The 72,089-nt window shown below is 36.5% G+C and overlaps 2 protein-coding genes across 3 annotated transcripts; one reads left to right on the forward strand and one right to left on the reverse strand.

The window, feature by feature from the left end:
- Positions 1–750: 750 nt before the first annotated feature.
- On the forward strand, positions 751–29,119 carry LOC112457334. 2 transcript variants are annotated; one of them, XM_025020316.1, is made up of 9 exons: positions 751–1,170; positions 22,031–22,267; positions 22,950–23,062; positions 24,322–24,431; positions 24,557–24,635; positions 25,266–25,402; positions 25,987–26,133; positions 27,416–27,632; positions 28,061–29,119. In XM_025020316.1, exons 1-9 carry the CDS (start codon positions 1,105–1,107, stop codon positions 28,257–28,259), a joined length of 1,305 nt encoding a protein of 434 aa, XP_024876084.1. In that variant the 5' UTR covers positions 751–1,104; the 3' UTR covers positions 28,260–29,119. The 2 variants fall into 2 exon arrangements, with proteins under 2 accessions (XP_024876084.1, XP_024876083.1); XM_025020315.1 differs by having other exon boundaries at positions 752–1,170; positions 27,416–27,638.
- Positions 29,120–29,322: 203 nt separating this feature from the next.
- Positions 29,323–41,475, reverse strand: LOC112457333 (laccase-5-like). The gene is made up of 10 exons (XM_025020314.1): positions 41,373–41,475; positions 38,949–39,315; positions 38,263–38,547; positions 37,567–37,840; positions 37,084–37,288; positions 36,493–36,677; positions 35,519–35,714; positions 34,803–35,015; positions 34,324–34,554; positions 29,323–33,611 (listed from the first exon to the last, which is right to left on the reverse strand). The coding sequence occupies exons 1-10, from the start codon at positions 41,473–41,475 to the stop codon at positions 33,430–33,432; spliced, it is 2,241 nt and encodes a 746-aa protein (XP_024876082.1). The 3' UTR covers positions 29,323–33,429.
- Between the last annotated feature and the right edge of the window lie 30,614 nt (positions 41,476–72,089).

Raw genomic sequence — 72,089 nt, forward strand, 5'->3', positions numbered from 1 at the left:
TAAATAATTAATAAAATAAATATTGTTACCATTGTTTTAAAGATCTTTGAAATATAAGAAGCGATTAATATTAACTCGATGAATTATTAAGTAATTAATTTAATATTGAATCAGCGAAATAATCGGGTTATTATTTTACGAAAATTCTATACAATTTTCAAGAATTTTTAAGCACAATTTAGCAACCAGACATTTACAGATTGAAAAGATTGAACAAAGATCTTTTTCTCTCTGAATATTTATAAATGTACTGAAGAGATTAGCAATCATAAAGTGGCACAAATTTTTTTAATAACTCGATTCGAGTGATTAGAAGAGTTGTTATTAGCATCTTTTTTTTATTGCTTTTACAATATTACTTAATTGCTTTTACGATGTTATAATATTATCTTGACAATTGTCTAAAATTATCTAAAAATACTGATTTTATTTTTTGCACGTTGCTGCCGGCAATACTAACTATACTAACTCAACAATGCTAAGCCTAACTTGCACCAAGCTCAACAGTGCTAAGCCCCTCGCTGATACATCAGAAACCGCGGTTGCCAACCACTTGATTGCTCCGTACCGTCCTCTCACGACGGTACCAGCAACCATCCAGCAAGCTATGCTGAGCTATGCTGAATCCGGAGACATGAATGCCCGCATCGCGTATACAGCGGGTCGGATGAAGAGGGAATGGCCACTACGGCCACTTCCATCCCCACCAGAAAGCCGAACATCTGAGCGTCCCTCGGAGTAGCTCGGCGAGCGCAGTCATTATTGCGCCAGTCTAACACCCGCCAGCGATCATCCTCGTCGCCGCGGCCGTGCCGACTTTCCCAGGCGATTTCCGAGGCTACATCGCGGTACCAACGCGTCAGCAAGGGCGTGCGTGCGAGAGGAGAACGGCCTCGTGGCAGGTCTCGTGGTCACGTCGCGGGCGCGCTGAACTATCGCGTCACCGTACCTCGGCGGATACGATGAGACTCTTCTCGGAGAACGAGGAAAATGTGACGTGAGAGACTGGCCTTCGGCTTCGGCGGGTCCTTCGACGAGTGCGACACGCTCTGCGACGCAGTCAGTACGCGCGGGCGGGGGTCATCCGGCAAAATAACCGTCGCGATGAGGAGGTTGCTGCCGACGGCGGCGGTGTGCTGCTGGCTCCTGGTGGTGTTCGATGTCGGCCAGGTAAGTACGAGAAAACTGTTATTCCAAGACAAGAATTCTCCGCAGTTTCAAACACGCCGTTTCGAACGCGCCGGAAACCGCGCTTTTGCATGCGGATGTGTTGTCAAACGCGCGGTTTCCGCGGGAAACCTAGCTGCATTGACTACCTAACTCCGACCAAAAAACAAGCTTGTCATGTCTGCTCCAATGCTTCCATATTTTGAAGCACTGACAAACGAAATTATTTTTACAAATATATTTACGTAGAAAAATTTTATACTTTATTAAAAAATGGTTTTAAAACCATATAATGTCCTAGAAAATAAACAATAATATTGCAAGATAAAGAACTGCTTTTTTACATCTTACATATAATAACAATTTAATATATTTTATGCCATTTTATTTTCAATTATAAAAAATTGAGACGTAGCTATAGTATTTCTTTCGATATTTTATCTCGACCGCGTGAAGAGTTCAGTGCTCAGGATATGTATTACGACATGACCGCGAAGTTTGATCTGCCGGAATGATTACTGTCATTCAAACATCCGGATTCCTAAAGCTGAAGTATTTTAAAGTGTTTCCAGTTTCTTTCGTAACTCTCTCTTTTTCTTTCTTTCTTCCTTAATGTTTTTACTAATTTAAAATTTCATTTTTTATTATAATTTTACTCATAATATTGTTGAATATTGTTATATATTTTTATTATTTTATATTTAAATTAAAATTTCTTTTTCTTATTAAAACTGATTTTAATGAAAGTTAACTAAAAACACAAAAAGAATGTTTTGTAGAAAATTTGCTATGGTTTAATTATTTATAACTTAAATATTATATTCATCATGTTTCATTACTAAAAGAATTGATTGTAGATTATGTAAAACGTTTCCACAAGAAAGAAGATGCAATAAACCTTTGTGATAGTTTTTATATAAATTTTTTTTTCTTTTTTTAAGAAAAATCTAGTTTTGTACTTTCTTGAGTTATTGAATTTTTTATCTCATGACATAATATTAATATAAAATTAAAGAGCGATGAATAATAAATATCAAGTATAAGTAACAAGTGCAGGTTTAATAAGTGAAAGGTAGACAATATTTTTCGGTGCATGTATATTAATCAATTCAACGAAGATAAAGACCACTTGATTATAATACTTAAACGAAGAGGATTTATGCTTTAGCAAAGTATCGCGTGATTAAACATATAGAGAGAAATTTTAAAAATCGTTTCATGATTTGATAAGTTCGTACTGTCTCGTTATTTATCTTCCTCCTGTTTGCTCGCTTTGCTAATATGCATAATGTTTAACGTGACATAGAACGAGAAAGAAAATCATAAATACATAAATCATCGAACAAAAAAAAACGGCATTCTACAACGCTATGTGCCATGCTGACTCAAATTATATGCAACCGCGATATATCAGCAATGAATATGCAAAATCAATTTATATTTTTGCAGATACATATATTATTCATCAAATGTAGATATACATCACGATAAAAAGAAGCGAAAATTATATTAATATTTAAGATACTTGATATATAAAATATATATAAGTAAATATGTATTATAATAAAAAATTTTAATTATAATACAATTACACTAAATATATACACATATATTTTAGTATTTCTTTTCTTACATTTTGAAATATACATTGCATTTATGCTTTATATATTTTTATTACAGAGCTGATAAAGAATTAGGGAAGACGTACCCAAAATAAAGTACCTAAGAATAGTTTGTCATTTTACACATTTTTATTGTACTTAACAAATGAAGAAAGGAGAAGAAGAGATAGAGGGAAAGAGAGAGAGAAACACGAATTAAATATCCGTAACTATTTATGGACGTCACATTCTTCGGCGATTTCCATCGCGTGCGATTATATCGCCAACGAATCTCTGTGCTTAATGTATATATTTACGGCTATACCATCTCTAACTTATTACATACAGCATTAGCAAGACTGCTAATTGCTTCCCGCAATCTTTATAAGAATGCGTTATATATGACTTGATCATTACGGAAGTAGCCGAATAATACGTATTATACGCTACAGTTATTGTAACATAAATTCATTTTCCATTATCTATTATTTATTACATCTTTCTGTGTTTCCGTTTTTTTATACTCCGTCGACACTCTCTGATGAAGCGTTTCATTCGTTGAGACTCATACGAGCGAGGGGAACAATTTGCATTAAAATGGATAGATTTTTCTCATCTTTTCGAGCGGCCGGAGCTACATGCCGTTTCTTAAGACGGCTGAACAGGCCACGGATGCAAACTAGTTTCTCGATTTCATCGTCGTGCAACAAAAATATCGCGACGAGAAAAATCGCGATAACGTGAAAGTTGCTATTGCTCGAAAGCGGCGGAGTCCTTCGCGATTTTACGAGCACGCGAAAATTTGTCTGACACGCAAATCCTTGAGAATATATACTTAAGATATTTTTATATCTTGCAAACAAGAACGCATCGTCTTTTATCATCTTATGTGTGTGTGTTCTTTGGCTTCAAGCTGTTGAATAATTTAAAACATCATGAGCCAGGGAAAAAACATAGAAAAGTAAAAATTGGAAATAGAAAAAATTTAGAAAAGTAAAAAATTCACATTTACCTTTTATCTTTTACAATTAATTAATATCTTTTACTAATTATGTAATTTTAAGATCACTTCCTCGTCTTTGTCAAGTTGAAAAAATAAATCACTTTGCCATCAATCAAACGCATTGAGAGGTGAACGCTTCGCGTCGTTCGACTCTTTCGCTCGTTCCGAAACGTATCACGGGACGAAAAGTTCCAGACCTCGGGGTCCGCCTATTACGAGAAGGAATGCACTGGATCCGCGTGTGCACGTGTGTAAGCGCGTGTGCGTGCACAACACGTGCGAGAGTGACCACCTGCCTCAGCGCGCCGTGCGCCAGTCCCAGCTTTATATATAGTTAATCAAAAAATCTAATTAACGAGTAGCCGCTCCCGCTTCATGGGCGGTATCCGCATTGTTTATCGCGCATCTCACTGATTACCATTTGTTATCACTAACGTTGCGACCTTTAATAGATCTTAACCCTCGTTTCAGACCAGCGCGCGCGACCATCCCGAGATTCCACTTCGCTAAAAAAAAAAAAAAAAATTGAAATGAAATGAAACAAATGTACGTTGCACGTTTACTGCGCGTTTATTTCGCCTGCGCAATTCGCAGAGTGTTTTGAGCGAGGCAACGAATTTAATATTTCTACCGGGCAACGTGCAAATTAGGCTAATAAGCTGGAAGTCGTCTCGAAGCAAACCATGAAACGAACAAATCTGAGAATCCGTTAATTGGCTGATTTTACTTTGGCACATTTATACCTCATGTTCTCCTTAGCAATAATCATAGTTAATTTATATTCCCTTTTATTCTCTCTTTGCATGCCATTTAATATGCGAAGAATAAATTTTTAAAATGTTTTCTCTTATATTTTTTCGGGTTTATTAACATTACGACACAATTTACTAGATAATTTAGTTGACTTTATTTTTTCTCGATGTAAATTTTATGAAAAATAAAAAGAAATTAATATAAATAAGTTGAACGGCAACAATCACCAATGTAAATATCTATTACGTTTATTTTTACAAATGGAAGACAGAATAGAGGATTGTCGCCGGTAGAATTGAGAATTTTAATTGCAAAGATTCGAGCCGCATCTTGAGAAACGCGTTCACGAATTAATTGAGAATACGTGTATGTGAGTTTTTGTGCGAACTCTTTTCCCTTTCTAACATGTCCCTGCGAACAGCCGGAGGACATTACGTCGGGCCCTCGATAGTAGGCGGCCTTATTGAGCGCGCGGCCTTACTCCGCATAGTTGCGCTCTTATACGCTACCGTATTAATATTTATGAGGTCCCCTATGGCACTACGGTAAGATAGTGTGTGTGTCCTATATAAAGCGACCCGAGAAAGTGATAAATTCGGACCATTGCATAACTGGCCACACATGTATACGTACGTACACACTTTAGCGTCGTCTTACATAAGTCGCGACTGCGTCATGTATTGGAGAAAACGAAAGAAATATTCTTCACAAGCGTTCAATGGTACATTATGTTAACTCATCATTCTCCGTGCTATTGATTGTAAATAGGACTGTGGGTAGAAGGAATTTGTGCAGGCAACTTATACATATAATTTTGCGCGTAACTAATAAATTAGAAAGATGTTACATCGCACTTATGAACAAAGAAAATGTTATACAAATGCCAGTTGCATTTCTTTGTATTTTCACATCAATTCGAAGTAGATTTGAGGTAAAAAATGGTTAGAAAAGGTTTGCAGATATATAATGTATATGTAAAGGCGTTATTTATATATTATTAATATTTACGTTTTATCATAGTCAACTGAAATATATTTTTTTTACATCTATACTTTTATTTATTATACCAGTAAGATTCGCTGTATAAGAACATTGCTCGCTGCCGCTAGCTTACATTGCCGTCGTCAGTTCTAAAGCTATAGTACCGGAGCATCTGATCTTTGACATTGTAGAATTGCTACGTTGCGGCGGTTATTTTAGCTTCATTCTTGTATCACGTGAGCGAGATGTAACGTGGCTTTTGACGTGCGTGAGCAACGTCGGATGATCTAGTCATAAACGTAGCTCTCCTCAATGATGACGCATCGGGACGACGCGCAAGGTAAAATCAACCTAGATTATTTAATTCATGCTCGCCTTGCACATGTCTGCGGTTTCGCTATCCACCACACTCGCCGTGTCCCCGCGTGCGCATCGATCAGGCATATAGAAAATCTTTCCCTGCGTCCCGCGGCCTTGTAGCGCACGCGAATGCGAGAGTTTTAAATGTGCAATGCACCGCGCGTCCGTCCTCAATATTTTACGAGATGATACTAAATCAACGGATAAAACGCGATTATTTCGAGAAACATCCTCCTTTACCTTTACTCACCGCTCATTCGTAAATTACTGCTACTCCGGTAGCCAATAAATTACAACTATAAATAGTCACGTTTGCTACTTTTCCCGTGAATGGCGAGATCATTTCTCTTTTGGATTCTCTTTTATTTCTTACAAATGTTTTATGCAATAATATATGAGGGGGGATAATAATTGTCCTCATATTTTTTCCATTGGTAATATTTTATTTAAGAAAAAAAATCTTTCGACAATGAAAGGATTAATACACGATATCTACTCTAGTGCGTATGTTAACGGTCGCGATGTTACTCCGGGCGGTCTTAGAAATAGTTTTGCAAATGCCGATTGACATGTTCGAACATACGCTGCGTGGCACGGTACTAAAACTACGTTTAGCCAACATTAGCGTATCTCGTCCCGCTTTATTTTATCGCGTCGCGGAATTTACTGTCGGTAGTCCACTCATTAAATCCGCCACGGCGATGTGTAAATATGTCCGCGGCGATGGGAGAGGTACCTTAAGTTACAATCTATTCAACGTGGAACATAATGTCGTAAATCGACACGGACCGTAGCCGCAAAACATAAAATAAAGTGTCTTTATCACAACGGCCGTCCCGTGCTAAACATATGGTAAAATACCGCAAAGCTGCGATCACAAAATAGCAACTTTCCGTACGTTGTGGATACCCTCGTTTCCATTCGAGTCGAATCGCTTCGCGTATGTTACTGCGTGGACTGCAGCTCGTTCTTACGCTTTGCTTAATGGAAATCTTTACAGCGTCTTTACCAAACTGATTTCTCTGCCGCGTAAAGTATTAACGAGAAGCCGCAGCAGGAATTATTCTCTATTCAACCGGACAAATGTAAATTGCTCTAATCCGTTTAACCATATATAGAAATATTCTTGCGGACAGATGAAAATTAATTATTATTTAAAGCATCAGTTCTGTGATTATTTATTTCTTATTACAAGTGAGATCTACAAATGATGTGCAAACAATAAAGCTATATTAATTTTTTTATGTCTACAAAACTTATATATCAATATAGGATATAATATAGGTACAATAAAGAAATAAAAATGCGCTCGATTTCGTTCCATGTTGAAACTTGTGGAAGAATTCTGGATGACGAAACTGAATTTATATATATGCATTGCATATATATAAAAGACTGCAAAATATATAATACTGGAATGATATCGGAAATCACCCACGCGTACAGAATCGTATTCGATCGGGAGAGCGTGGCATCAGTGTTCGCGACGATCAAAGAACACTACGCCCGCCTCTCTTCCGATCTCCGTCGTGTCCATTTTCGGAGAACGACTACGGACCAGATAGTTCTGCCTACGCCGCGCGCCGTGCGGCCGCGGCCTACGTGCGGCCGCAGGATAATAAGTCTTTTCTTTAAGGTTGCGAAAGTGCAAGCGGGTATGTAATATCCCGGCCGATCGACCGTTGCAGGCACGGTCGCGGTCGTGCCCGGCGCGTCACTCGTCGCGGTATATCGGGAATCGATAGCGAGAGCGCCGCGTCGCGAGACAAAACCGTGAAATATCGCCCCGTCTGATTTCAGAGTGTTGCCATGTGGCTTGGTCTCCCTCAGATGAGATGAGTAAACTTTGCGGTTTATTCCCGTAAACGTGACGATGCCGATCAAACCGGTGCTCATATCGGCATCCATGAAGCCTGCGAGCTTTAATAGTCGAGAAAGTCTTAGAGTTACATCGATCGAAAGCCCACACGAGATTTCTAAGTTATAACATTTCTTTTGCATCCAGTGATATTTAACCAGCTTTAAGGAAACATAAATTCGTAACTGCGGAATGTCAAAAATGTTTGATGAGTTTATGATACACGCTTTCCATTTAATAACAGGATTGTACTTTTTTGTATGATATGATAAAAAAAATGTGTTTAATCAAATAAATTGATTATGAATGAAATGTCATACACGTAATATAAATTTTTGCAATTTTTATGCGTTATTTATTCAAGAGTTAGTAATTCGAAGCGTGTTTCCGGAAAGAAACGTGTAGTTAAAATGGCGATGAGTGTGTATTTGTGGGGGACCAAACGAGGCATGAGGCAAAAGCTACGGGATCAGGAAATGGCTGCCTATTCTTGCGGCTCATCAAGCATTGCGTTACGTGATTTATGTATGCAGCCATCCAGCGGTGACGCGAATCGTGGACTGTCCCAGCATTAGGCATTATTTCTTATATGCAGAAATCAAGCAGCTGACTAATCATTTAATTATATTTCCAAGATCGACCCGCCTGCACAAATTCCACGCTTAACAGTCATTCCGATACCGCTACGTCGACATTATCGTGTGTGCATTCGGAGAAATTTACATTTACGACACTTGCATACGATGTTTTTTTTATGCAAAGATAAAAATTTTTACTAACTAAAATAAAGTGAGAATATAATTTAATTTTATGTGCGTCATGATGATATAAAAGCAAAGTAAGTAAATTCTGCAAAAAAAACATGTGTGAGATAGCACTGAATTAATGTTGAAATTATTATTTCGAAAGCACAAATAACAAGAATGAACATCAACATAAATCGAAATATTTATTTCCAGAGATTTTTATAATTTGATCTAAAAAATATATTTTATATACATATACATACTTTTTATAAGAGCGCAATACGCATTGTAAAAATCATAACACACGTAGTTCCTCTATCATGTAAAAGTACCCAGAGCAATGTTTGATGAAAGTTAATTATGAACGTCCTGACGTGGGGGGGAATAAATGCTAGAAATTCCACATGATGGAGATTGATATGGCCGCTTCTTCTCGCGAGATTTCGGAGTCAGCGAGGCGAGAGGCTCCTGGCGAGAGGAAAAAAAACAGGAGTGCAACCGTAAGAATGTTGGTCTCGCTCGGCGAACGCGTGTAGCGTTACTCGATCCGCGTCGGAAAAATCCGGAGTGCTACTGGGAATCACGCATCGCTTCAGCGATGGTTACGAGTTCTGTGGCGTATCAGAGCAAACGGAAACGGCGTTAATGATGACGCGCCGCCGCGGCCGCCGCGCGTTTCGACCGAGGCGCGTATTACGCGCCGCATAGTACGCCGATCGTAGGATGCGCGTGTACAATGCGACGCGATTTCACCGCGCTTTCATAGCTTTTTCATCGTATTATCAAGATGTTACCTAAAACCTCTTGTCAACGAAAGCGAGAACGCGCGTAGATCGGCGAAATGCAACATGCCACCCGCGTGACGATTAGGGAGAAAAAAGCGTGCAGTATACCCGTTTTTATCCCTCTCGATTGCACGGTATGTAGACCGTGATAAATGTTGTCGGTTGGCGAACACGCGTGCAATAAATAATAATGCAATTTTGTCATTGCATGACTCGTGGAAACGAGAATTGTACACTCGGTTGGGGTACGAGCGCTACGCGAAAACCTCGAGATACGACGAATGCAAATTCGAATCGGCGATCGAACCTTTCGAAAATCCGCTCGATCTCATAGCAGGGCCTCTTGTTAAGCAGTAACTAATACTGGTTCAGCACCTGGACCGTATATACTTTCCCGCGTTACGTCTATATCATTACAATATAGATGAAGAAAACGATTTATTTAATGAATACTAATGCCCATAATTTACACGTGAATACATATTTATTACAGATTTAAAACGTGTTAAAGTAAATGGTCGGCGGCGATTATTGCCGACGTGCACTTTGCAACTTTGGACCGCGACCGGCCGGAGTTGGAAGAATTACGGTATTCATGTAGGCGAACGGGATCGCGGCGTTAAAAAGTTGCGTGAATAAAAGATCGATCGCGATTAACTCTCCCACGGGGGAAGTGTGTAATTTCGAGAAGAATAGCACTGAATACCGTGATTATGAATGCATGTAGGGCGCGTGAGGACTATCACACGTGCCGCACAATTTACGCATTTACGCATGACGGTTATCGTCCGAGCAAAAACGGGCCTACCACTAGCGTGAACGCGCTATTGAAGTATGGTACCACCACTCGACGCGTCTCCTCTCCTCTTTTACAAGCCCAGGTTAAAAGGGAATTGCTTCGAAAAAGGTGTGAACTTGCGCGGAATAATAATAACGTGAGACTTTCTATTCGATACATTTAATTCTTTCCTCTGCAGTTTTAAATTCTTTCAAAAGGTATTTTTGTAGAAATTACAAACTGAATTTTTATAAAATTTCGGAATAAACCAGATTTACAATCTCGAATGATTAAAAGAACTAATTATCTCGTATTCGTACACAGGGATTGTTTCATCTGTAGGTATTTCTCTGTTTGTTATTATATGAAACTTGAAATTTTCTCTCTTTTTGCGAGCTCCTGCGACACTTTGTAATAATATGAGTTGTTGGAATTCTCCCGTAAATATACATATTGCTTTCTACCGGATCTAATACATTCTATTGGGGATTGGGATTGTTTCACATCTTCAGATGTTAATACCGGTAACGTGAGTATCTATAATATATACTCACTACTTTGCATAACGTAAACGGATATTCCTATGACATTTAATTGACATAGTATTGACTGGCAAGCACCCGCGAGAATAACCAAAGCGGAGAATTGGTGGCGGAGAGATCCGGCCCCGAAGAAGACCTTCTCGTCCTTGGTCTGCTGACAATTCATGGCTCGCTACGGGAGGGTTAAACACTTGACATCGTATGATCTATACAGAGCTTATACCCGGTGTATATGCCTATGGCAGTCGGCAAATCAGGTATGTCAGTGGAGATCGTGATTTATGTCCGCGGTTCGGCCGCGGGCGAGATGTCGAGACGAAATTGTCGAAGCGTTATTCACGCTCCGCGCCGCGCTGCATCGCGCTAGAGATAGCGTTGTCGTAAACGCGCGCGCGAAAGTTAGGGCCGAGTGGCGAGACCGCAAAAGGAGAGCGTCAACCCTTAACGGCGCGCACTGTCCGACTCTTTAGCGGTGAGAAAAATGTTTCGAGACACACAGAATGTCAGCGTGACGCGCGTATACTCGCGAACGAAAAGATTGATTTCTTTTTTATTAGTTTTCGAGACGCGCCGATATTGTAAAAGTGCGAAGCGTGATACCATTACTACATGGCGCTCTAAGATGTTGCTATATGGAAGATGTTGAAGTTACGTACGTATCCTAAGAAATTTAAGCAATATATTTTCATTATCAACCCTTTCAGTGATTCAAAATAACGCAAAATGAAATTTACATACAACTGGCATAAATTTATAATATGTTATATATATTATAAATTATCGTGTTATACTTATATGCAATTTTTGTATAAATTGTTTTTATTTACTTTAGTTAATAATAATTTATACTTTTTATTATTATAACAATCTATACTACGCATTACGTAATATTTTGTAATAAAATATATCACAAACAAACCTCTTCTTATAAATAAGCATACAGTCATTCCCAAACTCTGAGGTGCATATATTTATTTTCTGTGTTAAAGGTATCATTAATTAAAATTTTAAGAATTCTTCGAATTTTAAGTCTGAAGGCTTAAAACATAAAAAATCAAGTTTTTTTAATAAAAAATTACTATATCTTTGAAATCGGCGAAGAGATATTTATATCTTGAAGAAACTTACTATTTAAAAACCGCAGACTACCAGTTTGCTCCAACAATACGTTTGAAAACAATCATTATTTTAGGAGCATTCTTGCACAGTTGTTTCCGCGAAGGATATTGTCCGCCGTCTCACGACAATGTTGCACGTATCCGCGTGGCAGGCTCACGTACCTTTCGCAGTGACGGCGAGGCAAAATTATTGAAACGTTCTTCACGCTGTGCGCGAAGAACGCACACGCACAGGAGACGCACGTATACGCAATATACGTGGATGCGTGCCGCGCGCACGAAATGGCATTGTCGTAAAATCGCGGGCGTGTATGAATCCTATCTGGAAGCCGAGGCGTTGTAGCGAGACCACAAAGGAAGAGAGGCTCGCGCATCAGGAGGACCGGACGGGTTAAGAGTCTGCCTGGAAGATCCATTGTCGCTCCTGGGATACGAGAAGAATAAGAGCTGCTTTTCGAACAACGAAAGAGCTGACCTTCCCCTCGTGATTTATGACATTAATATTGAAAATAAGAAAAAATCTAGACTTTGCACCTACTTGAAAAGGGCTATTCTTGCTGCGCTTTGCAGCAGTAATATCACAATTTTAGCGGCAATTGTCAAAGTACACTGGATAGTTCAATAAACACTTCACTTACTTACTCATTAAACTCGTTGAACTATCATCGCATGCAATTATTGTACTGCTTGGAAAAGGGAAAAGCGGGACTCGGAGTTTACATAAAAAGATGTTGAAATGAGCACATTGATGGCAGTAAAGTCATCTCGATGAGACTGTCGGCTTCTCTCGGCTTTTTTTTTTAACATCGTACTTTCACTTTTCTCCGTGAGGTCTACGTAGCTGCGGTCGTAACACGCCATGAATGGAAAGGCTCGCATGCGTATAAGCCATCTTTTTCGACGCGCAAGAACGTCCCGTTAAAGAAACGATTGCACAAGAGCGAAATTCCAGGGTTGCTGCTTTATTTGCGCGCGGCAATTTGCGTACCGTTGACGGTATTACGATCGTGACGGCAAGATAATTCCCGTTTTTGGCGGTGAGATAATTTCCGTTTTCGTTCGAGACCTGAAATCTGTGTCGAATCTCGAGGATAATTTCCCATCATTTAAAACAACAATAGAGTTACATTTTTAAAAAAGATTTAAATACAATTTCTCGAAAAACTTATTTTTGAGCGTCATCTTGATTATATTTTTAATAAAATTTATCAGAGAAATAATTCTATTGCTCATATTTTTGCTTACATTGAGATTATGCAGAGTGCAGAGAAAATCTATAATTTTTTAAATAATATAATAAGTAGAAGGATTTACATTAAACGAAAATTTACGAAAATTAACGGCGTTAAACCGGTTGAATTAAAATAATATTTTTCCATTGAATTCAGCAGTACGAGAGATTTGTGATAGAATAACTGTAAAACAGTATCTATTCTTGTGCCATTATGCAAACACGTTGCTACCGGAACATTGCGCTCTTTACCATTCCTTACGGGACTGTAAAATCGACTCGGGAGGGAAAACGATTTGTTCTTAAATTATGTTGTTCCCAGAAGTGCACGCGATCTATGTAGCGTCGACCATTCGACCGTATCTGAATCCATCACGGCGCGGCGCGGCGCGGCGCGGTCTCGGTGCACGGGCGGCTCGTTTCAATGTTGTTACAATGAAAATTCCAGTCGCGGGAATAATAAATACTCTAAGTAGATAAGTATACTGCGGAGAGAGAACGTTTGCGCGCGCCCGCAGGACCGTAATATCCACCTGCTCGAACGCCGGGCATTATTCTATCCCTCTATCGATTTCGACGCAGGTGGTGAAGGTAATAAGTATCGCCATCCTCGTTCCGTATATATAATCGCAATAATTTAATGCGATTCACTTTCGCCATTCAATGACACATCCACGCACACGCACGCACAGCTGTCCGATGGTCGCGGAACGTATGCGCATTTCGCGTTATTATTCCTCGGACAATCGGCTAATTTTTATTGCGCTTCATGGTAACTAAACAAACTGTCTATGTCTACGGTAACTAAATTGTCTCAAAAAATTTAGATATATAGAATTTCTTTATAAAATATTAACTTTATATCTTTTTTTATCTATATATAGTATTTATATAATATTTTATATTCTCTTTCTACCGTGACAAAATATATAAATCATACAATTATAAACTATTGTGTGTGTTCGTTATTTGCTTTTATCTGATATTTTATTCTCCGATCGCGCGCATTGTTTCATCTCTTCTATAATATGTTTCGCGTGTAGGCAGGCGCGACCCTTTGCCCGACGCATAATTTACATTACACTCCAAAAGCAAATATCGCGTGGAGGAGTTGAGATTTATGGGCGCCTACGAAATTGCAGCGCGCGCGCAGGGCTGAGAAATTATTTTCTTTCTCGGTCGTTACGTTTCGGTTAATACGTTCCCTCTTTAGATTATCAAGTCGGGCAAACATACGGCCGTAAATGACGCGCGCCGGGAATGCGAGGACAAAGGAGCCGAGGAGGCAGCATCGGCGAAGTAGGATTTCCTGCACTCCGGATGCGCGCGCGTTTCGTGCGCCGTCATTCTACGAGCGCGCGAGAGATCTTCGATAAGCCCGAAGATAACGCGCAAAACGATATCGTTCGGCTATCCCGCTTTCCGAGTCAGTCGCGCGATCAACTCTCTCTCGCGGCGGTTTAATCTCTCTCAACTTGGTTTATTAATTGAACGGCCTTTATATTAAAGATCCGGACACCTTTATATCATAACTGAGAGAAACAGGCTTCTAAAGCTTCTACTTGGGGAGAAGAATGTTACAACATTTTTGTGCCACAAGAATAATTCACGGCATTTTGTGAGGCAAGGGTTATTCACAGTATTTCAAAGTATACAGATTAATCTACTTAATTGATTCATTAAAATTTAATTATTACTTGGATAATTATAGTATTATATCTAATTATAGACATTATACATAAATTACTTTGTGAATTTAATAAAATTTAATAAAGATTTATATACATATATTGTAGGTACATGTATATTTTTTTTAAATACAACCTGTATAATTCCTGCTTTTTAAAATACGCAATTACTTAAATTATAAATTGCGCAAATATATAAGTGCAGCCAGTGCAGGAAATAGAAACTTCTCCTGACTTTTGCACTGAACGAAAATCAACTTCAAGTAGACAGTTCTCTTTTTAAAATGCAATGCAGTAAGACGGAGAAATTGTCTGTGAATATTTCAAATGTACGAGACTTCTCAAAATGCCCGCAATTCGGAACAGTTAGAAGGAGAATTCTTTCCGTGCAGTATAGCCGTCCATTTCTCTCGCCGGGTGGCACGGCAACTATCTCTTCATGACGTAAAATGGAAAATTATTTTCTCCGCTGCGGAATGCGAGCTTTTCAATGTTCTCTTTCGCCCACTTTTTCTTTGATAAATTTAAAGATGGATTTAACACGACCTGGTAAATATCTCGCTTTCACTTGCACGCTTTCGGGTTTCGAGAGATTGCTGCCTTCGCAAAAGTGGGAGGAGATGAAACGCGAGAGCCCATCAGATACCGCAGAAATTTAATAATTAATTAACGCACGCTGCATGATCTGATAATGCGGCGCAGACTTATTAATCACTCCCTCGGACCATATTTCGTACGATTAATTTCTAACACCATGCGTATCGAGCTTCGTAATTAAACTTCTTTTAATTACTCTATTCGAAAGCATAATGCTCCGCTTATGTATTAATTTGCTCGTACATTTCCAAATGGCTTTGACAATAAATAGCATAATTGTTGCGTGGGAAATAATTATAATTATAAATTATAAAGTATCTTATATATCGTAGTAATTTATAATACGTCAAATTACATCTAATGTAATTTATTATTTATATATCTTATAAAATATACGTGATATAGAGAATGTGTAATTAAAAGAGAGAAATTACATATTCATACACCAGACAACTCGAGAGAGCCATCAATGCTTCAACATTAAAGCATACCTTCTCTGTGCGGGCAACGCCGGTTTTCGCGGTCGAGAGAAAGCGGGCGACCGGGCGACTGCCCAGACACCCCGCTTATTCGTGCAAACGTAACAAACGTAATTATCTCATTATTGCATAAAGAGGTATTTTTCGAAGGACGCGCGGCGTAAAAAAACCGTAAAACTCGGGAACGCGAAGTTGGCGATGCGATGCGATACGATGCGATGGCGATGGCGATGGCGAGATGGCGAGATGGTCGTAAATTGCATACACTGTGAACGATGCACTTCTGGCAAAAATGCCGCAGGGTTCGGTTACAGCGGCCGCGCGCGCTAAAAAAGGACGAGACGAGCGGTTAGACGAAGGAACCCGAACGAGAGCCCAGGGTCAATAACATACGTTTTGACTTCGGCTTCCTTTTTCTTCGCGAGATAATTCGAGGGCGGGCACGCAGCCTCCGGGCGAAGAATGCTCTTTCGTGCCGACGACGCGTTGCATATATCGTATCCTCTCGCATCCGACGAGAGATACAATGACATTCAACTGCGTATACCGTGACACGAGTAATTGCCCTCTCAATTATTGAAGAGCGTACACCCTGTGTGTGCAGTACGCGCAAAATGAATAACACGATCGTTACTATAGCGCAATTATTTACGATCGGGGCTCTCCGAGTCGCGGCGAGAAAAGATATGAATGACATTAAAGCACTGTATATACCCCTACGTGTACCAAGCAGATAAATCACCAACGTTTTATCTCGTACTGGTAGCGGTTATTTGAAATAATGACTCACGCGGAGCTTTCCGCAAATCATGAAATTATATTTATGTAAGTAATTTAGATATGGATAGGCTATCACGTGAAGAAGAATGTAATTAGAATTATACACTTTGTAAAAATGAACCAATGCTGTCGAGAGAATAAGGAAATTGACAAGATAATTTTGCTTTCGGAATAATTTAAAGAGCATTTCTATACTTTACTTCAATAATTCCAATTAATTTCAGTTAAACGTTTGACTGTTATCATTAAATATCTAATTTCGTTAAAAATACTTATATTGCATGCGTAATTTGAATAACAACATCTATATTATACATCTTTCTTTTTTTTTTAAGAACATACCTGCATCTTTTCCTCAGACTTTAAAATGTTTATAAAATGCTCTTGTCAACCTCATAGGCACCAATTATTATGTCTATAGCGCTTAATTGGGAAAAGATATGAGCCTCGACTGTAATTGCACCCTGTTGCTTGTCTTTTAACAAATGAGCATCGAACAGCTTTCAGCATTGAAGGAACGGACGACTCGCGTAAACAATTATTAATAGCCGCTGCAGGAATCTTGCTGAATCAGGGAAGACAATTGTGTAACGTAGATACCCATACTATTTCTCGCGTTTTGCGGGAGTGACGCGGCTGCATTGTTCCTCGAGGACGTGACTTCCTCGTGCCTTTGTAGCCTCACTCGCACCGCACCGCACCTCACACGTGCTGCGTCTCACACGCGATACCATTCGATGCGGCTTTCGTTTGCTATTCTCGTTACCTCGCGGGTAAAACAATCGCAGGGGTCTCCCCGATAAGCTCGATCGGCTCAATGCTAAACGTGACCGGTGATAACTATCTGCATTTTCGTTGTATTGTCCTACATCTCGTCCCTTGTCCCTCGTTGAGTTGGTTGCGAGGCGAATCCCTGAATCTATTATCCAGCTCTCGGTCCGAATGAGTGGCTGAGGGGCGAACGACCTTTAGAACGCAGATATAATCCGCGCTAAAAGAAAAATTCAAAAATTTCTTTAAAAAAGATATTAACAGATGATATTTATTAATCAGCAACTAAATCTAATTTAAATCGTACTCAGTTACAAAATGCTAATCAATAGGAGATTTAAAAAATAAACGAGCCGCTCAAAAACGCGCTACTGAGATGATTTCTAAAAGTACAAAGGCCATACGTTAGTGCTGCAGCGTGGTTTATCGTATTCGATTATCCAACGTTTCTAATGGTAATTAACTGCGCTCATTAAGAGATAACGTATACTTTATTGAAGTTATCTTTATTAGCAGCGATACTCATCGCGAGGAGAAACGTATCGGGGAACGCGAGAAAAATGTATAAACGAACATCTGCGAAGGCCATACTGATTATTATATATTATGTACTGACTATTATATGCACACGTTACACTGTATGGGAGCCGAAGAATACGGAATTTATATCATTGTACGAAATTAAAATATTGCGACAAGATATTTGTTTAGCTTTACAATTTATTACGCTTTATAGTTTTTTTTTTTTTTAAGCCGATTGTGTATTGTGTATTATCAGGATTACCGGGATCTTCTACCGCTCTCCGACACGCAGCATCTATTTGTTTCATCCTTCGCACCTGTTCTCTGGTTGATTGCTTCTTGTAGTTATTTTATTGTTGTACTACTAATCGGTCAAGCGTTATAATTGAGACTCCAGGGTTAATGTAATAATGAAATGATTCTTCTCAATGATAAAAATTATATTACTTGATTTTATATTTTTATTAAACTTTCTTTTTTAAACTTATTGTATCCATAATTTTTCCAAAAATGCTGAAATGTATATAATGCAGAGTATATTAAATTTACAAATAAGTATCAGTGTTGTGCGAAGCACAGACGTTTACTCGTTATATCTTTCTCCTTGTCCCTTACATTTTGTTACGTTTCGGGCCTTATTTATCGGAAGACACGCGCGCGTCGCCGACAGCCGAAAGTCTCCGATTGCCAATCCGATGGGGAGAGAAACGATCCTGCTGTTCCTGTTTCTGCGGTTCGCGCGCACCCGGGACGACTGGGTGTGTGCGCTCGGAATGCGCTGAAACATTGCGGCCACGAGAGCGGCCGGGATTAAATCTTGATGCATTGCCGTTATCCACGCGTGAATTTTTGCGCGCGGGCATTAGAGCCGCACGGTGAAAAAGTTATCAATTTATTGCACGCCCGGCGTCGATACGCGATAGCGCCTGCGCGCACAACCCTCCCGGCGAATTATTAATTGCTAGCCCGATCGCAATTGTTGTTCCAAACGAGTTCCCCCGCGCGTCCTCGTTGGTTGTTTGCGTTGTATAACACTGCGCTTATCGCGATCGGCCGCCACGGTGTCGTTGGGTGTATCTTAAAAGCGTTGGTACCTTCGTTCTCGCGACGCGCTTGCAATAATTCATTAATAAAATCTACATTTTTATATAAGCGTCTCTCTCCCCGGGTTCCCCTCCCTGTTCCACGTCGAACCTTGATATTTCTCTTTGCCGTACAATTATTGTCCGTCCTAAAATATCCCCGCGACTTTAACGGAATGATAAATTGCTTACGAAAGATTGGGAGCCACTGACATTCGCATTCCTCGCGATATTTCCACGTGCCGTCGATTTTTGTCGGACCAGTTTCGTGCGGAATCCGACGTGTACGTTTTATCCGACCGACTCGCTGGTAAGTCAACTAATGTACCGTCTCCTATTGTACGCGTTGCGATTACATGATGTCATTCTGTACGTTATTTCAAGCTTATCCATTCATGCCTCGCATTTTTATGAAAGACCGCTGGCATGGATGGCGATTAAATGACGGAAGGTTACCGCGTGTCCAGGCTAAGCTGTTTAGCCGCTGGACAATAATTGGCGCATGCACGATAATATTTATAATATAGAATACTTCAGAGATGGAGAGGATAAGAGTCTAGTTTAACAGGCGGAACTGATGTTTCCGACCGCGGCGCGCCGTTGCATCGACTATAACTTTATGTAACCGTGCATAATGCACATTATTGCACTAAATTATTTATTCACCATCGCGAGCGAATGTTTATTGTTCGTGATATGGATACTCTGCAGGAAGTTCGAGCGCGCAGTTCTACATTTTGCCGATTAAATGTCATGCAACAAAGTTGCGAATTACACGAATACATTGTACGTTTTAACCATTGCCATATTTCAAGCTACCGTTGCTCTCGAAGCGTTACAATATTAATGTGAATATTAAATTCAGATTTTATTTCGAATACTCTGCTTTATTCCGCGACATTACTCGAGTTAAATAATGACGATATCTGAGATGTTGTAGATTACAAAATATTTATCCTATGCCATAAAAAGTTTCTGAAGACGTAATCTAAAGTAGCTTTGTTTATAATAATATATTATTTTTTCTATTCTTATTACATTAAAATTTAATTTTTGCATAAGATGTAACATAATTTAAATTATTGTTCCTAAATAGAAGTAAATTATTTAAAAAATAAATTTTTGAATAAAAATGATACGTACATTTTTTAAATATGATTTCCATAAATTAAGTCTAGTGTTAATGATAATTATTATTTATATAGTGTTATTTATAAGTTCCATTCATTAATACAACGCTGGAAGATAAATAGGAAGATGAACATTTTGTGTAATAATCTGATCATTGATATATCGGTCGTTCACGCGTTACAACTCCGTATTGGCCTTTCATATTCACTTGAGCAGTACACGCTATTAATACGCGCGAGTTGAAAGATACATCTTTACGTAAACGCTACGCACTTGGAGATACCGCATAACAGTCGTACAATTTCCGTTCGAGACGAACAAGCTTTCGAGCAACAATGAACGCTATTAAATTATACGCGCATAATGTCATACGTTGTGGACCGCCACAGGATATGGCTCGCAAGGTCTTGCCCAACGGGCCCAACGGCGACCACGATTCTCTCCGTTCGCTATCGTATACCTGTCATCGCACACGTAGACAAAGCATCCGCCACTAATCGAGGACCGCTAAGCCGCCTTTCTTCTTCGGCGAGCAGTTCGCTCGCGAACGAGAGACTAACGACTGTTGCGAGAGCCTCTTCCTCGAATAACGTCGGAGCATTTAGGACTCGTCGTGTCCTTGCCGAACGCTTACACGCGGATCTTTGTCTTGGCTCTCGTGCCCCGGGCGATGTTGCTAGAGATGGTAGAATTGTGCTGGCTATAGTACATTTAATGCGAGAAATACGTTAATATAATTAATTTGCAGAAGACTTTTCAAGATCAACAATTTTGAGATCAAATTTTTGAAACATTTTTTATTAACCTAAATTCTTAATAATTCGTACAATAAGACAATATTTAATAATTTAATAACAATAAAATTTATTATAGGTACGCTGTCGCTTACAATCTGGAAGTCCAATTTAGAAACCTTAAATTCAACTTTTAGTATCGAATATTTTGATAAATATCAATGTCTTAATTGTTGCAAAAATGTTATGTAATCGACGGCGAACTGTTAATTATAAACACAAAAATTGGTCATGAAATCAATGTAATGTCATCACTTTCATTACGCCGTAATAGTCATATCTACATCCACTCGGCGATGTGTATCAATTCGAGATTAATATCAAGATTGTGTCATGGATATACGTCTCTCATCGCGCGTCCCTGACAGCGTACGAACGCGCGTTATCCGCGTTACAAAGCGGTCCAGCCGCATGAAATTGAAAGTTAGCGTGGGCCGATAGCTACCGCCCAGACCGGTCTAAGTTTACTCGTACATTAAGTCGGTGATCCGGCCCGAGGAAATATCATTGGCCTGTGCGCGTTCGTCGAGTGTTCCTTAGCGGGAGTAGTAACGGGGGTGGAGATCGCTCCGAGTCTCGCCAACTCTCGCACGGCCCGATATCGCGCGAAAACAAGCCTGGCAAACAGCGTTACAAAGAATGCAAATACCTGCTCCTCGCTTCGTTTCGCGATCGATATAGCGCGACTCGAAGTAAAGGGGGAATTCACGTATTTATGCGGTTTTCGCGGAAAAAAAGAACGGCGAGTTAAGAGAACCTGACTAAACGCCCCGTTGCAAATGGCATTTCGCGACGGCAAAAATGACAGGCGAATTCCGACAGGTTTTACCTTCGTAATGGAGAGCGTATGGTTCTGTTGAAGTTTGTTTGGGTGCTATATATATTTTTACGTCCACGTTGACACGTTAAAAGACCCGGTTAGCTGTCAACTCTTGAAACCGTCTCTCCCACGGCAATCGGCATCATAGTTATGGGCCGTGATCTGGAATGGCAATCGCCGGGCGGAGTTAGTTAGTGCCGATGCTGCTGTTGGCACAGTACTGACTCTGATTTAAATATTTACGAAGGTGGAAAGAGCGGTCTCTTGGCGATGATGTTCCTTAGGCGCGAATCGTTAACGCGGAGGACGTGTCGAGGAAATTCCACGACCGCGTTGCGAGGAGTGCTCTTTTGCTCTAGAATGCGATAATTGCCTATACGCTCGTTCGGGGGGCTCCGCGAGCGCTGCACTGGGTCTAATTCCCGTTCTCGTTCTGATTGCAGGTCGCCGGACAATTATTGGACACGGAGTTTCAGCCGACGGTGACGGCGACGTGCAAGGGCGGCTACATGACGATTCGCGTGAATCTCAATCAGAGTTTCGTAGGTGCGGTCCATGCGCGGGACCATCGTACCCCGCAGTGCATGGTATCGGGCAATGGCACTACGCACGCTACCCTGGGTATCAATCTGTTCGCGTCTCAGGACAGTCCCGAGTACTGCGGAGTCCTCGTGAACAACGTGAGTCTTCGCTATGATTATGGAAATCGTGGTACGCGCGCGCCAACGGCGATGGAATCGCAGCCGCAAGAACTAGCATCGGTTACTTCTACGATTCGCGGATAATTTGTTTGACTATTTTATCCTATACTATGTGCACTACGAGCCTTAAGTGTAATTTCAAGAAATCAACTCATTACACGAGTAGCTTTGCCACGCGTGTGAAAAAAAAGATGTTCCGCCGCTCAAGGGGAATTTACGTTTTACACGTTTCGCGATGATGCGGAGAAATTAGTATTCGCGTCTATTTACATGAGAAGTTCCAGAAAATTAATTGTTTTGAGAAGGTTACGGTTAACGCTGATTTACATACTCGGCCACTGAAGACACCTCGAGAATAACGTGAGAATCCGTCATATATGGAGATTATACGATTTGCATTTGAATCCCTCTCTTTTCGCTGAGGTATTATTTGTTCTGCAAGTGTAACGCCTTGCGACCGAAGACTTAAAGTCTTCTCATCTAAAAATCACACATAAAATTTTCACATACACACATAATTCACAAAAAGTTTTCATTTTATTAATATTACTCAGAAACCGAAATTGGTATTTTAAGTGGGAAATAAGCGTAATAAGCGGCATGCTGGATTGTACTATGTTCTATTATTCTTTACATTTAAATATGGCAATGTATATTACAGCACACGGAAGAACGTTCCATTCCTATCGCCGTTAGGATACACAAAACGCTGGAGCTAGCGGACGACAAGTTTTATGTCATTACGTGCGGAAAAGCGGGCTTCAAAAATGCCAAGTAAGTTGAAGATTAATTATACAATAATACACGATATAATAATACACAAACTATAAATAATACGTTATAGCAAAATAAATCTTTGCAATTATTCTCTGTAATTCGTGTATATTTATCATTAGACGGTTTGCTTGTAGTTTCAATATAAGTAAATGCCAGTAAATTGTCAGAATGACGGAACCAACTATTGATGCTATACCTGAGTTTACCTTATTTATGAACTCTCGCAGTGCCAGCGTAAATAATAATCAGTCTATCATAGGGTTTTTCAAACGGACGAGAAATAGAAATATCTTGCACCATTGGCTGCTTGACACGCGTGAAAAGCGCTATCTAAACGGGAAATACTATTCGCGAGGCTTTTAATCGGTCATTAGAGGCTCCGTGTTTTCTAATCGATCGTTGATATTTGCTATTCGGCACCACTTAGCCATGCATTTCCGCTTTCGCAGCACGTTGATCGTACACAGAAATACTTCAACTTACAAGAGTGATCAATTTAGAGAGTCAATACCTCGCACGACTCCGAATACCACAAGTTTTAAACAGTTGAACATTTTCTTAGAAAATATTAATGTTCTGCAATACCAATATAATAACTAACGATAAATAAAATAAAATTTAATTTAATATTTAGTATACGAAGATAATATTACGAAACGTCTTTTTGGCTCAAAACACCAAACGCGGTTGATAAGTATTAAACGGTCATTTTAAGAGTAAAAGAAAAGATAATTTTACGCATATTAAAATATTGTCGTTTAATTACACGCTGGTCGGCGAAAAAGCTGCCCGGGCGGTAATAAAATTTAATTAGGCATCCGGGAATTAGATAAGTGGAGTGACGAATCAGTAATTAACATGCTTGCGACGCTGCGGTTTACCGCAAGTCTTTTTTTTATTCTGCAACGAAAAATGCGGATGACAATTGGTATGCGACTGTTGTCAAATGGGGGTATCCCGCAAATGACAAGTAGCTTCTTTGTCGGAGTAACATCATATACCTTCTGAATAAATTTTCTTGGTTCAAGGCACTTTGGAAGTCGATACACATGATCCTGCGCGACTCGTTGGTTTTCTTATCACACGCGTGTATCGTCAGATGTATTGACTTGTTGACATGTTTTTTTTTTACACATTTATCCATTCACTTCGATCGTAACCTCGATTAAACTTGCATCACGTATCATTTCCAATGATAAAACGTGCTGCAAAAGAAAAGAAATGCGTACTCACAAAACAACGCTTTTTGCACGCAGAAATGAAACTTCGTTGGTTTCCTTGCGCCTTTTGGACGAAGGTGTGAGAGTGCAAGAAGCTATATACGGTCACAACTATACTCTGCGTGCCGAGATTTCACGCCCAGACGGTTCGTATCTTATATCCCATTCCGTCGTTTGCTTTTACGTCCGGACGATACGGACAAGTCCGTTAGCCGCGGTTTCTTCGTGAGATCTTGCCGTTCAACTGATTCGTTGAACATTCAATTTGTAGGAATGTACGGGATTCGAGTCAAGAACTGCTTCGCCTTCAACAAGCTCAATTCCAGCGTGCAACTTATAGACGACAAAGGGTAAGATCATTACTTTGACATAAATTGGATAAATTGGATAAATTGATACGATTTGAATTAAGATTTATATTAACAAATTTAATATTTATCAATCTTGTAAACATTTATGTACGCTATAAATAGATGTATTAAGTGTTTAAATGTTATAGTTGAAATACAAAGGTATTCGTGTACTTTATGTGATGTAGTTTGTTAAATATTTTTATTCTCTATCAATGCTATTTATTATTAACTATCTATTACCAACATAGATTCTACGATTTATTAACAATTTATTTTCAAGTTGATATGACGATAAAAGTGAATAATTTCCTATAAAAGTTTTATATTAAATACATTTTCATTAAAACTTGTATTGCCAAGTTCTTTATTATACGCAAAACGAGAAAGTTTCTGTTTATTATAAGTTTCATTCTTTGTTGAAGGTTCTAATTAACGTAACTTTTTGGGAGCAAAGCGTTAAGCTAAGAGAAGTTTAAATTAATCTTAACTTTATTTTGATGGATCAAAAAGATTTATCCAGATATATATGATTATAAAAGAAGACGCGCAGTTTACTATTATTGTACTCCATAGTCGCTTTGACAATGGAAATGATCCACTAATTGTGATTTATTTTGATTTGCAAAGCTGTCCCGTGAAAGTGCGAATGACGAAATTCATATACGATCGAAGCACCGGTATAGCGGATGCCACATTGTTTTCCATGTTCCGGTTTGCTGACAGTTCAGAGGTGCATTTCCAATGCGACATCGCCGTGTGCAGAGGTAAAACTCATCCGGTGAATGATTTCCCATTAGCATCTCGTTACGAATGTAGGTTATAAAATGGCATTCAACTTTTACGACTCGTTGTTTTGTTGCGACATTATACGGCAGATAGCGATTCTCGTTCATTTTATGAGGAATTGCTTTTTACAATCCAAATCGTAAAAGTTACGATCCTTTTAGAATAAAAGTTTTAACAATCAGCTTCATGCTGATTTAGTTTCACTGTCATATTAGATATAAAATTGCGTGTGCAGAGTACTATTTTAAAAGCACAATATTGTCTTTTAATCTTCCTATACCCGCGCATTGGTCTGTCAGACCGACGATATACGTTCGCCTTGTTTTCCATTTAAAAAAAAACAAGGCAAACGTATATCGTCGGTCTGACAGATCAATGCGCGGGTATAGGAAGGTTAATCACTGCTGCTCTCATTTTTCTTGTTTTTCATAAATTATTAATACTTTCGTGAATTAACATGACGTGTTTCCAACATATAATTACTTTATAATTAATCGAGTATATAAAAACTTGAATAGAACATTTTTCGTTGCGATAACGGAACTAAAATTGGCGTGCTTAGGAAGCTGCGGTACTCCCGTATGCGAAGGAGACAAAGAAGAGTTGGTAAAGGGTGGCTCCTCCACTAACGGACAAAGTGTTAGTAGTGAAGAAGGAGTGCTACTTGCCGGAACGAGCGTTTTTGTTCTCCAACCAGGCGAAAAACGAGGTAAGCCAAGTCCACTGTCGACGAATTATAACTGTTTTTGTCACTATTATATATATTATTATCATTATTCTTAATACGTCATTCTATCTATTCTTCTTCATCTTATAAAGGAAAATAAAGAGTCAATTTCCAATTCATAAAATTCTTGATTCGTCTTTTTCTTGTAGACTCGTAATGACTTTGATTTTCTACTGTCTTTTTTTTCTCGTCTTAAAGAAAGTTCTTTATCAATACTAATAAAAAGTTGATAACAATACACAGTACACGATATATTACAAAAGTACATTTTACAACACAACGAAGAAATACTTAGCAACTCGCAATTATTTAGAACTTAGCAATTATTTAGAAAGTACAAAGTGAAAGTAAACTTTTAATTATTTTTTAAGAGAAGTTGCGCTTTTCTAATCGAAAATCCGTTTGATTTAAATATGCAAAGTATCTCTCTCTATCACAATTTGATAAAGTGATCAATGAAAATGACTAAATTAACGTCCGCATAGTTTTTTACAGCATCTGCTTTTCTCGGCAGTTAATTTTGATAAGCTGTCGTGACTTGAAAAGTATGTTGCCATAGTATGTAGTCTGGAATGTGTGTGCGGTCTTCTTTTCTCTTTGCTCCCTTATTGCTTCTCTTGCGTATATGTCCCATTTACGTCTTCTTCCCGTGCATCGCGAAATGGTCGCCTGTCGTATCTCTTCGTTATTCTGACCTGCATTTGAATCGCTTCGACACGCAACTTGCCAGGGGCTGTCATCAAATTATAATGTGTACTCAAGCTGGCATAAGTGATCTCATTCCGCTTATCACACTTCTGGACTTTTTCGTCAGTCCATCCGGCATACAATCCCACGCTATAATTTCCACAACCGGTCGTCAAGGATATCCTCGTGAATTTATGTCGTTAAATTAATTATACTATTTTATAGAAATAAACTGAATATTTTCTTATCTCGGTAGATCCCGTGTAAAATAAAATAATGTAATTTTCAACAAGAGAGATAAAAGTAATAGTATTAAAATCCTTAAAACAAATTAGAGTTAAAAGACATTGTCAAAAGTGAAATTTATCGTTGAAAAATTATTGCATCACACACGTTTATATATTTTAATACTTACATATAACTTCTCTTTCATTAAATTGCTATTTGAACAAATGCAACTTGTACACTAATACTGTAATTAATGGTGTTTCCATTACAACGCACGTACAAACTTACAAATACACGAATGCCTGTATCACGATACGAAAATTACATAGTAGTTTCTTCACATTCTCAGTTGTACAAACATTGTACGACGACGGCAGCGTGCACCCGCTGTGGCTTCTGTGGCTGGCGGTGGCACTCGGGATATTATTCCTCATCATGCTCATTATCAACATATTCCTGTGTTCGGCGATGACCTGTAGCTGCACCCGGACCGACATTATCGAGAAGGAGCCGTCAATCATTGAGGATTACGATCCGTACCGCAGCTGGCACGGTTCTCAATACGGGTCGAGGTTTGACTTAATTACCTATCTAAAAGCGAATCGCGTGACTTGCCGACAAAGTATCTCTATTAATTGCGCCAATAATATATGATTACGTATAACCGTACGGCATCCACCGTGCGATGCTTACTTAAGTGGCTCGAATCGATTATTAATAAGTTAATGAAATTGCCGTCAGATTGCGAATTAATTGATACATATATGTGTATGTATATAATTTTGAAATAATTGATTATAAAAAATTCGACAATCTGAAGATGTACGATCAAAGAATCTTACGCATAAATTGCTCTCGGAAATTGATCGTGACCTTTCTAAGTAAAGTAGTATTTAACATCGCAGAGTCACGATAACGGCAATTAATATTTCACATTACACATCATGACATCATGCGATGGCGTGCCTTGAACGAGACCCCTTCTTGTGTTCAGGTATTCGTTAAACGGAAAGCAAGGATACGCCTCCGGGGGATCCACCATGAACTCCACGAGGTCGATATCGACGAATAGCGATCACTACGCGATAGTGCACTCCCGACCAGGAAGTAGATACTCCGGTCCTGGACAGAAGCATCATCATCATCACAGAGGGCCGCCATCCAACATCGGTTCGCACTACTCCGGAAAGTGACGTTTCCGTTAGCTTCATTTATCAAAAAAACTAGAACTCCATTGTTTTTTTTTAACGTTACTCCAATTAAAACACAAATTTTATGTATATGCGTCGCTATGGCATTATCCCAACCGCACGAGTGACAGGCATTCGGTTCAACCATAAAACTGCCGATGCAACCTTAGAAGAATTTAAAATATTACATAAGAGGTATAAAGAGTATTGAACAATATTAAACAATGTGTTAACCTTTTTGATTACAAAGGATTATTCGAAGGATTGACTTACGCCATTTACCGCTTTGTGGCTAAAAGTCAACTTGCTACATTTGCCGTACTTGAGATAATATAATAAAAAGAAAACTGTTGCTTTTTAACATTAAGATATAATAAATTAATAATAATAACGGTTAAGAAAATGTTAATAGATCAAGTTCAATATCACACAATTATCGTCAATTCTCTTTCAACAATTTGAAAATATTTTGCGGCGAATGATGGAATTTGTATAATGTCGAGTATTATGCGTGTTTCACCGTTTTTCTCACGGAGACCTTTTTTATACTTTTGCACTTGTTAATAATATCAACGACAATAAACACCATGATAGATTCGGGAAACGCGGATTAAGTATATATATTAATGAGATAAATTTTCCTACGGATAAGCACGATATAAAACGATACGTATTCACACATTGGTATTTTTATATTTAGCTTTATCATTCGCGAAATGATTCTCGTGCTTTAGACTGCGTATGTATCATAATATAATAGTCATAAGCATAGACACTAGAATTTACAAAACTGTGCATTGATCTTAAATAAGATATATTAGATATAAATGCTTTTTGTACATAAATTCATTAATCTAAAAACACACGTGTCTTTTATTTCTATCGGCAAATACCATCGGTAATCCGAAATTATGCGAAACGTATCAATTATAGTGGAAAATTTCTTTCCTAGAGAAAACATCGTTGCTTCCCACTTAGTTTATATAATATCCAACTAAATCCAAATTTTATGCAGCCATTGTTTATATATCGTATTTATAAAATATTATATCGTATTTATAAAATATTTAGAATAATTTTTTTTATTAATAACCGCAATGGTCTCTCTAATACATTTTCTCTACTAGCTAGTCACGTTCGAATTTATGTATTTCTTTCCACGATGTAGTCGACAATCATAGTTTGTACAGTATTTGCATAAAATTATAACTTTTGCGGATGTAATAATAATGTTGCTTCAGTAACATGCGCCGAATGAGAGCACCGAGGCCATATTATTAATGCTAATAACGCATCTCATTTTTGTGTTCTCGTTTTGCCAGAACATCTTTTTTTCTACTTTCATATCCGGTTACTCTGTTATGACCTTCTAGGTGGGCGGGCTATGATCACGTAAGAGTCATCACATTTTCTTTGCAAAATATGCTCATTACACCCACTCGGCGAAGTATAGTAGTTAACGTTGGATATCTATAAAAACTTAGTCTTTATGCAAAAATTGAGAAATAGATTTGTTAGAAGTCTCCTCTCTTCTTCTAAAGAAAAGTAATAATGTCGGCATGTCTATAATGGAAATATAAAAATTATTAAATAGTATTTTGAAAAACGATTTATTATTAAAAATACATTTTTATTATAGAATAAAATACGATTGAACGGTCCGCAGCAGTAGACTTGTGCATGCGCCCCTACACAAATATAACTCTCGTTTAAATACTCCATATAAAACACGAAAAATCATATGCTTACGGATGGTAACTGACAATATTTATACGGGTTTAGTTACATGAATAATTACACGGGGACAGGGGAGAGAACTGATATTACTAGCTATGTGAATACCGTAAAATTTTCAGTATTACAATATTTACAACGATCGCTGTACCTGCTCGAAAAGTTAATCAAAATAATTGTAGTTAATTTCTTTTACTGTAGCTTTTAATAAAATCGGAGAGATCCTCAAATTAGACAATTTGCGTGAATACTTAAGACAAAATGTTTGTTTTTATCTTCAAAGACTATGGTTGATAAGAAAAAGTTTTAGCGAAATTAATGAAAAATTATTCAAGACGCATAGGAAACTTTCATGAATTTATCTGCAGTAAAAATATTTGAACTGCACAGTCTAAAAAATGAACATTTAATTTGTAAGACAAAGTAGTATTGTCACATATATTGTTATTTAGCTACCCTCAAAAGTTTGATTAGTACTTTGTGACTTTCTGAAAATGCGATGTGCAAACATAGCGTTAATACCGAGATATACATGACGTTTCCGAATATTAAATATAATTGTCTAAATGCCTTTTAGTCTTCAAGCCTTTTTAGTCTAGTAATTCAATTTTATAAGATCTACTAATCAATTATAATAATTAACAGATTCATCATTAAAATTGCCATGTATCGACGTTGCAATTAATCTGATTAACCTTAACAATACGTAACACAATACGAATATTATGATTATCTCCGTACTGAAGATGGATTAGCTCGATTTAGGTATATTGCATTCCTCATTGCTTGCGCATAATGAATCATGATTCATCGTTCGACGATGAAATCACTTTGTTCATCGTTGCGCCATGAGTGAGCCATTGAATTTTAGATTCGCTTACGAGAAAACGCAAAATCAACGTGCTCGTAATACATTTAATTAAACGGCAGGTACGTTTCTCCTTGATATCTCTTTTAAGAGCTATTTCCTATTAAGAATAAAATGATTATACAACAGGTTTAAAAACACAGCGTATATTTGCTATCCCACAAAACCGTTTTATCCGCGTCTATTCAAATAGATTGACACATACTGTCACAGTCTCCGAAGCCGACCGACTCGATTGATAGTATAAAAAAAATACATCCTTTCGCTCTCACATCGCAGATTCGCATTGGCTTTTGCACGGTCTCTAAATCGTGCTTCTTAATCCCAGGAACGTTCTCCTTTGCCGAGGCGAGAAAGCGAACGGCCGACTCGAGAAAGCAACAACACCGGACACTCCGCACAACTTGATAGTTCAATGCAAAAGGATTACGATTTAAAAAAAAAAGATGATTTTTCAGTTGGTATTTTTTTCGCGTTAACGAGGAGACTTGTGCTATGTAAAATAACGTTTTTTTTTTTAATTTACTTTAAGCCTTAAAACTAACGGTTTATGAAAAAATATCTCTATGTTAAAAATGGCTATGTTAAATTACCTTTTTAACTTTCTTTTATTTTTATGATAGTTGGGAAAATGGATTTTCTTATTCTTTCCCTTGGCTTGGTAATACCAACTGAAAAATTCGGTTTTACGCTACATTCCTTTTGCATCAAGCCGACATGTTAAGTACGTTTCACGATTACGCTATTAAGTGTTTTGTCTCTCGGCGATTCTAACGAATGTATTTAGCGTATATTTAGAAATGTACCAGGGAATTAAATTTTATCTACACGTATAAGGCACGACATACATGCGCGCGTGCGATTACCTCGCGTATCTAAGAGTAGTGTTTCTGTATATGACCGAACGATTTAAGCGTTAATTGTGAGTTGCGTATAAATGTATTTTCTATAGAAAATTGAGGCACCATGAATAAACGTACAGCTATTATTGCGCCATATGCGTAGCGCGATATACTAATGATAACGTGTCAGCCTGCATCTCTGTGTCTTCGCGACAGATCAATTTGGAATATCGCCGAATTTCGAAAGGTAATGCAAATGGTAGGTGTAAAAAAAATAAATATTAATGTATTGATATAACCTCGCTGATGTAGCCTCGAGAAGAACGATAGTCATTAACATCGCAATTTGGACCTTGATACGACATACTCGAGGTTTTTACGTAAAATTTAAGATAGCCGCGCCGATATTACACTAATACTTTCATCGATTTAATTTTATAGACTGACAGAACAATGACGAAACGCGCAATTTCGGGCATAAGCGCGAATTCACTTCCTAACTAAAAGACTTTTAGGAGCCTGGATCTGTCGAGGGAAACTCGTCACCATTTGTAGTCACGATTAATCGCATGATACATCGTCACAAAATTATTATATCTCGTTATTATTTTCTCTCCGGCTTTAAACGACAAACAACGTGAAGCGTACGACAAAATGTAGTCACAAAGATGATTAAAATAATAGATTGATCAACGAAAATAAAGTCAAACAATTTACAGTTAATATTTAGAGTTATCGTTGTAAGCTTAAATAAATATTATGCTTCACAAATGAAAGATAATTTATATCTTTGTAAGTAATCGTTTCAAAGTTGATATAGCAGGGTCCTTAAATAATTTTGATAAGTCGCGGATTCCGTGATCGTACAGATCCAGCCTGTTGGAAGGGCATTTATCCTAACGATAATTTTCCGCCTGGACCGCCATCACGGCTTCTCGGCGATGCCCCTCTTACGCTACGTAACCCCGTTACTCCCACATTAATATCTCGTTAAGTATAGTGACTATTTCTACATTATTTACAGAGCGTTACAAACGTTAGCCAGTAACGTTTGTACGTTTCCCGCTGAGATGCTTCACTCGCCACATCGGCATTCGCGGATTCGCCATTGCAGTTACGGATATAAGCCTTACACATCCTGTAGATATTTTTCGAATATTTCTAGAAGACATGCCCAAAATATTTTCCACGACATGTTTTACAGTGAAATTGATGGTGACAACTAAATTTTAGAATCGTGAATTATAAACGGCAGTGAGTGACAAGCAAGGATGACGCGTAATAGACATAGCATAAATAACAGTGATGGGTGAAGCATCTGTAACACAATAAATTATCAACTGCCGCCAACATTATCTCTCAACGTTAAAGTTATTGTTACCTCTGAGAATGTTCATCGTTTCGCGATGCCCAGCGGGGCGCCGATCGCCTTTTATTAACCCGTTGCCTCGCGAGTCTCCTCAACATCTGACTTTCCTCTCCATCGTCTTTCACGCTCTTATATAGCCACTCTCGCGAGACAGCGGATCGACATCCGTCGGATTCCTCGCTCGATCGATCGCCGTTCTCGAGCTGAGAGCACGCTCTCGAGAACGGTTTACGAGGTTGCATAGTTGAAAAAAAAAAATCAATATTACAGGCTCTCTACTTTACAGAAATATGCTACAAGTATCGTATGGACTTTGGAGCGTCTCTCCCTCTCTCAGTTTCTGAGCTCGTCGTTCACACATTAATGGAGGAACGGGTTCAACGCGTTCAGCGACAGCGGTGGCGTGATGGGTGGCAAATGGTCACCGCAGGTCGGGAAGTTCGGCGGTATTGGCGGCAGATCCGCCTGCGTCCCGACGTGCAGGATCAGATTCATGCCGATCAGTATGTGGAACAAGAAGTGGCAATGGAACAGCCAGTATCCTATAAAAAAGCTCGGCGTTAATTTCTGCTTATAATATTAAAATAATAATTGACGTTGATTATGACGACTATTTTACACCGCAATAGCCTGTGGTGGTAAAATTTATAATCAAAGTAATAGTAGCTCCTTTTTAGTAGATGTTCATAATTTAGCAACAATACTTATTGATTTTATCGTTAGAAGTTTGAATTATAATGATTGTAATTTAAAATTTATTATAATTCTAATTAAATTTATTATAATTAATAATTATTAATGTTATGGTTAATATCATAAAATGATATTAATATCATGCTTGTGAAGCAAATACAAGATTAATCTTGTATTGGTTTAACAAGTGTGTGGGAATAATTTTGTTTAGTATAAATCTTAATATTTTATTATGCGATATAAGTTATTTCAAATACCACAAACTTATTTCATTAATATGAAATTAATTTTTATAACAAAAATAGTTCTGCTAATAGCTTTTATTACCCAACTAAATGTTTATTTGCGAAAAATTATTTCTAAAATCGCTACGTACGAAGTTGACCGGATATTTTAGAGTATAGTTGTACAAAACGCACAACAAAGGTAGGTCAGTGCATGCAAATGTGCCGTGACTGCCGTGCAAACTTTCGCAATTATGCGAGCAGCTACGAACGGAAGCCGCTTTGCATCTCATCGGACTATCGCGCGAGAAGTTTTCAATTGTCCTTGTTAACTTACCCGGATTGTCCGCGCGGAAGCGGAAGATGACGTAACCGTTGTTGGGAACAGCGATGGTGTCTTTAGCGGGGGGCAGGTTGAACTCTCTGTGCAGGAGACCTTTCTTATCGAGATCGAGGGCGTGCTTCAAATTGATTTTCTTCACGTTCCTATCGGGAGAACGGCCGATACCGACTACGTTGAACGCGTATCCGTGCAAGTGGAATGGATGCGACAGGTTGGGTTGTTGTACTGTAATCAATCATACACAAAGGCTTAAAAAAAATTACGTAGCTTCATAAGATTAATGAAAACAAATTTGTTTTGCGATCAAAAAATTGTGTTGTAATAAAAAAGAAATTATAGAATCAAAAATATAAGATTTGAAAATTTTGCGCTCCTTTTTAACGCAATTTCTTTGAAGTGCATCTTTTTATTCAATACAGGAATAGTCTGTCTGAAGACAGCTAGTATAATCATAGTGAATGCGGTGTGCATACCTTCGTCTACGAGAACCACCTCGACGACCGCGTTATATGGAATGTCGACCTGATGTGTACACATACAGTTGGCGCCGCAATCAGCTGGTCTATTATCACCGTTACAGAATTGTTCAGGTGGGATGTCCTCGAGCTGCGAGATTGGAGGCGATGGCGGGAACGTGAACGAGATCTCATCCACGAGGGAAATCACGTGGTCACCGGTTGGCGCAACTGCGGACATATCGGAATTATACAGTAAATCGTTTCTCGTATATGAAGAAAGAGCTTAAAAATCGTGTAAAATGTTATAAAAAGTTATATGTATATTTTTGTTTAAAAAACTTTAAAACCTCAAATGAATTAAAATATATGCAATTGGAAAACGCAACGATGGTTCCGAAACACTCTGTACGTTTAATTCCGTTTCAATATTACAAACGAATGATTTGTGCTTTATTCAGTTTGTTATATTATCAAGCCTCGAAAAAAAAATACCGCCATAGCAAATGTATTTTGTGAAGTACCTAGCGAAATACCTCGCGTAATTTTTGTAGCTTTAGGGATCGCATGGTGTTGCATGCAACGCGTACCTAAATTGTATCCCTTTTCAAAGAGGCACATATTTCTAAGAAAGCCTAAGAAAATGCAGCGTCTACGCCAAAATCATACGCAATCATCGCGTGATGCGTTTGCTTCCTTTTTGCGAATTAAGATAGTTATTAGCGCTTTCTTACCGAGGAAGCGATTGTAGGTCTGCGGCTGGAAGACCTCTTCTGGTCTGTACAACAGGAAGCGGAACGGCAGGAAGATCTTCACGTCAGGGCGTTGCTGCAGAATACCCTCATCGATGTGGCGAGCGTTCTTCAGTTGGCTCACGCAAATCGCATCCTCGCGCGGTCGGTTGCAAATGGCATCCAGAGGATTTAGGACCTGAAGAGAAAAGATGCTTGAAGGTTCGTTCCTTGCGCCTTGATCTTTATTAATTTATTAAAAGACATTCTTAAGTCTATAACTTCTAACAATTAAAAATTGTGTTGTAGTAAGCACACATCGTATACAATTAATTTTTTCACACTTAATATCTAACACGAAGCGTATTCTATGCAATATAAAAGCATATTACTTCCTCACTTGTAATATAGTCGCATTAATCCTTTCAAAAATGTATTTCTGAATTATAATTTATAACCATTCGACAGATTTTTTTTTAAATAAAAAAATTTTGAATTTGAAGGGATTTCAATTCAATTTCAATTTATCAGAATTTTTCTTCTATACTTAATATTTTGCGTAATATTTTTAAATATTTTACGAACATCTTTTCTTCTATAACTGATATAGATTAGGAAGCTCTCTATTGTATCGTTTGAGGATAATGTTCAAATCTATCTCTGTTACGTTTCGTTAATATATACAAGTCACATTAAAATTGATGTCTTAGTTGAAACGTACAGATATTATATTGTAGAATTTAAATTTAAATAAAAAATTATAGTTTATTTTTATGATCTATGTAGCGTTTCTTCACTTGTCTCATTCGCACAGATGGCAGTGCATACTGAGAAAAAATTTCATAAGATCACAGAAATTGGATCATTGGATGTATTTTAATTTTATGAGAAAAATTTAATTTTGTCTTTACGTCAAACGAAGAGCTATATGATACGTATATCTTTGATTTCTTAATATAGGAAATAAATATACTTACAACGCCCTGAGGAAGACCAAAGTCATACGTAGGCGGTAGAGTAGATGGTTGATAAGGACCACGAGCATATCGCAGAATACCCAGCTGCTGCGCTCGTTGAATTCCGCATTCTCCAAGAGAACGAAGTTGAATCCAATAAGCGCCGACAGGCTGATCGGCATTTATGACGAAATCGTAACGTTCACCTAAGAGAGAGTACAACTGTATATGCCACTTGGTGCAGGATTGACAATGGAATCAACTTTTAATCAGTCTTGAGAAGAACGCACTATTAAGGCGCTGATTGTGTTCAATCAAATCTATCATACAAATAATTTTCCTCAATATCATTATTTAAATCAAGCATTTAACTGAATTAATTATTTGCCAAATGACATTTTAACTTATTAAGTTCATGTATTTACAACATGCTTCAGCACGCTTTAGTTATATATATATATATTTTTTTATCTATAATTGTTCTAATATATAAAAAAATTAATCATCTTTTTAATAGTAATTTTTCTGCTTGCCTTGTTTCATAAATAATTTATTCAATAATTGCTTAATTTTAATAAAAAAATTTTAATGACTTTGGATTAGTTGCTTTACCTGAGAATGAAATTATGGTATTCACTTGTACTGGCTGCACTGCTTCACCATCGGTGGCGATAATAGTGAGAGTGTGACCCTCGACTGTAATTTGGGAGGGACATACTGATCCGTAGGAATTAATCAATCGGAATCGGTAACGACGGCCTGGAGTTATCGTGAACACTTCGAGAGGCGTATTTGTCATGAAACCGGTATTAGGATCCTGCAATAAAAAAATACAAGCTGTTAATGCAACAAAATATTAGAAAATAAAAAATATCCGTTTAATGATTATAATATAAATTCATTTTTTAACAATAATTTACACGTTGCATGAAATGTTTAAAAAATCGTAAATTTTATTCGCAATTTATATTCAGAAATATAAATCTGTTTGGAAAAAAATTGTGTCATAAATTGTAAATTAAAATCTGCTTATCTAATAATGTTAGATAATATTGTTCTCTGTTCAGTATCAATTAATATCCATAAGTAACGTACCCTAAATTGACCTTTCCCGTTGATCAGCGCGCTTTCTGGTGCTTGACCAACGTTGACTGCAAGGCGACCAGGGAAACGTTCGATAGCGCTCTCGTGGAACCAGTCACTGATGAGTACTACGTGCGTGGTTAAATCGTAATCGTACAGATTGCTGTTGGGATCCTTGCTCGGTGGCTGTCGGATTATTACGCTTCCGTAGACACCATCTATTTTTTGCATGCCAGTGTGAGCATGCCAGAAGTGTGTACCCTCATTTCCGGCTGTCCATTGATACCTTCATATGCCACATAATTATTTTATTTTATTTTATGAATCATAAAATTTTCATGTAAAGTTTACAATATATACATATGTTAAGAAATGTGTATGTTGTATATTTATGAAGCTTAATTCAAATTTTGAAAAGCATTTATGAAGACATTTCTTCGATAATAATCATTATATATCATTTTAAAATGATGTAAGCTTTTTAAATCTTTGGACGTCTTTTTTTAAAATATCAAGTAAAATTCTCAGTTTCTTCGAATTATGAAAAATTTAATAAAATGTTTTAAAACGGTGATAGATAATCTACAAAAATAAAAAAAATTACATGCTATATCAGCAAATAATTAAAAATTACACAGTTTTTCTTCAATAAACGATATAAATTTGTTATAAAAAATATATATATTTGCTAAAAGTAAGATTACGTACCTGAACGTATTACCCAATTGAATAGGACACTGCGTCACGAAAGGTACACCATCGTAATATTGAGATCCTCTTTGCCATACGCCATGCCAGTGAATCGTGACTTCCATTCCTTCTATACGATTTTCTACGTCAATAACGACTTTGTCACCCTGACACACCTGAATGCTCGGTCCAGGGATCATCCTGTTCGTGGTTAAGATACCTCGTTCCACTCCGTCCGCCAAGACACACTGACACTCGCTCCACACGGAGTTGGTAGCGTTCGGCGTGCATACTTGACACGCTCTGAAAATTCATGTTTACACAATACTAGTTAAAAAAGTTAAGCAATACATATATCCTAAAAAAAATTGAAACTCTATAGACATATAGAGCAGCTCAGTTTTCAACAATATTTTTGTCAATAAAAATTAATACTATTTAAAAAAAATCTATGTTTCTGGAGAAAGATTATTTGTGTAAAAATTATAAATTATAATTTGCTTGCGGACCATACATAAAAACAAAATTAATATTACTAAATAAAATGATAAAGTAATTATGTAAATAAAATAATTATTAAATAAAGTAATATCATATAAATATAAAAAATTATAAATATAAAATAATATAACATTTTTTTTTAGTCGCTTTACAGCTTCTATCGTTAAAAGTTAATCGAAAATACTTCGTAGAAATGTACTTACGCGCCGAGTACGGTGTAATGCTCGAGTGTAAAGTGATAATAGCATATTCTGGGGGGCTCGTTCTCACGGCAGGCGCGAGCGCACTCGTCAGGCGATGAGAGCGACGGATTTCGGCGCAATTCGGCGGTAGAGCGTTCATTATAATTGAGAGGCCGCGTCCTCGGCGGCCTCATCGTCACTCCCCGAGTGCCGAGGTTGTCCTCCCCGCCGAAACCGCTACGGAATACACCACTGGTCGGGTGAGTTTGCACCAGGCCATGGGCCGTAGGGAAGAAAGTCCCGCGGTTGTCTTGAGAGAAGATATTGGTTGATTTGAGGGGACTCCAGAAGGACGACACTGACTGAGCCGCTGTTACTTGATCTGGAACTAATATACGACATTCGAATAAAAATTCGAGAGAGATATAGCTAGTATTCAATTAAAGAAGAAACAATAAGAAATATTAGATTAAAATGTAATCAATGCAAGAAGCAGGTCTATTTAAGCAAGGTACATTTTAAGAATAGTTAACATGCATTTTACATATGAAATGTTAATTAATACACGCAAAAGTTATGTGTGTGTGAGCTTATGTCGTTCTCATAGGATTATTCAAACTTAATCTTTAATTACTTTGACGTATAGTGAGATTGAAAACAGACAAAATGCAGTTTTATCAAATTTCAGAAAAAATAAACATCATTAATATTTTTTATATATTTTCTTAACGTTATGCATTCGAGTTATTTACAGAATATTGCAGAATATTGTTTCTAAGAAATTTCATTCTTCTTAATTTAGTAATAACTTGCGCAAAACGCAAAGTCTTGTTAGCTTTCCGTTTCACAGATTAATTCAATTGCAATAGAAAATAGCTTTCCACAAGAAAATTTTAAATGGGAAGCCATAAAAGATATAAAACAGAACTCGTGTCTAGGCATTTATTCTTCTATTCGTAAACACACTGGATTTCCAACTTGCGAAATAGTAGTCCCTTGTTACTCGCGAATTTTTGTACGACCAGCGTGTGATATATCATTATTTTGTCGTAAGTTACGAACGGTGGCGTAACTCTATCATTACGAGCTGTCTTTCTGTTTCTATTCCGGAATTGATTAGTCGTGTGAGAATACGATGCAGAAGAAGCAGGAAAAGTTTGACTACAGTAATTCAACTCGTTACGTATCACGTTTAATAGAATTTCTTTCAATTTGCAACAATTCATGAATAGCTACGTATACATCGAAATCGAAACACTCAAATCGAACATTTTCGATGTAAATTGATATTCTGCAAAATCTTCTAAAACTTTCCATCGCGATTTGCAGTCCCGCAATGTTTGTACATACTTATTACATTCGCGGACAATTGGGTCGTAGCTCAGAAAATCAGAATATCGTCCGGAGAGCGGAAATGATTTTCGAGTAGAGTAGAAAGCTACCTTTTTCGCAATACTGTCAGATTTAGATTAGGTCTAATAAGTGCACTTGAATACAAGACGTGAAAGTTCGATGAAGTCCTGACATTCCTGCGCAGATATAAAACGGCATTCTTGTTTAGAGAGGTATATTCCGATTGTAATTTAAGAGATCCTACGCGTCTTCTTAGTCGCAAATTAAGTGATTTGTACTTGCAATATTATAAAACCTTCACAGGCTTTACATATTTTTATTTTTATCGATTGTAACTAAAGTGTATATTAAACTGTAACTATATATATCTTTGCATTGAGTCTAACTTCCACTTTTCGTAAACAAGCATATTTCTTTAAAATTTATGAGAAATTAAGAAATTCTAAAAAATTTTATTTTGTACTTCCAATCCAACTTTTTTTAATAGTATCAATATCCGAGACTTAAATATCTGAGATTGAAATTTCTATGTATTTGTATGTAATTGGATGATCGTTATCGGATATTGCTATTTTCAGAAAGTACCTTTATTAATTTCGTCATTGCATAACAGATCAGATTAGCTTCTTCGACACAGAATTCCATGAATCAAAAAGAAAGAGAAAACTATTCGTGTATTGTAAGTCACGTTTGACGTCAGCAAAGGCATACTGCAATGCGATAGAATGCGCTATTAGTAAAGATCAGCTACCATTGTCTGTTGTAAGATCTTCAGATCTATCTCGTGGGATTTTACAGATATGATGTTTTACCGATTGATCGTAAATGCTCGATCGGATAAGTACAATTCAACAACATTCTAGTTTACATGATGTAGATCTAGAATTATTGCCCGATTTTTACATTACAATAATTAATGTTACATTAATTTTAATTAAGCAATATCTTAAAATATTGAATATAAAATTTTCTTTTAAATCAGATTTTACATTTATTTCATATAAATTTTACATTTTTAATTTGGCCAAAAATAAAAAAATTGTATTGGAATCAAATATTAGGTATCTATGTGAAAAATCAATGTAAATTTACAATCTTTGTCGCCAGGAAAGGAAAATGGCGTTTTTGCAACAAGTTCAGCGTGATTATTACCGTAACACAACTTTGTGTCGCTTCTTTGCGGTGGCACCAACATCTCCCGTTCTTATACTCAAGCGAAACTATTTTCTTACTTTTTATCGAATTGCTTTCTTTCAGTGTAATGATTTGCAGCGTCTCTTTGAGATTGTTACCGAGATAACCGCAGAAAATTTCTGCAACATCCTTGAATACACATCACTAGCATATTATATACACAATAGATTAAAATAAAAAGTTATAAGCCAATAAAAGAATATTAAAATAATTTAATAAAATTTTTGAAAATTATTCGTTTGCAGCGAATTCGGGATCAGATAAGTATGATTGAGAATTAGTTTTGTGTGTGACCAAAAAAGCTTTTATAATAATATAAAAGTAACAAAACTACATTTTAATTCAAATTATTTCAAGATATTTGAAGTCTTTAATTTCAAAAGAAATTACATTTCAGAAATCCAAATCTATTCAAAATGTTATATAAATTATTTTTTCGTTAATTATTGGAATCTTTTTATATTTATAATTGTTTGTCTGTTTTCAATGACATAAATCACTCCTGGACTGTTCTACTCTGATTCATTCTGTGATTACGTAGACGACTTAATGTGAGCGATTAATTCTGCGATCGGTCGCGTTTCGGACCCTGCAAAATTGCATCGGGGTACAAATACTACAAATGCGCGCCGTGCGCTAGTTAATTTTTTCCCATCAGAATCGTTACGTGTTACACGGCGAGTGATGTAACGGGGCACGTATTGAATTACGAGTTCCTGCGATCTGTCCGATCGAGTTGGATCGACGTCGATCTGATAGACGTCGAAGTCGGAGTTTTCCGGCCGTAACGCACCGCGAGAAATACCATTCCGACTGCCGAATGATTTATACTCCGATAAAAGTCATGGTGCGCAGCACCACCGTGTTGCATTTCGCTATTTTGCCGCACGCCGATTCTACGAAATTTATCCGCCAGTCGACAAAATAACGATTTACTATGGTCCAGTTCCGTAAGTCATGCCTGTTTGTCCATATAAGAATTTTTCATCCGCCAGTTATCGCCTGGGAGAGTCTGTAATCCGCGAGAGTCTGTATTGTCGAGAACATTATTTATTGATTGATGCTTTCACGTTGATTATACGTTTTATAGGTGTATGATACATTTCCGTATGATACAAGATTGCAAAAAAATTCATTTTGCACTTAATATTTGCTAAACAATAATGGAAACAGAAAAACATGCTGTAAATCTCATTACGCACTTGGATTTAAAAATATATTTTCGAGTCACGATTTTATGTGTGTTGCTCAAAGACAGTAAGGTAACATGTACAAATTTTATAATGCATATATATTTTAATAGAGTATTTTAATACGATATTTTAATTTTAACAAATAAACAGTACATAAAACTATGAATTTAATTTATATTAAGAAAATAAATAAATTACATTGTGTGTTTCAATCAAAAATTCTGCGCTGAATTTTTTAGTACGTACGAAGGGTCAGGTTTCTTAGAATATTTTTTTTAAATATTCGTGTTTCGTTAAAAAGAAGTTTTTATTGAAGAAAGTCTGAGACAAAAGAGATTTCTGAATCTTTGCCGTGAAAAATCCACTTGCGCGCCCGGTAGGAACCGTCACATGGATGCTCGCCGTGACGATGACAATGCGGCGATGAAGCAACGTCGTGCTAGCTCGGTCGCGTCATTTAGAGCGAGTGCATAATGCGGGCGTGTAACGACTAGCCCTCGCGACTTGGCTGTTTATTATACCGGGCGGGATGGGTGACGGCGTTGTTGTAAGACGATTTAGTCGTAAGTCACAGTTGTGCAAGGAAAAAAAAACAATGAATTAAGTAAGACAAAATCACGCTTTCACGCTGCCCCGCCGCTCCTTTCGCGCGGCAATTAATTCGCCACACTGCTATTTTTACCGCCTGCCACGATTGTTCGACCGGTTTCCGAGTAACGGTACATCCTGAGGCAAGACCGATGCTCTCGCGATTGTCCATATAATCGCTGCTGACGTAACGAGCGACTTCTGCGCGCTCCGTCAACTGATATTCTACATTTTGATATATTCGCTTTTATATAATATCGTAGAGCTGGTCGGATTATGAATATAGACGTACCAAAGCAGAACGTCGAGAAGTTGCAGGTTCTCCGTAGCAAATGTCGCGAAACGCAAACGTCTCGATCGTTTCTACTGAAATTAACTATCTAAATTTCGACACGAAAAACGTTACTTTCGAGTTAATTATATGTATTCTACTATAATTCGAGCTTTCGCGAGAGTATTGATCATCTAACTTGACGTCGAACTCGTGTAATGACACAAAAAACAAACACGGCACAACGTGTAATTTACATAATTTTCTCTTCCGCGTGCTTTGGTGATTGGCATTGATTTCTTTTTTTTATGTTTGCGCCAGAAGAATTAGAAAAATCGGTGAAAGCATTCAGAGAAAACCCATCAAATTCGACAATTGAGAGATAAACTCTGAGCATCGCATATTTCTCTGTACCGTGCTCTTTGCAATTTTCGTGTTTACACCAGCAGCAATTTATATATTATGCATGAATTGCTTACTCTTCTATTTTGCTTGTTTAATTTACACCTGTAAGCTATAAAGATTGTTATAATTTTCTTAAATCGTAGTAGTTGAAAGATTTAAAAGTCCATTCATTTCTTCTCTGAATGTAAATACTTATCCTGTCAATGTCAAATTTCTTTCTGTTTCATTCTGTATTGCGTTAATAAAGCATACTATTTTCTTTATTTCATACAATACTTATATTCAATATATTCAATTTACAATCTTACAAAAGAAACGTCATTTGCAGTCAAAGATTTAACGTTGCCTTTCTAGTATCGAAACAGAAGTTACAGCTCATTTTCGGTTGATTGGCACGCGATCTCGCGTGTCCGGTCAGTCGCACTTTCTTCGATCACTTCACATCTCTTTGCTTTTCTTTCACGCAATTTGACACCCTGCATAATAATGCACATTTGTGGCGTGTGATTAAGTTCACGCCTGGCAAGACCCTTCAGAGACGTCGGTATCCGCCCCCATTAATTATCTTATGTTACTTTAACAGCTTTAACTGAACGGAACCGCCTTTCAACCAACTCAGTTTTTTACAACTCAGAACAGACAGTTCCTTTTTCCATATATTTTATTTTGTTTTATTTGGACTGCTTTTGATATCTGAATGAAATTGGACCATCCTTTCAGCGTCAGAGGAAGTGTTTCAAGACTACATGTACCGTTTAAAAACATTTTTGAAAAAAGTTGTGAGCAATAATACAAGACAGAGCAAGAATTCGTGATATTATACAAAATTTCACAATTATTAGCGATTGTGTTTTCGTTCATTGATACTTTCCAGGCAATAAAGCATTATCGTTTGCGGGTACATCGACGTCTTCTACGAAATCAGGAGCGACGGTCGAAGCGAGCATAATTAATGATCTCCCAGTAGTTAATTCAACTAAATGTCAAACAAGACACGTAAGACACCGCAGTAGTAAGATATCGCAGAATTTGAAGCGCACGTAACGGGTGTTCGTGTTGTTTCTGGAAAAGTAAATGTGAACAAAGTAACATTTAAAATTTTTATTTTAATTTATTTTAAATAAAATTGTATACAAATCTTGGATAATACTATCATTTTTTTAACGGATTAATTACGATAGTGATTTCTTCAGTGTGATCTTAAAGATAAGAAGATGCAAAAGTAACGTTTACAAACGGACAATGCAATGCGCGAGGAAGTGAGAGCGGAATCACGGAATTGCGTGATAAATAAAAGTGCACTTTCGAGCAGTTAAGTGCTCGCGTGCCAAATTGTGTGAAGGATAAGGATCTATGCGAGCTCTCATATTTACGGAACTATTGATTCATCGTATCAGCGAGAACGAAAGTGTGAAGTGATTAACACCTGCGTGAAGAAGAGATATGTTTCCGACGATTGCGCTACAAGTTGCAAAAAATCACGAATGAGAAAGATCTCGCGTCATTATCCGCCTCGAACGCTTCAGAAGGATCGGATTTTCTTCTCACCATATATGCATGTTATTGATATTTACCGTGGGAGTCACTAGACCGAGATTGCGATCCGTCTTGTGAAAGTTCAAATAAAATGCCAGCATCAGTCGGCTTATGATGCGACGGTATCGAGTCGAGTACGCTTAATGTCGCATCTTGATCGCAGTCCTTCGACCTCGTTTTGCAAGCAAAAAATGTACATAGGATCTTCGCAAGCTTGGTTCGCTTAATTCAATTAATGTATACTGTTTCATTTAAGAAACTAATTTACAAAAAATTACTAACCTGAGTGTATATATGTAAGAATTTTATTATTAGATCTGTTTGCAACAATTATACAAAAAATAGTTATATATATAATATTTATTTTTTCTTTATCTAAAGTTCTTATTACTTATTAAGTCAAAATTCTTACATTAATCTAGATTTTATTGCCATTCAAATTAAAAAAATTTCTGTAGATTTAATAATGTATTTTTTAGTGAAATTTTTTCGTGAAATTCAAAAAATAAAAGGTCTCGATTACAGTAGAATTGCGAAGCAATCTGTGGTTACTTGAAAAGATCTAGCTGAGAAGTACATAAGCCGGAGGGAATGCAGATGGAAAGTGTGATGATCCGCTCACAAACTTGGCCTTGTCCTTGCCCTCGTCTCATCTTATGGAACGGCTCGAAGAGTTGCTCTCGCCGTTGCAACGCCGCCGATACATGCTTGCGCGAAAGGAGAGAGACGGAAAAAGACTGAGAAACGGGGGGGAGAAAAGAGATTATGTCGACGTGACAAGAGGAGCGGTCGCGTTAAGATCGGTAATGACGGCACGTAAAGGCCGCCTCGATTGCGCTAATGGACGTAATAACAACGATTTGCTCCGCAAATCGAGGGAGGGTCTTTCCGGTACTGTGCGGAGTTGTGTGTTTCAAATTACAACCTACGACATACGGAAAGTTAGTCGCGGCCACGTGCATCGTGATAGGAGAAATTATCTCAGGGAACGTATTCATCATTAGCGTACGTCAATTTCCAGCTCGATCGGCGCATTATTGAAAGTGCTCGCTGTGGAGAACCGAGTGTGTTTCTCTTATTAAACCGAAGATCAAGCGCGCGAGAGAGAGATATTTCTCCTCATGATTGCCGTTACGACTTGACGTGAAAGATATCCCAGGAAGGCTGGGAAAGTGTCGAAAAGTGCCCTTTTAACATGCTGCAATTGCTGATGGAAGATCGCAACGTTCTACATCCGCGTAGTTCACACCAATCCAGACTGATTTAAGAGATCTTAATGTGTCCAGAATGATAGAAGACTCGTCGCATATAAAAAATAAGCTCTTCCGTCTATCATCCATTTATCTAAACGTTCATCTAAGTTGAGATCGAAAAGTACCTTGCACCTTTGCTCTCCTCTTAATTGCTCATCCGTCTTCGAAAGTTAACGTTTCGTTTCCACGTGATTTATCTCCAAAACAAGAATAAAGTCGTTACCGACTTACCGCTAGAACCACTAATTGTAAGAACCGACCGATTTCCTGCGGACCTTGAGATAACGCGATTGCCTGACGCCTTACCGCGCGGCTCGGCTCGGCTCGGCCGGGCAATTAATCGATAATTAATACTGCGAGCGTCAGGGCCGATGTTCTTGCTTGATCTTCATCGTCGTTCGTAAAGATCCTCACCGCGATTGCGTTAGCCGCGGGCGAACATCTGCTTTCCTAGCGCCTCCGTAGTGCAAATAAGACGATCGCGGGACACTTAAATAAATGATTCGCTTGAGCGATCGTTATAAGAGAAAGGCTTATTCCGCCACTGCGTCGTCGTTGCCGCCGGAAGTACCTATTTATACGCACACGCACAGGAATAAATTTCACGGTCAGCAATATCGTTAGAATCTACTAACTCCTGGTTCAAGTACCTAGCCAGCAAGTTTCCTCCGATCGTCTCCCACGCCGCAATTTATGCTCGCATGAGCAATTCGCAATAAAGTACTTTCATTGGAGATCGTGACACAAAGTTGCGGACTCCACCTTCGGATTCGGCCGATATATCGAGAAGTTCTTTTTTCTACGCCGACCAAGCGGCTGACCGATCTGACTTGGACGCTAGTTCACGCATTGTAATTTCCGCAGTACCGTAATTATCGGTACCGCTCGCCTAACACGATATATAGATTGCGATCGTAAAATATTCCCATGACTTTCCCTTCTGCCGATGAACGGCAGTGTTTCTGATATAATATTCGGCCATTATCGCGTTCGAGCATCTCTCGACGCTTTTTTTGTCGCTTTTCGGACGTACGAGGACCGATAATTATGAATTATATGGTTGTTATAATTATTATAATTATTACAGGATAATAAATATAATTAAGAAGCCATTCATTTCGACGAGTTAGTTATATCGTATGAATGAGAGATAAGATTTAAGCATATTCAGTAAACGACGCAGATGATGTAGATATAAAATAACGTATTGCAGAACAAAACTTTTATGCGCACATCAGTTATGTGTTCATGCGTGTATTATTTAAAATCCGTACAAGAGACTGAAATCCTTGATGTTGTCAATGTTACGTAAAAGATTTAAAAAAATTGTATAATTATTTTTTTAACTTTAATATAAATTTTAATATAAATAAGATATTTTATTTCCTTGATATGCGTCTAATTTTAATTCCAAGTTTCACTAAGGCTGACCTTCGTTTTTGCATGTTCCGTTGCGATATAGAAAAAGCAGAGTATGCTGATCGTTACGAGGAGTTAGTCATGAACGTGAAATTTTCCCGACAATCTGAATGCAATCGTACTTGAGAGGCGTGTACGTGAAATGCAATAACGAAATAATTTGATTGCAGTAATGATAAAGATCGGGTCATTACGTTAAGGCCTTTTGTTATTAAGATCAACGGAGAAAGTGAAATTTTAGTAATAACGCGTACATGGCACGCTGCAAATTATAACAGAAGGCACGGTCAATCAAGATACACAGTTTTCATTCAATTTTTTATGTCTCATTTACCTTTATTAGTTATTTAATAGCATAGTTCGAGACACTCTAGGCTTTCTAAGTTTTGAATTCATTGAGTAACATTTTTAACGTTTATTCGGAAAGATGCCTCTCAGCTTTATATCTCCTTGTACATATAATTTTATATATATAATTTATATATACATATACATATACATATATATAGAGCGAGAAAATGTCTAATGCATTCGAGGATTAATGTCATCGCGCTTTATAATTCTAGCCTTTAAATAAATTCAACTGTAACATACTTCTTGAAAGCAATCATATTGCGTAATGTCAGAGGCATAATATTACACGTTTTCATTGGGTAAACATGTTTCGTTTTCCACGCAACGCCACGATCTTGATATTCACAACATGTGCATAAATTACATATCTTTATTTGCGGATCGACCTACGGAGAGCGCTTTGAGTAACCGGCCTGTGCCGCAACATTGTTACATGGCTCATAGAGAGATGCTAGGTAATTGCCACGCGGAGAATCACGTCACGCTCGTAGACCCCCGGCAAACACCTAGACGCCGAAGGTCTTGGTCCGAGGATGGCGAGGATACCGCTGCATCACGATGCAGAGATGCACGCGTCGGGCTGCACGGTTGTTTGACTGCACGGCTAATGCACCCTTCTGGTTGGTTCAGCCGATGCCTGGCGTCTTTATTGCAGGCGCATCAGTAGAACCGGCCAATTAACGTCAGCCGTGCTATTGCGTTACTACATTGAACTTTATGCACCGTTCGTTGCTCTTTTCGCTTCTGTTCATTAATCAAACAAAACGCTGTAGAAAATAGAAATGTACGATTCTATGGTTCTAATAATTCAAATATGAGAGCAGCATAAAAATCAAATTAAATTTTTAGGTTTTATTTTATCAAAGAATTTATCGTTTAAATATGATCTAACATTCTAACTAGAAGATTGGACACTGTCTATATACGAATGAGCAGAACGGTAACTATTATTAAATTTTTACCAGGGTAAATCACATTTTGTTCAATTTTGTTTAATGAATTTTGAAATAAAACTCGCGATGTCTTGTAATGGGTAGTCACATTCTTGTGAAGTCATGAGAATTTAATCTCTACTTGTGCTGATCGAGGTAGCTAAATAATGCTTAATGCTCACTCGATGGCATGGTTCAATATTCCTGTGTCACGTTCACAAAATCGTGATAAGATATTATTCGTTTGTTTATTACGTTAAAATTTAGTATATGAAACATTATTTCTTCTTTTTGTAACAGCAGTGTTTTTTATATAAATAATATAAAGAATAAATTATTTAGGTGCGCTCAAGTATGTATATAATATAATAAATTATTTTTATTAACAAATATAAAATAACACATTAAAACGCATTCACGCCTTACTATATACAGTCATTACTGCTCAAAATGCGGTTTGATATAAAAAATCTAAAATATCCTCAAAAACCAGAAAAAACTTCATAGAATTTATAACTTTTTATTAATATGAAATAAAAATAGTTTATTTATGTATAAATTTATATATATAATTTTATAAATGCGATTTAAATTAGAATTCCAAAAATTTTTATATTTTTTTATCATGAGACAAAAATAATTATAATTAAAATTAATAGCAACAGAAATAGAGACATTGCTCTTATATTAAAATTAATGGTACAATATGGGACATAAGTTGATTTTCATGTCCCGATAGAATTTACAAAATCACTCATTGTAGAGGTGCAGGAGTATCTAGGACATTCTATTATCGCTATATTATAGTTATTAATCGTCATTAAATTCGCACTTCAATTTAAGTCGAGAGTGCGAATGTTATCAGTTAGCGCAACGAGAAAGTATCGATTACAATCTTGTAGAACTATAATCAAACGCTAATATCATTTATTATCGACATTTTGCTTTTTCCTCTATATAACGTTTTCTTTTTGCCCTACATTGCGCGAAATTTTTCATTCTGAATTTCAATGAGGTTCTCATTTGACCCTGATATAATTTTTATAAGATCTTAATGTTAAAATGTAATTAGGATTTTCGATGTTCGAGATTACTTGCTAAGAAATTTAATATAAATTGCATAAATATTAATAATAACTTTTGCTAGAAAAAACAGAGATCCAATCCATATTTTATTGCCTTGGATATTGAAAGAATTCATTCTTGCTGTTTATTAATTATTATGTACTGCTTGCCTATTATTTATTTTCATTGAATCATTACGTTTTTAAAATCGTGTACTTAAGTAACTTAGGTGCATTCAATGGGATTTTAATTATTCAAAACTGTTCTGCAAATGATATTATTTAGCCTAATCATTGTATCTATTCAAGAGCATAATTCGCTGAAAGGTATACGGATTATGCGCTCTTATCGGGTATAAGATCTCCGAGCGTATGTATGAATTATATATCCCGTAATGGCATAGTTACGTCTGGGTCATTGCCACTTGTCGAGAAAGAGAGCTTGCTCTGCTCCTTTCTCCCCTTCATATTTTTTTCATTTTCATCCGTCGGCGAAACGAGCGGTATATAGTTCGATCGCTCGCTTGTTTCCGCTGAGATTACATTTCGTCCTTTGTCCGCGAGCGAACGGGGTCCAGTAAAGCCCTGATTATAGAGAATTATGTGTAGCCTTGCGTTACGCCGTATCATTTGCCCGTCTGGAACAGTTCCCGAAGCGTCGTACATCATCGCGTTATTTAACGCGATTGCGAAGTTATGCAAAGGCAATCGCTTTCCTGCTCCTTCCCATGGGGGAGAAGTTCGTAATTTCATAATAATGGTTACATTGTCTAGGTAAGATGTTATGTAATGGAAACTGCGCAGAGCGGGAAATTACGCGAAGTCGATTGATACGATTATTGACGTCGGCACAATTTTTTTTTAGGCGATCGCGTAATCGATCAAATTTTTTGCGAACTAAAATGTGCTTTAATTATCTTGAGAAGACACGCTATCTAATTAGTTGCTAACTTTGCTAAAACTTTTTATTCAACTATTGCATTATACATATATTACTTCATATATAAATCCAGTTCTTTCTGTAATTTTTTTTTGTGAAAAGGTATAATAATTTTTTATGTTGGTCAATTATTATAAAATATGTATATAACAAATATATGAAAATTTTCACTTTAAAACATTTAATTACAATGCCACCGTGTATCAACACTTTCGGAACCACTTTTTGTCAGTGAATAAAAGAATGCGAGTACGAAATTGTTCTCCCGAGAATCTAAATTAATAATATTACCGATTTGAGGTCAAAATTATAATGAGTGAGTCTCGCGATTATTTTCTCGTAGATGTCAATATCATTTAGTATGATGAGCAGTTTCTTTGCTCTTCTCCTTATAATCTAATACTGATTTTGTACACCTAAATGTCAAGCGACATGCGTCTTTTGTAATACATATAACGTATTGATTAAGTAGAAAGTTTTGATCGTGTTGTTATGACATAGTTGTTATGAAATGCGTCGCAAATGAAATTAGCATCCATTACTATAATGAGAATATGCTGGATATTCTTTCATCTATAGGTACATTTTTTTACTAATTTTAATTTGTTTTTCTAAAAAAAAAAATTTCTAAAAACTTATTATTTTTTTACAGTTTACACTGTACAAAGTTATCTTGCTAATTAAATCTCAAATTTTAATTTAAAAAAATACAAGACATTTAACTTAAAATTATACGTATTAATATTTTGGTCCGTAACTTTTATTTTTAATCTATTAGTTTGTTATTGATAAATCCTCCGATATTTCTTTAAGCAAAAATCATATAAGAAAATCAGATATAAGCAATGAGAAAATATAACAGTTCCCCGAGAAATTTTATTGTTTGAAATTTTGTAAGAACATTAAACGTGTGTCAAGCTTTTACAGTATGATGCAAATTACAGAGAAAGAAAAAGGTCGTACAAGCGTAACATGTGTATAATCAATTAAATTCTTCTGATGTACTGTCACATTTTTAAATTAAGATATTAATTAAACGAACACAGGAATACGCTTTAAAAACGAATCTGCCCTTTCGCAGCTGATATATACCATCACGTAGACTCATTTATCATCTGCCCGACTTATAAGTATACGAAGGATCATCTTCGCAGTAGCCATCGGTGTGTTGTTCGAATTCAACTGATGCCATGTACACGGAAGCGCAATTCTTTTTATTACGATCAGATTGCGCTTGATGAACTGCCTGCGCGAGATATTTGAACCCACGCAGGAAGACATCGATCAGCATTTCACATTTTGCGCTGCAGTAAATGCGAAACTTAATTTTGATAAGATTTATATTCTGTTATAATATTTATATTCTGTTTTTCTAATTTCAATAAAAACTTTAGTTATACGATATATAGTCGTTACTTAGTTATTTAGCAGTAGTTACTGTCGTTAGATCATATTCATGCAAAAGAACGACGAGTTATATGAATTATTTCGCGAGATGGTTGCTTTAAGGTGAATTAACATTGCGTTTTACAAAAATGATGAGTTCGTCTCGGAAAGATTCCATTTAAAGGCGAGTCATAACACTCGCTGAAGGCGACGATCGGTTAGCCGCGCCCGCACAAAATCGATTTTGCTTCTATTTGACCGATTGTCTACGTGCCGGCGAAGTGATGCAGAAAGCGTGACACAGTTTTCAACGGCTGATGCCTCGGACAGCTGCTTCGGAAATAGAGAGTGGTCGGTCTGTTTCGCACACGGAGATCCAGATAGACTTCCTTCTTATGTCTGCATCCATGATGTTTTCACCGGCGAAAATTACCTTTCGCCTTCGCTTTTACGAATCGGAGTACACGTATTGCTGCGGTCTTTCGGTAATCAATTAATAATGAGATTCACGTTGAATTTTACTCGCAATATGTCTAACTCTCGAAATAGTATTTTTCTAATTGTACAATGACAAAAACACATATCTTTGTATAATAAAATATTGTGTTAAAGCCAAAGCGTGGACGAAGAAAATAACCAAATTCTTTTTATTTTTCCATTTAATTAGAAAAGACTTTTAAATATGTCTTCAAAAAATTCTGCAAGACACTTTATGCATAGGTAAATGTATCGTGTTGAGATATAGTTCAAGAAATTTAAAGGAATCGTATTGTATTAAAAGCAAGAAAGTTTGGCAATTAGATTTTTGATAATATTTTGTCAACTTCTCATATTTCTGGACCTTTCAAAAATTATTTTACATCTAAAGTGCTTAGATTTTGAAGAACTTTGCGCATCCTTATATTAAAGATAGTTTTTCATAGTTTTTTAAAATAAATTTTTAAATGGCAATTACGCTTGAATGCAAATGATTACAGTATCTTTATAAGAAACAAGTAGTTCAGTCTGCAGGTTTTTTGATCAGCGCGTGGCGGGCGTAATAAAAAAGCGGCGGTATCTTTCGACCTTGTACGATACACACTGTTGTTCTTCGACCGATAAAGAGAGGATGGCATTAAGCAGTCAACGACCGGCTGGAAAGCCACCGGGCTAGTTTCGTAAGGCCGTATACATCGGGCGCGCCGCGCCAGTCTCGCCCAATGTCAAGTGCACGCGTTCAAGGTACTCCGGCTTCATCTCGTTTAACGCCAACTTAATGACCCGCCCGGAGTGCGTGCGATCATTACGTAAAGAAAAATCCGACAGGGTCATTTAACTTTAAACTCAACAAAAGCGTAAAACGAAAAATATATACGCATGAACACGTAGCATGTATGAATAAACGTACAATATACAATGTAATTATAGTGTTGCATAAATGAAGAAAATTTGATAACGCGTTATGACAAAATTCTGAATTTTATCTCATTTTAAATGTGATGTTTTAAAAGTAAAAGTAATTCTAAGAAAAGAATACGAGAAAATAGTCTAGCAGCATGTTGAAGTTTCACTTTTTGGACCGTGTCATTCTAATTGTGTTAGACTCGAAGCAAGATCAGCATCATGATAGTAACGATATGTCATATATAATATTAGTTTAGGTAAGCAAGCGTGTGTATCGACAGCAGCCGAGGCTCCCTTTACGAGAATGCGAAAGAACGCGAGTCTCGTAGCAATTAAACTAATTAACGGAGTCATACGGTTAGTGGCTCCTTTCTCTGCGACCTACTAATTAGGAACCTTGGCCTGCACGAATTGGGCTCGCCCTGCAGATCACCGGTCACGAGGATGCATCACGCTTGCAATCGTTTGCAAGTATGATTGCTAGTTATGCATTCGGTCGTTAATTGTCAATTCGTATGTTTTACGAACGGCAAAGTCGATCCGGGGCTCGATTCTTGAATTTATTCGCGAGAGAAACGTATACGCAAATTCTGTTCTTACAAAAACATTGAAAGATAATGCCATGCGATAGCCAATCGACTTGCAACTTTTCTGTAAGAGCAGAATTTGCGCACACGTTTCTCTTGCGCATGAATTCAAAAATCGAGTCCCACAGCTGATGTAGAAGCTGTATTAAATATATATATTATAAAACAAAAAGTTTTTTATAATATTCTTTTCTTTTGTTGTAAAACTTGAAATATACATATATTAAATAAAAATATCGTTGACGAAAGAAGCGTGTATTCTATTTCTGCGTAAGAAGAAAATAATTAAATAAGAGATGTTTAGCTCATTTAAATTACAGATTTTTTAACTAATTTGGAAACCACGATATTGTACAAAGACGAGTACTTGCGAACTAAGATGATTTCTTGTATGTTATATACATGGCTAGTATGTGTTTTCATTGTGACTATAACTTTCATTACAAATAACTTGTAATGTATCCTTAACTGTTCACGATAAGTCGACAAACAGCTTGTGACGATATATATTGTCCCAATTGAAAAGATATCGACTTATGAAGATGAGAATATCGTAAAAACTTGATTTCCCGTGATTCGAATACTCTATATAATTTCACAAATCTTTTTTAGAGATATGCAAAGTACCGAGAAACATCGCGCGTTTTCTTTTAACGAACGATAATGTCAAAGGTATATGGAAAGTTTGTAGTCGAGAGATTTAATGTTTCAAATGTTTTGTATAACTGATTACAAATCTGTTTTTAATGTAGCTCGGGAAAGTTTACATCGCGCGCACAGATTAGAAAAAATACATAAATTACGCAATTTCGAAAAATAGTGAATTACTTAAGGATAAAAAGATATATCCAAGGTACTTTCTTGATTAAAGTGAATGCACATAAGTCTGCTCCATTGCTCGGTATCGTTTTTTACATCGGGCGATCGAGTCACCAGCGGAAACGGGGAAAAAATCCACTAAAGGAAACCTATACCGATCGTTACTTTGCGCACTGTAAATCTGGTCACGATTTAAACGAAGGTAATTGGATTTAATTAATGATTCAATTCAACTGCTATTTTAATTTCTTATTTCCATTCATAATGTGGTATTAAATGGATAATGAGAGGAAAGTTCGTGTAAATAGCCATAGTTTATGGAAATCAAGCAAGTTTATCAGCAACGTGCATCGAAGAAGTAAATGCTATATAATATATAATATTTCAATATTATAATATACAAAAGTGTATACTCTATATTTTATAATATCAAAAATTATAACCATATAAAACACACATATATAAAAAATAAATAATTTTTTAAATAATTGAAAGAATTGTTATTAATCAATATATGTGCACAATTATAAAATATGAATATATATACATATATAAATATATATATATTGATATTGTTATAGCTTATAAATACTTTCACATGTGATAATTTTTTCTTAACTTCCTTAACAATTTTATAACTTGGCTATTAGCTATTATCATGTTTTAGAAACTTCAAGATAAACACGCTCGACCTACATGGAGCATAATTTATCATTGTCAAAAAGTAGCAACACTGTCATTCATCATGAAACTTTTTAGTTATTTTAAGAATTTGTGTAAATAGCGTTCGCGCAATAAGGTCGTAAATAGAAGCAGATTTTTTTATATTTCAACGGTCAATTTATGCAAATAATTATGGAATAATAGATCGGAAGCTCTCAACAAGTTTCTATCCATCATCTTATTTCGTTGATGCGCAAATCTATCTCTGGTAATAGCGTTATTACATACCCCACGACTTCATTAAACTGACACGTTGTGTCACTGCAGAATCGGATGATTAATCCACAAAGACACACAGCTAACATTTTACAAATGTGACATACTTGTAAGAATTCGCTCACTTTTCTATGATGCTTGCCATATTAACAACGTGACATAATTTTTCTGCTGCTTTCTCTTCTTTTTTGTATTTTTGATGCATTTCTTGTCGATAATTCTCGCGCTAAAATAATTTTCTTATGAAATACGAAAGGTCGACCCGATATCACGTAGGTAGATAGTACATGTGCACATGAAGACTCAGGGTAGATACAGTCCCTTTTGTCATCGTATAGATGTGCGAGTCACGATCTTTCTTTCTGGCTCTATTATGCCGGGCCCCTTCATTTTACATTGCACGACCTTTAACGTATACCGGTTGAACTTGCATTGGTTCACTGCAGAGTAATAGCGATTGCAGATATATTGACACAATAACGAGATCTCTTAAGATGATTACTATTAACTACCAACGCTCCATAGATTAAGATTAGGTAATACTAATTTAATCGTTAACAGTTTTAAGTTCTGTAGACTGCTCTGGAATTGATAATTCATACTAATTTATTCGCGTATATGTATATATTTGTAGGATACAAATGTTAACAAATTAGATTAAATCAAACATTAAACAATTAAAATTTGACTAAAAAAGACTAACTAAAAAAGAAATTTATTTCCGATCAGATTTTTAAAACCATTTTTGAAAAGCAAATGTTATTTTAATTTGTTAATAAAAGATTATTATAGGTTATTATAAATTACGGCAGTCTTGTCTTAATCAAGTTTCACAATTAAATATAAAATAAGCTTTTTTTTATAATTATAAGAGATGATTTTTAGAATAATTTTTTAAAAATATTCTCATGATTTGTAAATTAAGCATCTGTATATATATAAATATTTCTTGTAACTCTCTTAAAAGTTATTATCATGGTATTCTTCGCAGAAAACAATCACAAAAATTCAAATAATTAATATCTTCTTCGGTTAGAAAACTTGAATGTTGTGCACGTCATGGACGATTTAACAATGTAAACACGTATTACATTGGCCAAAATTTCTCTGTTGACCATGCACGATTTATATTTATATTATCATTCACGTGAGACGCATACTAATCTCGGTTCATTTCTTTTTCTACAGTTCAAAGACAGAGCTCTGAAATGTGTCCTCTTATTAAATATTTTTACTGCATTAATTAATTTTTTAATCTTATTTCATTGATTTATTTTATCAAATAATTTCTAATGGTTATGTGCATGTATAAATAACCGATACCAATTTGCGAAATGATAACGTATAGAAAAAATACGAAATCGTGATTCTGTGATTCTGACGCGTCTAATGCAAATTTAAATATATCCCGAAGGGACAAGATTATAGGCACCTATATCGATTCGATGTCGTTGCCTAATTCAGATGGAGATTTCGCCCGCAGGCTGGACGTTAATCCGATTCACGCGTCGCGTGACTTCGTGAAATTGGTACCGCGATACTATATTGCCCGTACGATAGCCGCAAAGAAATCGCGCGCATAATAGCGCAAGTAGTTCGACAGCGAAACGCAACAAATGTGTGACGCGTATTAAAATTCGCCGACCGGGATCCTGTAACACGAATTGAAATAGTATGCCTGTCGGACAAGTAGAAAGTAGGAATAAAGCTGTGCGAAGTAGCAAGAAAGACATACATTTTTAGAAAAAAGATACGGGCGCAATTTTTGTGTGTAAATGACTATGTAGGATGTACTTATTATTCCTGTTATGCTCATCCATTAATATATATTTCGTGTTGAAATAATTAATTGCCAGAAATAAATTCCAATACGCATTACCATACTATTATTCGGCGGAAAAAAATATAATATTATAATAATAAACTACTCTCTTCGTAATAAAATGCTTATTAAAATTAATTATGTAAATTAATTCAAATTAGTTAACAAATCAATGTAAAGGCTTGCTCAAATTTGAACTTGAGTGCAAACAATATTTCATCATATAAACATATTTGTGTTGAAATTGCACATCAAATGTTATTCAGCTTGCATTAGCGATAAAAATAGAAACTCGTTATCAACGGTTTTTAAATAAATCCGTAACGTATAATAACGGTTTTAAAATAACTTTTTATCTAACTATCGCAAATACTCTATTTTTTATTAATCCTTGGCGGGATCGCGATTAACTTTATTGGCGTCCGTTCGCGGATTATACTATCACGAGTATACGGGTCGATTCCGCGAGTACTGACCACGCTAAGCACCGAGCACTATTGTGCGGCGATTAGCATGAGCCGGGATAAAACCTGGGAAAGGTGGACTTTTGCCATTCTCAGCTAATTCCTATTCATTAAGACGCAACTGGTTCATTGTGCGGCATGAATCATTGCGAATGCAACGCGATCGCTGCAAAAACGACACCGGTCACTACTGCACGGTGTTTATTCGCGCGTGAAGTACCTATATAATCGCATGACAGGTGAACGCAGATTTTATGAAAAAGAGAACTTTCCACTTTTCGATATAAATTATATAAAATCCTTATCTTTTCAATATGTCTGGTAAAACATATGATTAATTGGATTTCAATTATTTTTATTTTATTCTTCAATTTCAAGGATAACTCATTAACATGCGATAAGATTCAATGCTCGTAAATTAGCGATATGCGGCACAAATCGATTTCACGTTTTCAAAGCTTCCTTATTTTATCGATATAAGATAAAAAATCCAATTGTATGATACAGAATAGTTAAAGTATTTAACCGTGAGAATTTCTATTAAACATATTTAAATTTCCGTAAACATATTAAATTTTCTCGAAATCGTTTGAGAATTAATATAAAAGCCGTACAAATTGATGTTTTATACGCGGCTTTACTAATCCAACACATCATTACCACTATCTATTGAGAACCATGTACGTTGTAAGTAGTAGAAGAGAATGTATTCGTGTCTATCAGTTTCTCTTCCCTTCAACGAGATTATACCTAATCCCATTTCGCTGCCTGCAACAAATCAGCGAAATGCATCGCCGCGCCGCGAAAACGTACGCACAAGCACGTGCTGCAAAGGCCGGTATTCTCCCTTGCGTTTACTGATAAAAAATGAGATAATCATAGCAATTACATTAATATAATTAACTCGTACACGCTAGCTTATTTTGCCGGTTTTTGTTTTTAAAAAAGGCCTGTAAAATCTAGTCGAATTACATTGCTACCCCTTTTCCATGCTGATTAGTTCTCTCAGTATACGGTATGCTCACTTCGTAAAGTGAGAAATGATCGCGGAGGACAGCTGTTAGGATTAACAACATGATATAATTAATATCAAATAATTTTCTTTAAAAGATTAAGAAAATCATACGTTTACATCAAGTTTGTCTCAAAATGTTTAACGTGTACCGTGAGTAATTATCATCACGGAAATGCATTTTAGCTAGTCAAGTGTTGATGATTAATAGCTATGTATAAAATTCTGAAAATGCAATATCTACTGTACAAGTGTTGTTAACTCAGCGAAAAAACCTTAAAGAGACGAGATGAATTTCGCATGTACAATAAATCATCGAAAGCGTTGTTTAGTCAACTCAGTCAAGGTTTTTCCATCATATGCCTTTTCCAAAGCATTGTGTGTTTTAAATTGTTGTTGATAAGGAGCCTTAACATCGTTACGTAAAACTGAAACTGTTTATAAGTATATAAGCAATGTAGGATATTTATACTTAATTACTACTTAATTATTATTTTTCTATTGTTTATTAAAGTTAATTTATAAATGTAATAGTTTAAATAAATTGTATGTATCATACTTTAGTAAAATTAAGATAAATTATGATATATATTATCGGCGTTCGTCAATTGAAACTCAGTGGCGAATTCCCAGAAAAATTAGTAATCGCCGCTAATTGAGGTGAGAGGTCTCTTTAGCCAGCTGTTTTCTATAACGATATCGAAGCGCGCGATATTTACTACAAAACCGATAATAAATAAGAAAGAATGTAACACGTGCGATATATCTTCTTTAGAGCGGATCCTGAGAATCATTATACCTTATAGGAAATATACCATACGGAATAGTTTTACAAATTACAATTTAAAAACATGATAGGGATTTTTTACATATCGGGAAGATCATATCGCTACACACATAAAAATTTGTAAGTTAAAATTTGATAATTAAATTTTGAAAAAATAATATGGATTGACCTAAAACATATAATATATAGTAATATATAATCGCGTGTAAAAAATATTAATCAAGAATTAATTAATTTATAAAATTGTCACAAAAAAGGTCGATATTCCGAAGTGCAATAAAGATATCGGTCTTCATAATTCCAGCATTTTTTTTTAGCTTTTCGTATACCGCTCTGCAATAATAACAAGCCGATAGCCGGTAGTAGTGTTTTCATTCGCATCACTTTCATGTTGTTTACGAAGGAAGAAAGAGTAATATCCTCGTTCGCAATCCTCGCGAGCCGAAAGAGGAAAGCTGATGCGTCAGTTTAATGAGGCAGCGACAAAAGCTTCGTGAGCGATAAAAAATTCTCGCTCGCGTTCATCGTCAATGCGCGTAGTCGCGTGCGATAAGAGAGATTTCACTCGGGCGCCTGTGTCCGGTGCGCATCTCCGAAGAGGCATAATCACCTCCGGTGAAATGCAATTCACGACATGTGCTGTGCTTGCCGGTACAGCGCGGAACGAACAATTGGATAAAATGAATAGCTACGTCACACTGATTTGTTGGGAATTTAATGCCCGAAGTAATTAGTCATAGGAATGTTTAAAGTGTTTAGGTACTCAGGGTTCAATAATACAACGCATCTTGTATAAACTATGTATAATATGTGGAGGAGAGAAACTTTAACTGTTGTCGTGTTCTTTTCTTTTATTTATGGATTCTTTTTTTTACTAATTTGTCTTTTTCAAGCAGAAATAAACTATTAAAATTATGAACAGTATATATTATCTCAGTGAAATTGAACGACTGTCAGCCAATTAACTCTGGAGTCTATTAAATAACCGTTAATATTTTTCATTGCCGATTAATATACTTTACTTTCATATCTTATGTTAACATATCTTTCTAGAGAGTAGTAGAGAGTGAATAAATATCGTCACTCAAAGGCTACGAGTATTCTGATACCTAGAACTAATAAAGTACTAACATTAATGCATCTTTTGTATTAATAAAATGCTCGTCTTTCTTATTTCTTTTTGTAAGAGATCGATGATATCGAAAGACACTTTCGGCAATGAAAGTATCAAGAAAATATAGTCTTCAAATGAGAAATCTGTGATTAGGACCTGTGATCGTCCTAAATTTTACCTCACTATCTTACATTTCGTCGCCCGAACAAGAACATCGAATTCCAGTGAAAAATGTCGTATTTAAATTTATGATTTCCGAGTCCCAGTTTCGCTAGCCGCTTTCCTGCGCGATCCTCAGACGGATGTATAAAGTTCCACTCGAGAAAGCTCGCCTAAGTCGCTTATACACTGCTAAAGCATTGTCCCGGGTACAAACACGTCACATTTCGCTGTGTCACCGACACCATGTCACTGGTGACATAGACGTAATAAACAGTATTACGGATATCTAGATCGCGTCCGGACCTAGAACGAGAAGATTTACGACGCGTCAAAACGCATCGCGCATCTAGAGCATTCGAGCACGAGTCGGAACTAACAGCCTCTTGTAAACGCATGCGTCTAATTAAGGGAACATGGCTCTCCTAGCACGATGTACAAGGATTTGAAGACACGACGAACGATCTGATAGTATTGCAAATGTAGCTGACTTCCTAAGCTAAACTAATGGACATGTATGTATAATGAAACGTATTCTCCATATGCATAAGCCATATGCTAATTTTTAAAAGAAAGGTTTTCAATTATTTTCTGAATATGTAACTTGTATATATTTTTATATAAATAATTTTAAATATATTTAAAATAATTATTAATAATTTTTTTGAATATTTCATATTTTTCGCTGAAAGAAAGTTGCATTATGATATTTACCAAGTGTTGCATGTTAAGATGTTACGAAATTCGGTCGTGAGTGCGGCCTGCGTGGTCAAAACAATGTTGTTATACGCTCAATAAAAGCAGATTTATGCAGCATAATTATTCTACAAAAATTCTCACGAGCTGACTCGTTCTTTAAGGCAACGTTTTCTCATCTAAATATATGAGCAACCACAACGGGACTCGTTGCGTGATGCGCTCGATTCATAACACATCCATTCTTAAAGCAGAATAGAGCAAACGACCGTGAGTTGCATGGCGTGTGACACGTTTTCCCTTACCACCCGCTCTTTATTCGTACCATTCGCAGGTCCACTTTTCCTGAAACGTATTATAAAAAAATTCTGGACGGTAAAACTATATTTTCACCACTCGCTTCGCACTTATTTTTCGTGAATTTGTTTATTTACATTAAACACGTATTATATGATTTTATGTATGTTTATTTTTGACAAATCACGTTATGTGACGCGTCAGACTTTTAATTATAGTAAGACAAAGCATTATACATAAAATGTTATTAACTTTTAGAGATAAATTTTCAATATGTTCAGTTAAAATTTGATCAACTCGTTGATTTAGGTTACGATTAATTTTACTCAAAATAAATATAGGAACAACATCGATTTCACAACCTGAAAAAGGAAAAAAAAAGATTCGAGACGTTAAAGAGTCGGAACTGACGTGTTCGCGCAGCAATTTGGGCGATATATTTTCAACGCTATTCGGTGAAAGATCTTATCTTTGAATACATTTACGATCATTAAAGACGGAATTTTACCGTTAAAATGCAATAAACTCCGTGAAACGCACAAGGTTTTCAATCTTTATCGAGTTAATGACTTCATTTGACGACGCTCCATTCGAAGAGGAAATCGCTGAAACTTACGTATATACACTGGGAAGAGAATTCAACAAAATAAAATATTCTTGCAAGGTTTGCTAATATCTGTTTGTTTAAGAACAGTTAAGTTACCGTAATATATTAACAGTTAAGAAGTTACCGTAATATATTAATTAAATTATCAAATAAACTCTGGAATAAATGATATATATATATTATCAGGTATATTAAATGGAAATCGAAAGTGATCTAGTCAGGCTGCAATACTATCGGCAAGTTGTACTCGTTTATCTTTCTGTAAGAACAATATAGCTGTTGATTAGCTACAGAAATAGTATCGTAATGCATTAGAATAGTGAACAATTAAAATCTGAGCATTTTTATGTTAAAGTTAATAATGTATAAGCGCAGATATTTCAGTCCTCCGATATCGATTTACTTTCTTTCAAGACAAATTTATTTATTTTTAAATAAAGGAGAATAAATGTAAAAATATTATTAAAATAAATAACTCTCTTAGTCGTTTTAGAATCGTTAATTTTAATTGGAATGGAAGATCGTTCGCGATGGAAAATCTTTCAAGACTTGATCGATGTCGCGTGATTCCTCGTCTGCGTTTGTGCTTCAATTCAATTGTATAACACGCGTAAAGAATCGTTGATTGCGCCGATCTGACGCAAGTTAGAGAACTGTCTGCACTTTGACATATCAGTGCGAATTACGGAAGATGCCGTGGAGTGTAGTCGCGCGGAGGGTGTGGTGAAGCACACAGGATTAGATTACGGCAAGAATCGAGAACGGCAGGTCGGCACTTTCCCGACCTCGTCACGCCGCGCTGTCGTCGTCGCCACGCTTTACACGCTCCTCTATTCCTACGGAGGATGCCAACTGGCAAAAAGCGGCTTCCCGCTCCCAGACAGTGTGGGTGCCGCCACAGACAATAAACCTCGCTGGGATAAGTGGTTTTCGCTTTCTGCCTCGTCACGACTGATCGGTATGTTAGGGACGAATTTCACCGTCATCCCGTGCTGCGAACGCTCGCTTTCCGCGGCCCGATTTTTATATCGATCTGGGGAAAATATGTAAACTTTCAAGAAAACATCGTTGGCAGGCTCCCGATATTATTCTCTCGCAATTTCAATAATTGAATCAACAATTGTTATAGTGATGATACATTTCTTCGTTCGCGTCGTTTAGTTGTAATGTACGATATATGGTGCAATTAAAATTTTATTTAGTTAAAAATATCTACGACCTTAAAATCAAGTGACATTTTATTTATTTGCTTATTTATTTATTCTGATTGATGGTATTGTGCTTTCTGGGCACACCTTATTTTCTTAATGGAATTTCTTTAGATGAATGGATTACATGTATACATATAATATATCTATATATTATATGAATGAATTCTATGAATGATTAATAAGACGGAATTATAGTATGCGATGGAGATAGTTATCGTATCGTATGCTTTAAGTACTTTCTGTTGGAACGAGAAATCACGAGTAAGCGTAGGCAATATGCGCATTGTTCCAGTGTAGTGCAGCGAAGCAAGCTAGGAAAACACGATCGTCAATTATGTCGAGAAATTATATATTTCAGAACTTACGTTCTGCCGTGACGCAGTCACATTGAATACTGAAACTGTAAGGCTATTTCCTTTACATAAAATAAATCAAATGCCTCCGCTGTGCAATAAATAAAATAATAAAACCCTTGAAATTTAATTTTGTTAAATATTCTATAAAAACTTTTTTTTTTTGCATAAATAAGCGCCGCTGCTTATTATTTTATTATTCTTCAGCTTTTGTTACTCATGCGAAAATAGAATAACATTCGCAAAATTCCACGACAGTTATTTCTTGATTTTAAGAATGGCAAATACGACAAGAAGTATCTCACGTTACAAAAAGATGTACGAGAATTGCAGTCGTATCGTGGACGGTATTTCCTGAATGCACTCGTCTCACGTAACAACATTACAATCGTTATCGTACATTATGCTAGCAAAGTCTAATATAAAAATAGCGAGACAGACAGAACACTCTCCTAGTAATGCGTCTCTCATATTGTAAATTATACGCACGCATTATATAGAATTATTATAAAAAAAATTATAACTATAGACAATTGGAATTATTTGAGTATTAACAACTTCAGGAATCAATGCCATAATTTCTAATAAAACAGCTGACGCAATGTAAAAATGGCAAAACGTAACGAGCTATTACAACAGACAGATATTGATTATTAATAAAGCAGAGATCTATTTAAATCCCGTTGCTATTTTAAAACTTCGCAAGTTTTCAGTTTTATTTGTTTCATTAAACAGATTGCGCACAGTAGAAAAATTACTGTTTTTCTCATACTTTTTTTTCGTAAAAATGAAGAATATCCGTTCATCTCCCAAAGTTAAGTAACCATCGGCGGGCGTACCAGCTACACGTAACAACAAGCTCATTGTCAGAGAAACGTTGGCAAATGTCCGCGCAAAAAGTGGCACGGTTTCGCAAGTCCAAGAAGATCATGACGTGCGAAAAGTAACGAAACGAACGAAATGTCACAGCAAGTCGCGCGAGCTGTTGCATCGAAGTTCCGGACGCACGTATCGCGCCCAGGGATTGCACGCGTGATATTATATCGTCGTGGCGGCGCGGCGTATGGTGCAACTTATACGAACGGTGTCCTATTAGGTGCAGGAAGTGAGGCAAGTGCGCTACGAGAGCTTACGGTTCATAGGATCGTAGTATTCCCAGCATCACGGCGCGGTTTGGCCGACTGTTAATTAGCAGGCGGACGGTATTCGTGCGTTTTGAGGTTTCGCGGACGGACAGGGGACGAAGATGGCATAATGCTTAATTGGCTCGGGATCTCAGGACGGCTCTTTATTCTTCTGACTTTTGTGTCACGAAAAGTGCGAAAATTCTAGCCGGTGTGAATTTTTTAACACTAGGGCGGTCGAGAGTTTCTGGTTATCGAGGAGAACAGTTTCCCATTCTTTTTTTGTTGTACGTAAGAAGGTGGAGGAAAAAACAAAGACTATGAAATATTATTACGTTCTTAAACATAGAATTAGATTTAAGATAAGTAGACAGCACACGTTCATTATACTTATATTTATGATTTATATGCATCCCAGTGTTGCAAAAAAATAAGTTATATTTATATATAAGTTATTTAATATATTTATTTTTTAAATTTCCCTAAAAAGATTAAAACAACATATCGGTAATTTCATATTTGTACGTTATCTCATTATTGTCATTTTTCTTCTTAAGAACTGGTTCTTTGTTATTAGAAAATATATTTTCGATTTTATAATATATATCACCTTTTAATATTAGATGAAATTTAACATAGTCTTTACGGTTAATAAAAAAGTATTGCACTCAACAGTCAAAGTAATTGGTTTTACTGTTTTATTTATAAAGTGCGTATATATAAGATGTTAGAGCACACGTGCTATGAAATATTGCGGAATAAGTATAACGGATTGAACTGCCCTCTAAAAAATTTTGTAATACGTATGATAATAACATTATTGTTGATCTAATATTGATTTGAATACTATGGTAGCATTATTGCTGGCATGCTTGAGGTGTTAATAAATTTTTTATAACCAACTTTTTAAGAGAACCGTAATCAGCGCTGAATTAGAGTTACTGACCACTATCAATTATTTCAGCTGAGTGAATCGGATACGATGCAAAGAACTCTTCTGCCATGGCAGTGGGCAAAGCAAGGTTCATAATAATTTCGACATTCCAAAGACAGCAGCCACCGCGGATTCTCGATAATTATTGTTCGAGCACTGCCACCTGTTCTCACGGTGGAGTTAATGGCATTATCTCTTTGTCAGATTATCCGTCGGCATTTGTTTTTATCGCGGGTCAAACGGTGCATAGTATGCTGTGGCGTGGACTGCCTTTCGCTTTTACCCCGAGCGAAGTCGAAGGCTCAAGGTGATCTTTCTTTCTGAAGCGGTCCACGCCGCTGCATCTCGTAAAGATTCCGGACTGATAACTGAACTTTTATCGTTACTGATCTTCAATTCAAACAACTTCGAAGAACTTTACTCCTTGACTTCTTAGCGATGCGGCGTGCTAAATTGCTCGTTAAAAAAAATAAGAAACGCAAAACAGAAAAATTACAAAATTAATATCTAAATTTAACAGTTCTCGTTAAACTTGTAAAACAGAATTAAGAAACCTTTTCTTTTCAAAAATGCAGATTAATCTTCCGGAGTGGAAGAATTACCTTTTACATACTTAATATTTGCAATTCTTTCTTCATCAAATCGATAATAATAATTTTACATTCTTTCAGCAACGGTCATAAGTAACATTACACGTTTCAAAGATTTCAAGATGTTGCGCTTGAATGAATCACAAAAAACATATCACGTGGCAAGAAGGCCGATCAAGGCTCCAGGACGCAAAGATTAAACTGTTGCTTGTCTGGGAGACCTTTCGTTTAGAGTTTAGACTTCAGAGATCACTGCTAGATGCACGTGATCACGTTTCGTACTGTGCCTCTCGCTTTGGACCACGTTCCGTTCAGCTTCGACGCCTTTAACTTCGAAGTTCTGAGACACGCCTTTCGCGTGCAGCTCGTGGCAAACCAACTCCTTTCAGCATTCTTCGACTTAGATACGTTGGCATAGCAAGTACATACGTATTGTATCCCTTTGTGCATTACGTCTAATTGCAACCTAACGATTCTCGAGACGTATATATTCGTACTCAACAATGAATTTGCATTTATCTCGCAATTATCACGGCAGACATATGACTGCATCTCATTAACGACTATCTATCATCCTGACGTGTGCAAATTAAATCGACCGAGAACAATTCAGTGAAATGATACTTCGTTGGACGGGCATGCTCATCGTAAATAAAATTGCACGAATGGATAATTACTCGAGAATAAAATAAAAATTGACGGAACAAAATCAGAGGAATAATCTTTTCAATATTGTCAATTTTGTTACTACATTAATTGTTCTTGATTAATCTTGCTTTCAATCAAGTTTTTTCTAGTTAACTATTCGCATCAAATTATTTGCGTTTTTAATTAATCGTAGTAATGATAATTTTAATTAGAGGTATAATGCGTACATCAAATATAGTAGTAGATTAAAAAAGCCAGTGCTTATATTGTAGTGCTCACACGCAAGAAAAATGAAACGTATTACGAAACGTGGATTACAAAACGAGTATTCTGACATAATAGTAAATAACGTTAAAAATTCATGACGATAGTGTGCCATTAACATAAACCGGAAGCCAAAGTGGAGGGAAATTATTCCATCCCGGCGTTCCGGTTTAATAACTTAAACGATTACACGATATATCTATGTTGTATATCGATAAAACATTTATTAGACCGGACGTATAGCATAACGAAACTTATGATAGCTATAACGGGAAGTATCTTTTTCTGTTTATCTCTATGTAAGTACTCGCACAAAAGCTTTGGCAACTAGTTAATATAAACGATACAACAGTTGCGGAAACATCAGTAGTCAAAGGAAAATTGCATCTTCCATTAAAAAAAAGAAAGTTTTTCAAAGGTTTATCCTTGGAAATTTTTAATCTTTTGTGATATTAAAAAGACTAAGCAATATAAAATAAAAATATAATATGCAGACTATAGTTTGCACCTTGACATACAAATTAATGCTGCAAACAAAAAGCTTTTTAAGTAACGTTAAAATGTATAAACAAATAATTTCATAGAAGATATTTTTAAATTGCATCATCATGTAATTATATATTTGTTATATTTTACATAACCGGACGTATTTAGACATAATTGTTTTATGTAAAATGTAATGTGCATTCTGTCGAGGTGATATCCTGTGGTTACAAAAAATTTGAGAAACAGGATGCAGGAAGACGGTGCTATGCTTTTTACCGGTAGCATTGCACACGCCGGAAATGCCTTTTAACGCACGCGAATTCGAGCGCAAAGCCGTCGCGTAAGCCGGGAAATTCCTCGAAAGTTTCAGACATGCGTTTACGGCCCGACCGAAGAGAAAAAGGAAAGCGAAGAGATAAAGCGTTAGATACTCTCGATTCTTTTACGTATTGCGCCTCACTGTCCGTCGACAAGACAAAGATGGATTCACAAAGCGTGGGGTTTGGCGAGAATCACGGGAATTTCTCCGGTTTCTACGGGTAACACATTACGCACTGCTAACTTTTATGCACTGCTAATTCGACGGTGCTTGCGCGTAATGCGACTGTCAAAAAGTTTAACATCAAGTTTAATTTTCACATTGATGATGTAATAAAGCTCTATTTTCGCTTTATTATATTTTATGATTATTATTATACATATATAATTTGTTATATGTTTTGTTTAGAATCAAATAAAGTAATCGAAACGTTTTAATAAATATAAACAACAAAAAAAATTAATAATAGAAAAATTAATGGTTATTTAATAATTTTATAACAATTAATTTCAACATTGAAAAATTATTATTATATTTAGCTTCTTCTACCTTTCCCACGATTTCGACCTAATTATTTCAATTACTTCATTTAAAGTTATAATAAATGCGACCAAAATTCGTAAATTTGAAACGTTTAAATTTTTTACATATTAGAAAGCAGTTTAGACACGAATTTCTTTCGATACAGAATTGTTTTTTTAACAAAAAAAAGATCAACATTTAGAGGAGTTACTCGTCCTTTTAAATGTTATAGATAAAAAAGAAAAAAAAACAAGTTAATTATGTATCAAAACGATAACTCATTGCGGCTCACCACAACTGGAGTTCCGGAAAAATGCAAATAAGCATGAAAATCACGAAATATAGAAACCTGCGAATGGGGTGAAATCAGCCACCGATGCGGAACTGGAATCCCGCACGTGGTACCTGAGAGCGCGGACGCAGACGTTAGCTTCCCGATACATTGCGGACTTTCTCCCAAAAACTATTACTCACTCACCGACTCGGCATCTTGCCGACAAAAATAAAGGACTTATTTTTGCGTTGTTAATTCCGATCACTTAGCTGTTTCTTAACCTATAGACCTTGAATATATTGGCAGAAATGAGAAAGCTATAATCGAGGTAACGCTTGCGAAATTTCTGATAAAGGTATCAGCAAGTCACCGTTTGACAGCCGAACGAGACGGTTGTCATTTCGAATCAGAACTATTATTTATCTAATTATTAGTATCAGTAAGTATTAGCTTGCAAAATTTCTGATACAGGTATTAGTAAGTATTAAGAGCATTAATTTAAGGTAAATTAAATTTTTGGTTTTTATTACTAAATCGTAAAATAAATGGATTTTAAATGCAAGAGAAAAACTTGATCTGTTGAAGTCTAATTTACATGTAAAACGTATTTCATTCTAGACCGTATCAGTGCCAACGCATAATGGAGTCTATAATTACATACATCGGTAGCCAGTAGGCAGGTCTGTATGTAAATGCAGAATTTTTTACTTTACTTTTACGCACATTACTCAGATAATATGCGAAAATGTTCTGATCGTAGATAATTGCTCATCCATCAATCTGCCGTTATTACTTAAAATTACTTATCAAAGACCGATTAAATGTGATCGCCGACAACGATGAGCCGACAAGGCAGCCTAAACGGTTGCAATAACGGGGCAGTAAAATTCACAATTGCTATAATAAACTTAAACAGCTGCAAAATAACGGTTTCTTATTCAGCGATACAATTTTTTTACGATTTTCTAACAGGAACATAAAATGCGTGAATCATTAAAATGTGAATTGTAGGACCAAAATAAAACTTCTTCCTTAATACTAAAAAAGTTTCTTATAAAGATAATTTACTTAATTCTTTGAAAGAATTTTAAAAGTATTATTTTATTTTTACACTAATATTAATAATTATTATATCATTCGAAATAATTTTACATCATTCAAAATAAAAATATAATTATACTTAATGCAGAAAAGTATTATACCTCGCAAATTTTTTATTTTAGAAATTCGAATAAAAAAATTGTGTTAAAATAATTAACCCGGACACGCGCCAACGATCGCGACTAAATTGATCGCCGCAACTTCGAAATCTGCCTCTTAATGAAACCATGCACCTCGTAAAAAAGACCATCTGCCTGCTGGCGATTTAAGTCTACTCGTTGCAACAAAGTACCCTTCTATAACGTTAATTGACTTGATCGATGAAGGTAAATTGATTGACCGGCCACGCCAGGAGCGATCACTGTGATTCGATATTCATTCACATTGATTGTCTCGCTCGTTATGTCCTGAAGAATCGCGGATACTGATTATATCCGCGTGCTGAGCTCGCAATTTCGAAATTGGATGTCGTTAAAGTCAACTACGCGTGTAACACAAAGCGTGAGAAATCTCTTGTTTAGGCGGCAAAACGTGAAACTTCTCTCGCATTCATTCACGACTATTTCATTGCAATTCATACATGTGTGAGGCACCTCCGATTTTTTAATTGTTTATTTTTTTTCAATTGTTTTTTTAATTTTTATTTCTACTAGAATAATATAAAAACGTTTTTATTTTAAACAATTTATATATTAATAAGTAATTAATTTTTAAAATATTTATTATTCTATTTAAATTCTCATTTATTTGCTATCAACTCGA

Source organism: Temnothorax curvispinosus, unplaced genomic scaffold, assembly GCF_003070985.1.
Source record: "Temnothorax curvispinosus isolate PA1 unplaced genomic scaffold, ASM307098v1 QBEX01007734.1, whole genome shotgun sequence".
Classification (NCBI taxonomy): domain Eukaryota; kingdom Metazoa; phylum Arthropoda; class Insecta; order Hymenoptera; family Formicidae; genus Temnothorax; species Temnothorax curvispinosus.

Coding starts and splice junctions, on each gene's coding strand:
- LOC112457334 (XM_025020315.1), top strand. CDS start 1,105: ATGAGGAGGTTGCTGCCGACGGCGGCGGTGTGCTGCTGGCTCCTGGTG. Junction 24,636..25,265: donor CAACTTATAGACGACAAAGG/GTAAGATCATTA, acceptor TGATTTGCAAAG/CTGTCCCGTGAAAGTGCGAA. Junction 27,639..28,060: donor GGTTCTCAATACGGGTCGAG/GTTTGACTTAAT, acceptor TCTTGTGTTCAG/GTATTCGTTAAACGGAAAGC.
- LOC112457333 (XM_025020314.1), bottom strand. CDS start 41,475: ATGTTGGTGCCACCGCAAAGAAGCGACACAAAGTTGTGTTACGGTAAT. Junction 35,016..35,518: donor GACCTACAATCGCTTCCTCG/GTAAGAAAGCGC, acceptor ATATGTCCGCAG/TTGCGCCAACCGGTGACCAC. Junction 33,612..34,323: donor CTTCCGCGCGGACAATCCGG/GTAAGTTAACAA, acceptor GCTTTTTTATAG/GATACTGGCTGTTCCATTGC.